The sequence below is a fragment of the Crocodylus siamensis genome, chromosome 2 (genome assembly GCF_052110815.1).
Source record: "Crocodylus siamensis isolate JL-2025a chromosome 2, ASM5211081v1, whole genome shotgun sequence".
Classification (NCBI taxonomy): Eukaryota; Metazoa; Chordata; order Crocodylia; family Crocodylidae; genus Crocodylus; species Crocodylus siamensis.
The window spans coordinates 286247119-286318870 of NC_143396.1; the positions used below are offsets into that span (position 1 = coordinate 286247119).

Genomic DNA, 71752 nt, shown 5'->3' on the forward strand with positions numbered 1-71752 from the left:
ACTGCCCATCTCTTAACAACAAGACTAGAAAGAAGATGTATGTGAGACTGAGACTTGTATCATCCCACTTGAGAAATTATAACCCCAGAAAGCCCCCAGTATTTAGCTCAATCTCCAGTGTACCCTGGTAATTGCATTCTAATCAGCTTGAGAACTTTGTGGGCCCAATAGTTCCCCCAACATGATTTGCATAACACCCCTCCCAGTGACTCCCTACATTACCCAAGCTCAGCAGGTTTGTTGAAAAGTCCTAGCCGCCTGTACTAACCCGACAGAGTGTTTTAGACCTCCTGCACCAGCTGCTGTGCAGAAGCTCAAGATTTTCAAAGAGCATCAACTATCTTGAATGTCCTGGACCAAGAAGCTATTTTAATGTAGCCAAAGACCCAGCTAGAAAGTCTCACCCTTAACCTAAGTCTTCCAAAGTCCTGAGTTCAAGATGTAGACATGCCCTAACTAAGAGTGAGATAAAGTAGCAGCCTACATTAACTATTTGTTTGAAGATGCCCGAAAAAGTAAACAGCTTGCTCTCATAGCCCAAGAGGGAGGGCGAATTATTAAATGTGCTACTAACATTCCCCCGCTGTGTAAGTGGTATGAAGTAGTTTGTGCTATACAAATGTATGCTTTCACTAAAAGTGCTCCTTTTCCTTAGTTTACAGTAATAATAAGTTTAATCATAAGACTAATACTATTTACAATAATCCTCAGATATTGTTATCATGAAATGAGCCCTTGTGTTTATGCCAAAGTAAATGTTGTTCGCACTGATGCTACATGCGCCACCTGGCAAAAGTCATATTTATAAACCAAATACTTCAAAAAGCAAAGGATAGATTGTGATAGCCAGAACCAGAAGGGTTAACAAGCAACTTATAACAAGAGAAATCTGCTTTTTAAAGATATCTGAAGTTTCTTATGAAGCAGTTTCCTGTCTGCCTAGATATATATAAAACTGTTTTTTGAGACAGCATGAACTTTAAAAAACAGAACTAAAAAATATAACCGCAGATGTAGCTGATTTATAAATTTCACTTAGAGTCAGTAAAAATTAACCAACGTAATTGCAAAGTATCATTAACATAGTAAGTTGAACTTAAGTAGAGACATGTTAATCTCAGACCCCAAAGTGATGTAGTATGATTTGAGTAAACCCAAGCTTGAGTAGTAACTTACTGTAATGATTTCTAACACCTTTTAACCCCATAGGATAACAGCTATAAAGTAACACTATGAATAGCTATATAACCAAAAAATTAGCATAGACAAGATATAAAAGAACACGCACATTAAGTAACCCTCAGGGAAGGATGGAACAGAATAGTCATTGCTGTCCCATGCCCCCAGATTCCTTACTCCCAGTGTGAACGAAGACCAGATCCTGACTGAGAGACTCTCTCGCAGTTCTCCCTCTGACAACGTAGACACCTGACTTTGCTGAATCAACTTGACATGTATCCGACTGAGAGACTGTTGATAAGTTACTAACCAAGTGAGAACTCATAGTTGATTTCTTTGTCCGTTTTATTATCACTGTCAATTTTAACTTGTATTGTTATATTATCTGTTTATTAACTTAACCTTTTTACTAACTGTTGTATGTGCAAACTATATCTTTTATTGTTAAAAAAGAATGAATTTTACTTATATAAGTGAAACTTGTCATTATTTTCCTCCCAGCATCACCTCCTCAATCCCGAACCAACAAAGCCCAGTGCAATAAAGTTGCAGTGCTCAGTCACTCTGCAACTAAATTGATATACTCACAGTGCCCAGCTGGCCTGTGACACCTGGAGTCAGTACAAAGCAGAGCAGGAGCCTGCATGGTACAGCTCTCTCCCACTCCTCACTGTGCTTGTGTTTTATGCTGTTAAACCATCATCTGTTTCTTACAACAGGTGCTTCACGGCTGGCTGGTGTAAACTCAGTCACAACACTAAGTCTTCAGCCAGCACTAACACTGTAAGAGCAAGAAACAGGCTAGCCAGCAACCAAGCTCATCACTGAGTTGGGAAGACTAGACCATTGAGACTCCCTTCATTTTCTGGATTAAGGCCCTGTAGCTACCAGAATAGGGGAAATGGGATGTGGGGTTACCAAAACTAGGGAGCAATCCCCATCCCATTAAGGGAATGCTTTCCTTATTTCTGATAACAGGCTGCATGTCACAAAGTCTACAGGGTGGAGTAGAGGTCTTCAAAAGGGATCTCCAGCAAAAAAAAGAGGTTGCCAATAGACTGAAAACATTCATCCTTCCAAAAAGGGTTAATTCACACAGAAGAGGCAATAAAAGTGTATCCAATTTAGCCATCTAATGCTGTGGACTTTACTGAAGGACAATCTTCAACAGCCAGTCTCTTGGGGTGAGCTGACTAATGACCTAGTGAAAGCTTACGCATACGAAATCACGATTGGAAAGAGCTTGTTAAGCAAAAAGTTGTCTCCTGATGGCTGGGCCTCTGCATATACTGACAGAACCATCAGCATGCCCTTTCCCTAAGTGACTGTCAAATGCCGTTGGCTGCTTTACCCAATTAAACTGTCGGGGGGCAACTGACATCTTGCAACAAAGTGGATGCAGATGCAGGCAGAGGGGATAGCTCTGAGTACCATGCAGATAGTTCAAAGCTAGCTCTGTGTTTTGGGTGCTAAATCAGCATGCATCCCCCTACATTACTGTTCCTTGTTCAAATGTAAATGCAGTAGACCATCATTCTTACTGCACTGTCTAGTTTTTCCCGATAGCTTTATTTTCCAAAATGCCAATTAGCAGCCAGGAAAGATGGTCATGTCAGAACTGGCTTCTACAACAGTCCAAATAGCTATTTATTCAGGGAAACCAGGTAATTCTAACCCTATGCCTTGGCAGGAAAACATCTGCTTAGCATGTACACAAGTTATAATTTGCATATATGCAAATCTGTACATCTGGAAATATGGCACCAAGACACATGCATTAAATTTAATGGGCAATTAAAAAAAAGTGTCCTTCATAGAATTTTGCAGCCATCTATTTGCACGCACAGATGCCATAATTGTCCATGCACAAGTGCACAATCTGTAGGGATCTGGGTTTTCCATTTCCCACGAAATAGATTCGCTTTTTTACCTGAGAAAAACGTAGACTTTTAATGGAGAAACATGAATTTTGCAGAGCTCCAGCCTGAATGGGGCAGAAGGGAGCAGGAGGAGGATGGTCAAGCCAGGGGTGCCATGTACATGTATATGCACACGGCCACCAGGCAGCCTGGAGAACAGCTCCCGCAGGTGGGGGCAGGGAGGGAGGGGGTGGATTGAGGCCCCCATAGGGAGGGAGGGAATTGGGCTGGGGTTGGGGCTGGGGCTGCTGCCCGGCCAGGCAGTGTGTGGGGCTTGGGGGCCAGGGCTGGAATGTGCACCCACAGCACCTCAGTGGAGAGTGAGAGGGCCACGGGTGACTGCGGGGGGGGCAGGGGCAAGGCTGCCTTCCCACCACTGCATACCCCCAGGGGAACAGGGGGGACCTGTGCCCTGTGCCCCCCAGATCTGTGCACGGGACAGATGCGGGCTGTTGGCTGCAGGCTTGGGCTGCCCACCCTGCTGCCCTCCCCACAGCTTCCACAGCTCAGCAGATGGGACCCAGCATGGCAAGGCAGAGCGCACATCACCAGGGCAGCACGGAGCATGCAGTAGCAAGGAGCTTCCTTGCCTGGTCCCACTCTGGCCTGGTCCCACCCACTGGGCTATGGAGGTCCCGAGGCAGGGCAGCAGGGTGGGGACCCAAGCCTGAAGCTGCCAGCCCGCCCCCACCCCACACACAGATCCGGGGGGGCATAGGTCCCCCCTAGCTCCCTACCTAAGCCCACAGTGGGCAGTCCGCGTCTGCCCCCCATGGGCTCTGCTCTGGCCGTGCCACCCATGGGGAAGGGGGAGCCAGCCTCTGGGCTCCACTCCACAGCAGCAGCGGCTGCCTCACACAGGCAGCAGCCAGGACTCGGTTTCTGCTGCGGGTAACAACAGACTGTGGACCTGGGTCCCTAGCCCCGTAGCCCTGGCAGCTGGGGGCCCCCCTCCAGCAAGGCCAGGGGGACAAGGGACACCAGCAGGGCTGGGGGGCTGTGACTCAGGAGTGATGGGCCTGGACCTGCCTGTGGCTTGGGAGTGAGCAAAGGGGGCAGGGGGAGCTCTGATCTTCTATGAGAAAAAAACCAAAATCAAATACCAAAATTTATAGGTATTTAGAATTTATTTTATTATAATGATTGAGGCACAGGTAGACTTCCAAGTTGTAAATAGATCAATAGAGATATATAGATCTATCTATATTTGTGGTTTTTCATTTTAATCACAAATGTTAAATCAGAGAATTTGTGATTTTTTTAATCAGAGAAAAACAGGATCCTTGATAATAGGACACCAAACCAACAGGTCCAGGGGCCATATTTAGAGAAATCCCCAACTTTCAGGGAATGGCATTTCTGTGCAGGGAGACCAGGACTCCCTGTTGAAACATCTGGTTCTAAAGAGGCAACACAATGCAAAAATAAACCCCAGCAAGCACAAGTGATGACTGCATCACTGAATAAGATCAAGGACATTTTGTATCAGACATCCATTTCTCAATGTCTGGCAAAGCTTGCAGTTGGTAAATGTATCCTAGTTATATCAGCGTGTGTCCTGGTCGCACATATCAGGGATATTAAGCTAATACATACCTTGTGCATTCTGATAGCTTCTGGAAGTATCTGGAATACAAGCACACAAGACTAATTAACAGCCTTTCCTCTTGATCCCACTCTCAGTAGCACAAAAAAAGAAACGTAACTGCAGGTGCAGCTTTAGATGGATGCAAGGGAGTAACAGACTCCTGTTTGCCGGGCCCTGCAATGCTTCCATGCAAAGACACCTCACTGACCTTGGTGGAAGTTTCATGTGTGAATGACTGACACCTTTAGGCCCTTAGGAAAGCAGAAAGTAAATTTTCCTTTAGTGGGCTTTTCATCATTCAGCCTCCAGCTCCTCCATTTGCCTTTTCTTGTTTGCTGTTTAAGTACCTACATCCAAGTGATTCAAAGCCATGTAAATGTAGTAGTCATTTTGCTTCCAAATCTTCTAACTATAAAACACATCTTGTGAAAACAAGACTACAGCTGTGTAAAGGTTTTTAAGACCCAGGTAGACAAAGCCTTGGCTGGGATGATCTAGTTGGGGCTGGTCTTGCTTTGAGCAGGGGCTTGGACTAGATGTGACCGCCTGAGGTCCCTTCCAACCCTCATTTTCTATTATTTTACATGCACAGTTGCTGTGATTTAAAACCAGGGGCAAACCCTTGGGTCTTTAGCACCAATGTCACAAATACTGCTTGAGCTCAAGAGGTACTCCAGTAATAAGCAGGGATCCTGGTTTTCCATGATAAAATCACAACTTCTCTGATAAAACCCCCCAAATCCATGATTAAAATAAAAGGCCCTTCACTCCCCACCACAACCACCCCGGACCTGCTGGTGCCCTTCACTCCCCTCTCCCCCCAAGCCTAGTGGTTCATAATTAAAAAAAAAAAAATGCAATTCCAGCAGGAGAAAAAACTATAAATTTTGGTATCTGATTTTGGTTTTTTGCAGGAGGCAAAAGCAAAGAGGTGGTATATCTTACCAGGGATTAATGGCAGATTGACTTTCTAGTAAAGAATCCAGACCGTCCAAGTTACTTTGAAGCCTGTTGCTAATACTGTCAACCTTTTGCTCTCTGTGCTGAACTTTTGCTATTAAATTTGCCATTGCCCTCAGAATTTCCTGCTCAGTCTCCACAAATTCCTGTAACAAGACAGAGTAGGAAGATCACATTCCTGTGAGGAGAAAGAAAATCACAAAATATTGGGACAGCAGATGATACCATCTGCTATCTCACAGTGTGTCCAGCTAGGAAGCCCAGGGCCTTGAGGCTGGAAACAGACCTTGCCTTTACACCACACTAGCAGTTTTTGTGATGGCACAACATGAAAGCAAATAGATGTCCATGTCCTTTGTCGTGTCACAAATGCCTTTGTGGCTGCAGCAGAAAGCAGTAATAATTTGTGCTGCTTTTTCATGGCGGATGTCTATTCGCTTTATGGCAAGAGAATGCAGGCAGCCCGGAGCTGCCCATGTTCTCCAGCTGCCCTCAGCAGGCATCCCCCAAAATCTCTGCAGCACATCTGAGATCAGATCTCAGAGCTCCAGGCTTGCAAAGATGAGCCTTGAGAGAGTCTCAGGACCACATCTCAGAGTGGGGAACACACTGCCTGGTGTCCTGCAGGATCAATAAGCAGGACAATGGGCAATGTGCATTTCACTTATTGAAGTGAATCAGCTGTGCAAGGACACATCCCACCATAGAGGATCCGCTTTATTTGGCACTGTCAATTTATACCCGCTTCTGGAACCAACCTTTGTGCAAATTTTTCACTGGGTCCTTTTTCCTGGCATCAACAGGATGCAAAACTTGCCCTTCTGCTCAAATGATCAGCCCTGAAATATCTAAGGGGTATTTCCATTAAGTTCTTGTTGAATGTAAAGGTTCTTCCCAGTCTGAACAGTATTAGGAGATTGGCAACCTGGATTTGAAGGCCAATTGTACAGCAGTGAGGCACAGATCTAAAGAAGGATGACCACTTTTAGCTAGGTTTGAACCTCAGATAAGCAAAATAAAGCATAATCTAGAACCATTTGCAATCAGGATTTTTATGCAGAGCTAGACAGCAATCATTTTCTGTATTCTCCCAGCGTGCTAGGTGATTACAGTTGTTTCAGACAGAACAAGTGCTCTTAGAAGAAACATAGAGCAGTATTTACAGTACAAACCATTGTTTTTTGCATGTAAACCAAAATATTTTCATTATTAAAAAGTACTATGTACAACAGAGTTGAAACTCACCTTTTGAATGCAACTGTCCTCTGACCATGCCTTCAGAAGAAGTTCTAAAATAAATAGGAAAGGTGAAAAGGGCAAGTAGCCTATGACAAAAAGGTGCACAGATTTTAAAATGAACACTGAGGAAGTGATTTTTAAGTAGCTGAGCATTTTTTTTAAGTCCCCAACGTTCAAATCAACACACATCTGTTGCCATGTCTGTAGATAACTGTGAGTGTCACGGGATGGGATCCCCAGGGATGGCCGTGATACCCCTAGGGCTCCTTGATCGTGCCAATCCTGCCCAACAGGCACTCTGTCTCATCTGCCATGTCTGGTTGTAACTGTAATAGGGAGGCTGCCCTCAAGTTTGTATTTTGGGCACAGTCCTGATGGACCCCACTGAACCCTGTGGGTTCTCAGATCCCTTTCAGGTCCCGCTCCAAAATGGATGCCTCTCGGGACACCCTCAGCCTTATGGCTAGATGCCTGGCTCCAGACCACATCTTTACCACACCCCAAGCCTTGCAGATGACATTCACAGCGTCCCTCTAAGGCAGGGGTTCTTAACCTTTTTTGTGCCATGGACCCCTCTGGCAGTTTGGTGAAGACTATGGACCCTTTCTCAGAATAATGAGCATCTGTAGACAGGAAGACTGCGATCATGTGCGATCTAGCGGCGGGTCTAATACCTACCGTAATTTCGAAGTAGTGATGAGCGTAAACAATATTTTGAGATATCTGCAACAGCTGTAATGTGATGTGAAAATATCTGTGATTTTTATTGGTGACAAAGTCACAGGTACTGCTGATACTACTGTGGTTTGTTGCCTACATTCATAATTGAAGGAAATGTTAAATTTCAGTTAGAGGTTAGTGAAAATAAAGATGTTAATTTTTTTCCCATCCAAGTTCACAGACCCCCTGAAATCTATTGTGGGCCCCAGGTTAAGAACCCCTGCTCTAAGGCCTTAGTTTAACTTGGTCTCTGGTCATCACTGGGCTCTCTGCAGCCCTGTCTCTCTCTTGGTGCCCCCTGACGCTGAGCTCTGCTCACCCCTCTTTGTCACTGCACCCCTGGCACTGGGGTCCACTCACCCCTCTTTGTCACGGTGCCCACTGGTGCTGGAGTCCCCACACTGCAGTGGGCCCCCTGTGAGGCCTCCTTCTTCCCCAACAGCCTCAGCCCGATCCACCAGTTTACAAACAGAAATCAAAATATGAGCCCCTGAGCTCTAACATAATGCAAGCAGCTCAGGGTGTGCTCTGTCCCTTTCAAAGAGTCACCCTTCTCCCCAGCACTATGTGTCTTGTAGGCCAGGGTATCTGTTGAGCTCCTGCAGTCCCTTAATCTTACCAGAAGCCAAATGGGCAGTCAAGCCTCTTCACTTAGCTTCCTCTAGGAGAGCTCCTTCCCCCTTGGCCACTGGCTGAGAACTGACCCTCTGGTCCAGCCCTGGGGTTTATATGCCCCAGGCCCTGCCTCTTCCGGTCAGCTGACCACCTGCAGGTGTGGGCTAATTCCTTCATTCCTGCTGCCATGGTAACTTGCAGCTGAGGGGTTCCTGCCTGACTGCTAGGGCTCCCTCCCTAGGCAGTTTCACCTCTTATAGGAGCAGGCACCTTAGTGCCCTGTGACAGTGAGCCATATAACTTTAAACAAACCAATACACCTCCTCCCAAACCAACAGATCTGAGAGCTCAGATACTCCCTATAGCTAGACAAGCATCCTCTGGGTAGGGACCTACCAAAACCATGTTTTTGTGGAAATTGTGAAATCCGGCATTGCCCACGAAATCAGGCAGTGCCCATACAAATCACAAAAAGCCTTAGTGAAAATAAAGTGCTGGTTCCCCAAAGGGAGAAGAGGGAGGCTGCTAGCACAAAGGGGAGCCCAAGATAGCTGCTACCCTTGCCTCTCCCCGCTGACTGGCTGAGAGGGCTGCCTGTCATGCAGCCCCACCCCTCTTCACTAATCAGTGGCGAGGGGCGGGGCAACACTACAACCCTCAAACAATCAGCAGCAAGGGGTGGGGCTCTATGACGGACAGCCCTCACAACCAATTGGCGGCACGGGGGTACCCCGCCATGATCAGCCCACAGGAATGGCTGCCAGCTCCAGGCTCACCCCAGGAAATCAGCAGCCACCTCCCCAAGTTGGGTAGACCTCTACCTATAGGCAAGCCCCAAGCCCAGAGGCCTGGGAGTTTGGTCACACTTGATCGTAGCCAAAAGGCCAAGAAGCAATTTCTTCCAACAACACCTTACCGCGAAGGATTGCCAAGTCCTGCAGAATTTTGATTGTTGTTAACTTGTGCTTTTCTGCCTCCAAGTTCATGGTGAAAATATCTGCTTGGATCTGTGCATTGCACTGTAGAGAGAAATTGTAACAATTCAGATGTATACTTACACACAGTCTCTTCTGCCTGTTGACTAGACATTTTGGCCACCTTCGAAAACACTCTGGATATTTATTCCCTGGGACAAATCACCACTCTACTGCTAAGCTCCCCCTCCACATCAGGATCCATTTCACTTTGTTGAATGCACACATTAATAGCTGCCAGAATAAATACAAGCCCCAAATCAGTGTGCCAGTCCTACGGGGTGAGCAAAGGGTCTCACTCTTCCACTCAGGGTTGTACTAACCACCAAACCGGGATCAGGGAGGAATTTCTCCCCTTGATCAGACTGGCAAGGTCTGTGGAGGTTTTTATTCCTAAGACAGCATGATGTGCATTTACTTGAATGAGGCTGCAAGAAGATACAGCAGAGTTCAGAGACCCCTTTGGACAGCTGGTACAGAGTGCCTACTAGAGGTGTGGTGTCAGCCCTGAGTGGTTTTACCAAAGTATTGATCTAATGGCCTCAGATATTTTCTGGGTAATGAGTTCCTTTGCTCCTGGCGCCTAGAAGGATGCACAGCTTAGCTCCTTGCTGGAACTGGGACTCTTGGAGGAATGAGGTCCATTGGCATCAGGGACTCGGGCATTGAGACCTACCTGCTTTCCAGGAGAATTAGGCTCTTACATGCTTGCATCACAGTTTGGAGGGTTTGGCAAGTTTTACCGTTAGCTCTTAGACAAGGCAGTGTCTATCCAGGATAGACAACGCTGGTTACTACTTCACCTAAGTGCACAGGATGGTCCCGGCAAGAGAAGGCAGGAGTGCCTACAGTCACTGAAAGGCAAGGCGTGCAACAGCAGAGCATCATCTTACTTCCCAGTAAGGTGGCACACATCTATCGGCATTTTCTTTCTCTTGAGTGCCTGGGGAGAGCAGCACCACTCTCAATTAAGTTTCTCTGAGCTAGTACTGCAGCAGGTCATGCTGTTGCTCAGAATATGCACAATGAGACTATTCCCCCTCAGTCGGGTGGCTTTGAGCTTTCTGGCAGACACTGAACCAGCCTGAACGCTGCTCCTCAGTAACGGTAAGCCATGTAAGCCAATAGGGATGACTGTCTGCCGTGCCACACCTCCCTGTGCCTGGGCCTCATCACAGCCTTTGGCCTTCCCTCAGCTAGCAGTGAAGTGGATTGGACATAGCAGAAAACGTTTCTATTCAACAAGACGAGACCCAACCTTCCACATCCCGACGTGTCTCCCATTAAAGTTAAAAGGAGTACCACAGGTGCAACCAAAAGCAAAATTGGACTCTTGGGCCATGTCCAGATGTACAGCATGCAGTGCCATGGACCCACCTGCAGCACCACACACTGCATGTGCATGTGTTCCTTGTGTTGCTACTTTGCTGCAAAAAACACATGCCACCCAAAACCGATGCCTAGCTGGCTGCCGGGCAGGCTCTCTGCTGCAGGAGCACCACAGCTGCAGCTCCCTGAGGCCCCCAGGACCCCAGGTAAGGCTGCCGGGACCAGCCTCCCCTGCCTCACTCGGGGTAACCTGCTGTAAGCCAGAGCACACATGATGCAGGCGTTCCCCAGGGACAAGCAGCAACGGTACAAGATGTGCCACTGCTACTTGCCCCTGGGGAAGCACGTTCATGCTTGTCTGGACCCTGCCTTGCGGCTTAATTTCCATCCTCCTCCATTTCCATTCCTTCCTGTGAAGGAAAACCAGACTCAGCTCGCCACATAGACACGCCGTGTTACTCACTAATTTTAACCTGCCATTTTCTGCATTCACAAGCTCAAGCTTTCTGTCGACCTCATAAATGTCTCTCTCTAGCAGCTTCAAAACCTCTGTGTGGTCTCTCAGCTGCTCCATGGCTGTGTCACGCTTTGTCTTCAATTCATTCTTCTGCTCTGCCTGTCCACAAAGAAACCCTTTGTTATTTAGGTTCATTGTGATTCATCTTGTACTCATATGTGAATTGTTGCTATCAAATAAGTAAAGGACTGTGTAGTTCATTTAAGTGGCAACTTTCATCTAAGGATTTCAAGGTGCTTTACAAAAGGAGTATTGTCTCTACCAGGCACAACAAGAACAGCAGAGAAGAGGTGATGAATTACCCGAGGTCCACAAGGCAACGGCAGAATTGGAAAGAGAATCTACTCCTTCTGCCTTCCAGCCCCAGACGCTAACTACCGAACACTGCGTGCAAGCTAACGGACACTACACATTCACTAATGCACTGTAGTTACTGCACATTAAGTACAGTAGCCAAGTACTAAAATCAATGCTCAATAACTGGTGCTACTGTGCAGTAGCACTGGCACATGGGTTTTTACAGACACCAACTGCAGAGTAGCCTAATACTACTGCATGGTGGCATATTAGCATTGGTTTTGCCCGGCACACTACTGTACAGCGTTATTACACTACTGTGCAGTTAGTATCTCGTGTAGATGCACCTCTTATCTCACAAAAGGGTTACATCAAGAAGCCTAGTGACATGTAAGACTTTTTTATATTGATTAAGGCCTCAGGCATGCACAAAAAAAATTGAAAACTTATTCTGGTGACTCACTGCCCCTTTAAATAGACTTAAAGAAGGGAACAGGATACCCAGAGAGGTGGTGGTAGAGTCTCCATCCTTGGAGATTTTTAAGACCCAGCTGGACAAAGCCTTGACTGGGATGATGTAGTTGGGGATGGCCCTGCTTTGATCAGGGGGTTGGACTAGATGTGACCTCCTGGGGTCCCTTCCAGCCCTCATTTTCAGATCCTAAGGGGCACCTCCCTCCCTGAACAAGGAACAGTGTCAGTGCCTGCGGGTCTGCTGCAGGCCAAGAGCTACTGAGATCTGCCCTAACAGTATCAGGCAATCTAGGAATGTATCTGGCAATTTGATTTGTGACTTATAACCAAGGACCCCTGCATTTAGCATATCTAATGTCTCTCTCGCAAGCTAAGCAAATCTTCCTCCTCATGCTATTTCCCGGTAGTATATTTTGCACCAAGAGATGAACCAAGCTGAAAAGATAAAGAGATTGAATCAGGGGGAGGTATTTTTCCTGAAAATGTAAGTTGCTGAAGCTGTGAAAGGACCTTGCCCCAGCAGTGGTAAGCTTCTGTAGAGTGATAGGGTTCACACAGGACCAGGCATTGCAGCCCTTTGCTCACATAAGTTATTTCTCTCATTGCATTAGTACCACTCACATGGTAAACTCCAGCTCAGAGTTTTACACGAGGTACGTGAGGATGTCTCTGTGGTGACTGAGTCAGGCTGGGCAAGCATCTTCCAACCAGAAAACCCATGCTTGCATCATGGTCGACAGCTCTAGGAAGAGGGTGCTGGAAAGGTAGGAGACTATAACAACGCACAAGACCAGAGAGGGAGAAGCTTAGCCTTGTCCTTGAAAATAGCCAAGGCTGGCAACATCCCTTGCAGTCTACACAGGTGCATGTTTTCCACCGGAAGGCAAACAAACCAATTTTGGGAACATTAAACAACGACATCCAGCAAGATGATAACCATTACCGTGGTCTTTTGGAGTCTTCTTGTCGCCCTGAGTGAGCGCTCAGTGAATTTCGTCAGATTGGCCTCTTCGTCTTTGAGATCTGTAAATGAGGGACACGGGTTCTGCAGAAAATGTATCTCTTTGTCCCCTGTGCTGAACGCGGCTCCAAGAGCAGAACATGTTACAGTAGGAAATGATCCCTTGCATAAGTTTACGATTAATGATTATTTATGTGGCAGTCATGTCCCGAGGTCATAACCCAGCTGGTGTACAACGACCTTCCAGCTTTGCTGTGCTTTACAGTTCAGCTGAGTGAGAAGTAGGCCAAGGATTGTGAGACAGCCAGCCCTCTTCCTTGCACACTAGTAGAAAGTGTCAAGATATGCTGGAGCAACCTCCTACCCACCCGAAACTTTCTTCCTCAGTTCTTCATATTTGGCATGCTTCTCCTCCAGCTCTCTCTGTGTCTCCTCTGCGACTGGCCTTCTCAAACTCAGCTGCTGCTCTTTTTGATTCAGACTCTCCATTACAGTTTCGATTTCATCCTTCAATGAAAACAGAGTTTAATTAATGATCCATCTACACATCACGGGTTATGTAATAACTCAGCATAGTAGAGAAAGACAAAACACCAGGAACTTACGCTATCAACTTGATCACACCAATACATTTCTGACAGTCTATGCAGTTAGGAGAAATATCTTATGGACCCAGACTTGGAAGAACTGTATTCCTTTTACCTTCGCCACAGATCCCCTGTGTGATCCTGGGCAAGTCATTCAAATTCAGACTTTAAACTAACAGCTCAGTTTCAAAATGCTCTCCAAAGGAGACTTCACTGTACAAGTCACTTAAGTGGTAAAATACTGAGCAGGACACCAAACTACCTTTATACCCTGACACTTAACTTCTGTCTCAGTCGGTGCATCTATAGAAGATGCTTAAAGAGCCATACTCTAGTTCTACTGTGCACATCACAGTAAAAACCATGCTTCTGTGCAGTAAAATTAGTCTACTGCACATTAAGCTTCACGAAAAGAAAAGACCATGCACAATTGCTATGGTACATTAGCACCAGCTACTGAGCATTTATGAAGTAACTCATATTAGAGGTAGTAAACTTAATGCATAGCAGCAATAGTGCATTAATGCACTTATAGACATTTCCAGTTTCTCCACCAGCAAAAAAGAGTTAATCTTTTCTTTCTTCTGCACTTAGTCTATTTAAACTAACATTTTCATATGGGATTGGGACACATGTCCCTTTGGGAATCTGGACTCACTTCCCAGAGACAGAATAAAGACTGGAGGCAGTTCTGATTTCTTCCCCATGATTGAGTCCAGGTTACCCTTACTCGCGCTAATAGGGAGTCAGGACTAAATATATCAACTGGTTGCAAAGTGTGTTACCCTGTAAACCAGATTCTATTTCACATGCAATCTAATCCAAGGATGGGAGAAGAGAATGAAGGCACTGAAAAACACAGCACAACAGCTGAATTGGAAACAGGTGTGTGTGAAGCATGGGCAATGGAAGGTAATTTGAATATCCAAAATAAGGAGACAGCCACTGTAATAGTTGGATAGGCAGCATGCGCACTATTCCGAGCTTCCAAACATAATACAAAGTTATTGAAAGACAAGTTCCAAATTAAGGTGAACGTTTTGGTGAATGGTTGGTTTTCGTTTTACAGAAACGAATGGGTCCAAATGGCCAGGACACCTCAATATGAAGACAACTAGACTGAGTCCAGGACAGCTTCTGCTGCTTTCCTGAAAACTAAAGAGGACGGAGAGTAAAGGACAGAACAGATGGCAACAAGCACAATTGGAAGCTGTGGGTGGGGACAGTGGCAGCAGAGACAAGGCTGTGCCAAAGGAGGAGGAGTGTTGCAACACCAAAATGGCAGTAAGCATTGATCTGGTGTAACTTATTTATTCAGAGCCAGCAAACACAGTGATAAAGAGAGGGCTGGCAGGCTGGGATGTTTCAGACACTGATGATCAATTTACCCTAATCTGAATCATCAGTATTGTCAACCTGAGAGCTGAGAGTCACACAGTAGGGAAAGATCCCCTAGGAAGAGAGCATGCACTACATCCAGAGCACAGGAGAAGGGCCTGACCTTTATGACAGCTCACAAAGTCTGAAGAAGTATGGTTTGGTGCTGTATTAGGGCCTTTATAGACTAGGGTATATAGAACCAATTCAGGATTGCATACTTGTTTACCTATTGACAGACACATTTTTGGCATGACATTCAGCTAGATCAGCGGTGCTCAACCCACAGCCAATGGGCAATATCCAGCACCTGATACTATGGCTAAGTAGAGACAGTCATAAAGCTCAAGACTGAATCAATTCAGTCTTTGCAGGTGAGTCTATATTGCAGAGATTCAACTGAGAAACAACCGGACACACATTAACTTTTGATTCAGGAAATGCAGCCATATGTCCGCAGTGGTTTGGGCCAGCGCTACAGCACAGCTCTCTGGCATTTAGGCAGCATGGGCTGTGTGTTTGCTTTATCTTCCTGCTCCCCTGTGGTCTCTGGGATTTGCAGTCCAGAATTACAGAAGCAGGACTCGCAGGGTTGCTCATAACTTTCTTTTCCTGTTCCCAGGTGCTTCTGGGATTTGTAGTCCACAGCTGCACCCAGCAGTAACTTTCAGTAAGTTCAGCAGGGCAAGGCAGGGCAGCTCTGTATTCAGGGGAAGGAGCATTTAACCCCCCTTCTCTGGCCCCAGACCCTAGCTGGACTTTGCCTATGGGGGGCAGCCCGAGCCTCCCCCCTCGCCCCACCCCACCCTGCCCCAACCCTTTTCTGCTGGAGCAGACAGCATAGCCCAGCCTAGGGCTACAAAGCATGCTGGGGGACTCTGATTTAACTTAAACCAGAAAGGGGTCTAGGATAGAAGTTTCATAAACCGGTTTCAGCTAAATCAGTTACGTCTGATACTACATTCAACCAGATTTATATTAAACTCGTTTCAGCCATTTTGAAATTGGTTTATGTGCACTGAACTCCTGTTCTGTTACAGCTGTAAACCAGCTGCTGAATCGTCACTTAAACCAGTTTATGTATAACTTCTGTCCCTAGCCAAAGACATTTGGTCTACAGGGCTCCACACAGCGCACAGGACCAGGTGGAGGTGGCAAGGGGCACTTGGAGCCCTCTCCAGGCGTGGGACCAGGCAGGGGCAGTGCAGAGCCCAATCCTAGAATGCAGGGCTCAATCCAGCCTGCAGGCCAGCTCCATGCCCCTCATCTGGCCCACCAGGCCAAAAGGTTGAGCACCATTGAACTAGATAAATACAGGCACAAACATATGGCTAGGGTTATACAAGGAACTTCATTGATTTCCATGGGAGTTAAGTGCCTAAGATGAAAACCTCAACAATACTCACTTAACACAGAAATGCCCCAAGCTGAAATTCCCCAGTTCTCAGAGTGTCAGCACAGTAACCAAAGAGTGAATATGGGGTGACTCAATTTATCCTCAAACAGTTATTGATAGATGGGTCATTCTCAGCTGATCCAAACTGGAATAATTACACTGAAATGGAGAATGCTGACAACTTATCCCTACAGAAAATGTGTTGCCATATGTTAAACTCCTTGAGATTTTTTTTTTAAATGACACCTGCCTCCAGAACTTTTATGCTTTCAATTACTCTCTCTTTGTAGTCCTTGTATTCAGCTTCCTTTTTATCTGCCACCTCACCCAGGTTCTTGATCCGTTCTTCAGTCTGCAGAAGCTCTTTTTCAGCTTTCTTGTTCTGGTGTCAGAAAGCAAAATGACAAGCAATAATTATTTCTGCAATATGCTCTGACTCACCTGTAACCTTCAAAAGATCTCTGGGCTAGTGAACAGGGGTACAGTTTTCACTTAAAACACGGTGCCCACTGCTTTAAAACCATTATTAATGGACTAGCAAAGCCAGATCCTCAGGCTTTGAAATCATGATTTATACCAGCCAGCAGACCAGCCATTAAAGGTACTTCAGCAGAACCAGCGTGAAAGACAGGGGATTACGGGATTTGTTACCGTGTCAGCTCATTAACCTACCTTCATAATTAGTTCAGTCTGCCGTTTTTTACCAGTTTCAAGCTTCTTATTGGTGTCGTTCAGGAAACTCTCATCTGTTGTTGCCAGGAACTCTATTTGCTTTGTCAGGTGAAGGCGTTTCCACTCGAGCAGTGCTCTAGTGATAAATACAGAAAAGGTATCATCCACTACGCGACACTACTGCTGGCTGAAAAATGAGCTGCCAGGCAAGTGTCAAATAACCCAGCAGACGGTGGCTTTAATTGTGAGAGGTTCCCATCCGCCACTGTGGGGCAGAGGAATTCCCAGGACTGAGGCATCTCTCATGGAGAATAAAGAGGAAGAAACAACATGGTCCAGGATCTTCAGTTCCTGGTTTTGTAAGGTGATGAGTTACAAGCAGCTAGGAGGCCTCTGGGCAAAAAGAAGCCAATAGAGGTACACAGAACTTCCTCTCTGCAAAGAAGACAAGTCCCTCTTGGGCTGGAAGAGCAGTAAGTCTTTAGCACAGCTGAGTTGTGTGGACACAAAACTGTCCCTGCTGCAAGTCTTTGGAGTTCTGAGTTTGCTCAGGAAACCTCAGAGAAAACCAGGGGATGTTTTACTAGCCTCTTACCCATGAACTCCATTTATATTAACTAGCTTTTCCCCTAACTATCCTCTGCCACTGTGCATGCAGTTAAACAGACATGTGCTTCTTGCACATGAAAGGACTTTGGTTTAGGAAAAGGCTGCCTGATATCCTAAACCATTCACCAGCGCCTCCATGCAGGATGCAGGGTGCTGCATGCTGCCTCTTGGCAGACATCTAGAACAGGAAATTAAGCAGAGCACTTGTGATAAGGGACTTGCGGTGGTCCTCGTATACCATGTTTTCTTCCTTTCTCAAAGGTTTATTTACAGGCGGGATAGAGAAGGAAGGAAAGGCGCTCTATGTCAAGGAGCAATACATATCCTCTGCAAGCAAAATGGGGTCAGAGGAGGGGCAAGCTGAAGTGCTCTGGGTCAAGATGCAAGCGGGCCATGGGGAGAGGGATTTAACGGTGGGTTCTACTACAGACCCCTCAACCAAGGGGAGGAGCTGGACTGGGAATTTTCGGGCCAGCTTGCAGAGGCACTTAAGGCAAGGGATGTAGTTGTCATGGGTGACTTCAATTACCCGGACATCTGCTGGGAGGAACAGTCAGCCAGGTCGGACCATTCCAGGAGGTTCCTGGCCGAGATACAGGACCTCCACTTAATTCAGGAGGTGCACAGTCCCACCAGAGGAAATGCCCTGTTGGACCTGGTCCTGGCCACAGGCGACGACCTGGTCAAGGGCCTTCAGGTCCTTGACCACCTGGGTGATAGCAATCATTGCTTGCTGGAGTTTACCATCCAGCACAGGGTGTCAAGGGCCAGCAGCAAGGCAGTAGCCCTAGACTTCAAGAGGGCCAACTTCAACGAGTTGAGGAGATTAGTGAGAGAGGCACTGGGGTTCTCAAGGGCACGGGAACTCAGTGCCCAAGATGAGTGGTCGTTCCTTAAGGAGACGATATTCAGGGCCCAAGGGGTGATCATCCCAACAAAAAGCAAGGGGGGCAGGAGTGCCCGAAAGCCTCCCTGGCTCACCAAGGGCGTCCGGGAATGCCTGGTCGCCAAAAAGGCGGCGTACACCCGGTGGAAGGGGGGGGTGCTATCTCCAAAGAGGAGTATACCTCCTCTGCTCGGGCATGTAGGGGTGGTGTCAGGAAAGCTAAGGCGGACATAGAGCTAGGACTTGCATCCAAAATCAAAGATAACAAAAAGTCCTTTTTCAAATATATAGAGGATGAAGAAAGCACCAAGAAATGTGGGGCCCCTGCAAGATCCTCTGGGCAATCTGGTGGTTGCGCTAGAGGAGAAAGCAGACCTCTTTACCTCTGTTTTCTTGGGCAGGGACCGGGACTTCCCCACCGTGATGCAAGACGGACTGGAGAGGAACACCTCCAAACCTCAGGTTGGGGAGGACCAGGTTAGAGAGCTTCTGGAGGGGTTGGACGTGTTCAAATCAGCGGGTCCAGATGCTCTCCACCCCAGGGTGTTGAGGGAGCTAGCTGGGGTTATTGCACGGCCCTTGGCACCTGGTGCTCAGGCCAGGTGCTGGATGATTGGAAGGTAGCCAACATGGTCCCCATCTTCAAAAAAGGGAGGAGGGAGGACCCAGGCAACTATAGGCCCATCAGTCTTACCTCAATCCTAGGGAAACTCTTTGAGAAGATCATCATGGAGCACATCTGTGATGGGCCAGCCTCCGAGATGATGCTCAAGGGCAACCAGCACGGTTTCATTAGAGGGAAGTCATGTCAGACCAACCTGATTGCCTTTTATGATCAGGTCACAAAAGCCTTGGATGCAGGTGTCGCCGTGGATGTAGTCTTTCTGGACTTCAGCAAGGCCTTTGGTACCGTCTCCCACCCCATCCTCATTAAGAAATTGGGTGACTGTGGCATTGATGCCTACACAGTCAGATGGATTGCAGATTGGCTGAAGGGTTGCACTCAGAGGGTGGTAGTGGATGGGTCATATTCCACCTGGGGAGAAGTAGGCAGCGGAGTGCCCCAGAGCTCAGTCCTGGCCCGTGCTGTTCAATCTCTTTATCAGCTATTTGGATGACGGGGTGAAAAGCACCCAGTTAAATTCACTGATGATACCAAAATTTGGGGTGAGGTGAGCACACTAGTAGGAAGAGAAAGACTGCAGCAAGACTTGGATAGGTTACAGGGGTGGGTTAGCAAAAACAGGATGTGCTTCAATGCTGACAAGTGCAAGGTGCTGCACTTGGGAAGTAGTAAGCAGCAGCAGACTTATAGAATGGGAAACTCCCTTCTTGAGAGCACGGAGGCAGAAAGGGATCTTGGAGTCATTATTGACTCCAAGATGAACATGGGCTGACAATGTGAGGTCACGGTTGGCAGGGCTATCTGGACCTTGTTGTGCATTCACAGGTGCACCTCTAGCAGGGCCAGGGAGGAGATCCTCCCCCTCTATGTGACACTGGTCAGGCCACAGCTGGAGTACTGTGTCCAGTTCTGTGCACCCCACTTCAGGAGGGATGTGGACAACATTGAGAGGGTCCAGAGGAGGGCCACCTGAATGATCCGGGGACTACAGGGCAGACTCTACAGTGAGAGACTGCGGGACCTGAACCTGTTCAGCCTCCGCAAGAGAAGGCTGAGGGGGAACCTGGTGACAGTCTATAAACTCACTAGGGGGGACCAGAAGGGTTTGGGAGAGACCTTGTTCCCCTAGCGCTCCCTGGCATAACAAGGAATAACGGCCACAAGTTGTTGGAGAGTAGGTTTATATTAGACATCCATAAGAACTACTTCACAGTCAGGGCGGCTAGGATCTGGAACCAACTTCCAAGGGAAGTGGTGCTGGATCCTACCCTGGGGGTCTTTAAGAAGAGGCTTGATGCCTACCTAGCTGGGATCATTTGACCCCAATTTTTTTTTTTCCCTGCCCTGGCAGGGGGTTGGACTTGAAGATCTATAAGGTCCCTTCCGACCCTACTTCTATGCTATGCTATGCTTCTATGTTTGCTGAAATGGTTAAACTGAAGAGAAGGGTCTATTTAAATGCTGAAAGGGGAAGAGTGGACCTAACTGGAGATGCAGAAAAAAAAAATATTTGGAAGCCATTCTTGCTCCCTGAATTGTAGGGCTGTCCTGCTGGGCACAAAAGATGGAGCCCTTCATGTCCACAGACTGGTGTTTGGAGCATTCAAAGTTCCCACTGACTACTGCAGTTGCCAAATGCTTCAGAAAAATGAGCCGTAAAGCCTCAAAGCCTGTTCCTGCTCCAGGTTAATTTAATGGCAAAGCTCCCATTGACCACAGTGTCACAATATCAACCATAAAGAACAGGTTTAGGGACTATTTAGAAAAGCTGAATGTGTAACAAGTCCATGGGGCCAGATGCAATACATCTGAGGGTGCCAAGGGAGTTGGCTGATGTGATGGCAGAGCTGCTGGCCATTATCTTTGAAAACTCATGACAATCGGGGGAGGTCCTGGACAATTGGAAAAGGGCAAATACAGTGCCCATCCTTAAGAAAGGGAAAAAGGAGGATCCAGAGAACTGCAGACCAGGCAGAAGCACCTCAGTCCCTGGAAAATCATGGAGCAGGTCCTCAAGGAATCCATTTCTAAGTACTTGGAGGAGAAGAAGGTGAACAGGAACAGTCAGCATGGATTCACCAAGGGAAAGTCATACCTGACCAACCTGATTGGCTTCTGTGATGAGATGACTGCTCTGTGGATGCAGGGAAAGCAGTGGACATAACATACCTTGCCTTTAGCAAGGCTTTTGATACTGTCTCCCATAGCATTTTTGCAAGCAAGCTGAGGAAGTGTGGGTTGGATGAATGGACTGTAAGGTGGATAGGAAACTGCCTGGATTGTCAGGCTTAACGGGCAGTGATCAATGGTTCAGTAGTAATCAATGGGGAGCTGCAAAGAGGATGGAGCTGGACTGTTCTCAGATGACAGGGCAAGGGGCAATGGGCTCAAGTTGCAGCAAGAGATGTTTAGGTTGGATATTATGAAAACTCTCTCACTAGGAGGGAGGTGAAGCACTAGAACGTGTTACCTAGAGAGGTGGTGGATCTCCATCCTTGGAGGTTTTTAAGGCCCAACTTGACAAAGCTCTGGCTAGGATGATATAGTTGGGGATGGTCCTGCTTTGACTGGGGGGTAGATGACCTCCTGAGGTCCCTTCCAACCCTAATTTTTCTATAATTCTATAAAATAAAAAGGAGCCAAATGAGGATACAGCAACAGAAACTTCCATAAGTGTCTCTCATCTGAAAAGTTCCAAGTCCTTCATTAACATTCTGGTTTGAATATCAGTTTCATTTAATACATCATTGATAAAGAGAGACCTACTTGATAAAATTCAGCTGTAGTCATGGCCCAAAAGTATTATGATGACTTAAAGCAAGAGGGAAAAAGAATACCTCATCCAAATGAACTTGCAGCAAAATTTATGAAAACAAAATACAACTACCCCAGCTGCAATTTCAGTGCCTTGCCCAAATTCACCACTCCTTATCTTGCAAAAAGGTGACACTGATCTTCAAGCAGTTAGGAACTTCCTGTTATGTCTTATTTGACTGAATGATAGTCACAGAAAAGTAGAGTTGGAAGGGACCTCAGAGAATCTAACCCAGTTGGGGTCTACCTTGTTGGCAGGCATGCCACAAATTAGCCCCACGCCCTCCCCAAGTGCCACTCTGATCCCCTTCCTCTGCCTGATCAGATGCTCTAATTGCTGTTCTCTGCCCTGTGCCCCCACTTGATCTCCTGCTCTGCTTTCTGCTCCCCATCCTGTGCTGCCTCCCTGCCCAATTTGCAGCTCTCCTTTTTTGCTCTCTGCCCTCTCTGAGACTGTTGCCTGTCTCCTTCCAAGTCTGCTGTGTGCTGCACATGGAGGTTGCCCATACCACTTGGGGTACCCATGCCACAGATTGTCCACCTGTTCTAGTCCAACCCGCTGCTCAAAGATGTAAAGAAGGTTTTGGTAACTCATTCATCTTTTGGTCTGTGTCTTAAAGCAAACGGCAGTTTGTAAATTTTACCTCATCTCGCACTCTCTCTTTAAGGTGTACTCCAGATTCTCGATTTCTCTTCCAAAATTCTCTTGCATGTTCCTGAGGGGAAAAGAAAAAGGTTCAGAAATAAGAGGCCTCTTGTATGTCAACCTTGTGTACAACGACTGACACAGATGTCTTTAGCATGGGGCCTGTTCTTGATGCACTCTGTCGCAGCACGCACTGGAGATGCATGCACTAGAGGAGACATGACAGGGTAAGAATTGTGTGTAGACGAAACAGGGGCCCTAAATGGAAGTGGTGGGTTTTTAAAAACACTGCTTTAATTTAGGGCAAAGTAAACCCCTGTGTCATGCACACACTCATGAACTTACATGCCTCTCTGGCTGCGGGGAGGGGAGGACAAGCTGCCGGTGGGCGGAGCAGTCTTTGGGCTGCAGGGGTGCTGATGCTTCCCTCCATAGCAGCAGTGTCCCCCCCAGGCAGCACCTGCCCACAGGCACCTGCCTCAGGCAGTCCCAAGGGGCACCGCAGCTGTGGAGGGAAGCATCGGGTCCCCGCGCAGCTCCAGGAGGGCTTTTTCTTTTCTTGGGCGGAGCCTGCCTTCCCAGGCAGGTGCCAGGCTGCCTGCAGGGCTTCCCGCAGAGCCACGGAGCTGCACGGAGCCTGGTGCTTCGCTCCGCAGCTGTAGGGCAGCAAACTAAGACTCTGCAGAAGAGTTTTAAGTTGCTGTGCCTCCAAGTCACTGAAGGTGCATTACACTGCCGAATTTGCTACAGCAGCCAGAATTATGGTGCAATACACCACCAACACGTGCAAACACCAACACCATTAAAGCAGTGCAAAAGCATTTAACCTGCTTTAAACTGTGGTGCATACATGTCCCTCATTTCATCTACATTTGGCCTTAGAAGCCAACGTGACATCCAAATCCATTTGCAAACTGTTTAAGTATGTATCACTATTTATTCATGTACCATGCACCCCAAATAAGACATGCACCTTCTGCTGGGAAGGCAGAATGAATTAAAAAGGATTTTTTCCTTCTGATGGATTTCCTGTAACTTGCATCTACGCTTCTGCCCTGGGAGTGGAGGGAGATCAGTCTGGGGTTTTTTCAGTCTCCGCTGGAGGGTGGGTGTACTGGAGCCCCTCAAGGTGAGAGGGCTCCAATTCATCCATCCCTGCACCAGCTGGCAAACCCCTACAATGAGCTCCCTCTGCTCCTTTCCCTGCTCCCTTCCCTCCCCTTCTGATAAGGACAGGGAGGGAGGGGAAACTGGCTCCAGCCTGCAGCCAGCAGCTAGATCCTCCTCCCTGCAGGGACCAACAGTGAACTTCTGTTTGGTTTGGGGGATTGTTATAACTCAGGTCATTTCCTGCAAAGTGTTCTCAGTTACAGTGAGGAGCTGCACTTCTGTCTGCATCGAATGTAGCAAATAGTATATTGGTGCCATCTTTGAGCATGACCCCCATGATCTGTATGGGACCCTTTTGGCTGGGCTCTGACTTGCACCAGCAGCCCCAAAAGGCTACTCCATTTGCCTGAGATCAGTGCTCTGGGCTAGGTTCCCCTCAAACACATCCCCAGTCACAAAAGATCAAAGAACTGGTCATACCAAACCTACACAGCTCAGGGATCTCTCCTAGGCCCATTAGGAAAGATTTATAGCTCTTCCACTACCTAAAAGGGGCAATAGCTTAGTCTGGGATTTGAGCCATGAGTTACACATTCAGTATTGTTTCCATAATGTTTCTCTGAACTGTTGTTTGCGTGCACTTTGCCTGTAATAATAGCCCACAGGCCATATCTCTCTCGTGTGCCTGGAAGCTAACCTTGCTGTTTGCAGGCTGGTTTCTGTGTTCACTTCTCCATATAAAGTATCTATCAACCTTACATTTCAGACTCTCAAATTCAAATATCTAAGCAGCAGTGAGGTCATTTCCCACAGCCAGGGCTGAGAAGTGACGTACTCAAAGATATCTTCAAGTCTCTCAATTTCTTCCTCCAAACTTTTCTCATCAATCAGGCGCTTGGCCACAGCCTCAAACTTCTCATCCAGCAAAGATGTTAAGTTTTCAAGTCTACCAAGAGAAAGAAATGAATGAGACCTTCACAGTAATGTTATTTTTCAGTTAGAAACCACCACCTCCTGAAAAACCAGGAGATGGTTTTCTGTACCAAAGAGCTGGCAGTTTAAACCTACTCTTTTGCTACCCCATCCATCTTTGCACGCAAATGTTCTTCTTCCTTCATTAATAAATGATAGTGGTTCTTTCTAGATGCATTATCATCTTTAAGTTTTGTATTTACGCATTCAGTCTTTTGTAATTTTTCCTCGGCCTAGGAATAAACACCAAAAATATTAACTGAATAATCATTCCAACTCTGTCTCCTCTACAGACTAGCATTTTGAACTGCCATCAGATCTTTCAGCGGCAAATCTGAAAGCACTTTACGGTTCATTAAAGTGGATGAGGTTTATATCACTATTGCTTCACCCATCCATGGCTGTAGAGTTCCCTTCAAACAAGCCTAGGGAAAGATACAGCAATGCATACTGGATACTTTGAGTTGCTCCAGGATAGATATGCCCATGCTGCAGTCACAGAGGTGATTGCAGAGCTGCCTCCATGCACTTAAGCTGGCTTTAAAATATAGTGAGGCTGGGTTTAGGTAGTAGCCTAGTGACATGAGCTTGAAACTCAGCACACAGTAATTCATGCTGCCTCTCCTCCATAATAATAAAGTCCAATGTTAAATCATTCACTTCCAGCTCACCTAAAAATGTAATGAAGCACACTGTGAAATAGTTCTGTTCAATAATCAAACTTTCTGTGATGATCTAGTTGGGGCTGGTCCTGCTTTGAGCAGGGGATTGGACTAGATGTGACCTCCTGAGGTCCCTTCCAACCCTCATTTTCTGTGATTCTATGATTGTACAAAAATAAAACCTACAATAATACAGTAAGTGTCAACACATGTTCATATTTATTTTTACAGCCATTAGGACCACTGGGTTTGCTAGAAACCAAAATTGCTTATGCACAAAAGAGGTAAGGATTTTTGCAGGCAATATCTTTTATTGGAGAAGCTATTTAACTGGGAAGGATCTCGACAAGATTTTGCATACTACTGTATCTCAAGGTCCCTCCCAAATATACAGCTGGTCCAGTAAGAGATACCACCCACAAAAATCCTTGCCTCAGATTTTTATGGATCATCACAGTTACATCACCCCAAAACTATGCACAAAACTAATTCACACGATACATCAGACTATGAAACCATGGAAGGAGGCCAACTGGATGGGATTCTTGTTGGTGGCCATGTTGGTGTAATCTTTCTGTCATTTACACAGGCTCTTGCCCAATTATTAAATATTTTAAAAGGATTAAAGTGGTTAGTTAAAAAAAAAGAGTCTAGTTCTTACCATTTTTATTTCATTATTTAAACTTTCTCTTTCTTGGGTAATTTTTGATTGCAGGACAAACAGATCAGAATCCAGATCCTCTCTAACAAACAAAACCAACATGGACATATTCAGGAGTGCAATTAAACAAAGTATGATTTTATTACAGCTAATATTTTATGTTCCTATACTCATGTTCTTAAGTGTCAACACAAGATATGATAATTTGCTTATGTCTTAACCTTTATTAAAAACAGATATTTTTACTCATCATTTGGTGTTTCTATGTATATGCCTGATAAAAATAAAACCTGTTAAGGAGATAAGGGCAGACAGCATTGACAGTGTCGTAGGGTTGGATTGCTGTTGTAGCCTCTCAGTGATGGCAATACCCGGTTCATGGAGGGCATGGATTGGAAGCTGATGAGCACAAATGCATTAGTCTTGCTCCTGGTGGCCTTACAGAGAGTCCTGGAAGCATGAAAGATACTCACTTCATTTATCTATTCTGTGTAGTTCATGGGTTGAGCAAGGAGCCTGCTCCTAGCTAAGGAAAGATGCTTGAAGGAAGACACCTGATATGTAGGAAATAGGAAAGGAAAAAATACCTAGTGCCCTTCAGGGATCTGGAAACACAAGAAGCCCATTGGATCTGTGCCCAAAAAATAGAAAAGAAAGGGATGCACTGAGTTTAATTAACTCGCCAATTATATAACAAAGAGGAGCTAGCTATACTGGTGAGAAAAATCTAAGTAGAAGAAAAAGCTCCTCATATTTCAGGATGCTACACAAACATAACAAGGCAACAAAAGAAAGGCAATGCTTTTGTCTCATGCAACCACTCTGTAGGATTTGATGTAGGAGGTTATCAAGGGTCCGAGCCTGGAAATAGCACACATGCTTCTCTTTGTAGTCAAGAACCGTCCCAACGTCATTGATGCACATCACAGTAACGTTAATCGTGTGTAAATGTGAATGGGATCAGCAACACTGTTTGGTACTGGGCTACAGCTGGGTTTTTCTTCAAGAACAAAGTTGGATAGTTTTATTACCCAATGACAACACGGCATTATTTCAAGTAGGGAAAATGGCAGTCAAATCTCAGGGTTCACAGCAACAAGCTCATTTATGTAGGGCTCCAGAGATTAGCAGTTTCCTCTTGGATGGTTTTTTTTGGGGGGGTTGTTTTTGAAACATTGGGTATTGGCCACTGGTGGAAGCATGGCAGGATTTGAACTGGAAATCTGCTTGACTAAGAAAATCCCTGTGCTTTATATTGCCACCAGCTGAGAAACACTTCTTGGTGTGAACAAATAGTCAAAAACATGGAGAAATTAAAGTGATATCTATGCATCAATGTCAATCTCCAGGAAAAGTGATTTACAAGCCCAATGAAGAAGCCATTTAGGGTGATCCATGACTTGGCTTTCCCTAAGGTCTCTTGTACCCCCAGGAACACACAGGGAAACAGACTCTGCATTACAGGGTATGCAGGGACTTCAGCTGGACAGGATGGGGACAGCGTACTGGGTGTGATGTCTGACCTCCCCTGCCCACATCGCTGAAGCAGCAAGTGACAATTTTGGTTCTACATACACTGCCTGTAAATACTTATTCCATAACAAGTCCTTCAAATTTACTCATCTATCATCTGCTTTTTTGTGTGTGTATTCCTGATGGAAATGGAAAGACTCCCATTGCCTTAGGTTAGCAGTGGTTTGGGTCCCAAGATCTTGCTACTTTGATTTCAGTCTTTATCTTTATTAAAAAAAACCCATGCCACCAGCTAGATGATCTGCAGCAGTTTGGGGGAGGAGGCGGGGAAGCGGGAAAAGAAGGTGTTGATTCCCAGGGATGTCATATTGAATGTAATAGTTTGAATTCTTGTAATAACTGCCCATTAGCCAACTTAGACAACAGGCAAGGTTCATCTTCTTATCTAGGCCATTGCTTTCTTTGCCTGGCCTGCAACAACTTTGTTTAAAAGTCTTAGGTTCTCAATCTTATCTTTAGAGGCCTTTGACAAGTTAACGTAAGAGCAAGAAAAACGACCCTTAAGTAACATTCTGAGAGATCAAATCTTAGAAGCCTTTGAAAGGGGGTTGGGAAAGATAAGTCACTGCAGCGTTGTGGAAAGCCTCAAGAATTTAAGATAAACTGAATAGTTGGCGGATAAATTCCATTGCAGAAGACAAACTGACCACCCAGTAAAAATCTGTTGAGTAAGATCCAAACCCAATTTGGGAGTAGTGATAGGCTTGGGTAGGAGGGGCCCATGACGGCAACTCACCCAGTATATAACCTGTAACCTACAGTCCCAATTTGGAGGTAACCTTACTTGCAGAACACCGAAGGAAGAATCGCAAGTGTAGGCCGGATCCGACTGATCAACTGAACCACCCTGTCTGTGAACAAGAACTCCTGTTCATGCTGAAGCTGCGGAGCGCCCGAGAGGGACCGAAGGAAGGGGCCTTGTTCCTATCACTGCTGAGACCAACCCTAAAAACCATAACTAAAGAATGAAAGGATACCCGGGGATTTGGTTTCTCGGAATTCTAGGATTGTAAGTATACCATGAGAAATAATAGTAGTGATTCTAATTTAACCTTTAGTTGTGATTGTAGCTGCTTTTGTAATACTAATTCTTATAGCATTGTTTGGGAAGGAAGTGCATTTGGAGCATTGTTTCTAATATATGTAGTTATTCTGTTTTTAATGTTTGTGGTATTTCTTAAAGCTAAGCAGTGTTATATGCATAGTAAGGAGTTTTAATAAACACATTAAAGGAATAAAAATCGTGATCATTGTGAAAACAAACAGGGCTCAACCTCACCCCACCAGTGTTCTGATTTGAACCAATACATCGTGTGGGACTTCTCTCTATCCTGTAAACCCATAAGAGACAAGGGACAGCAATGGATTGTGCAGCCACTGTCTCGATTAGAAGCCAAGACAAATGTTTATGAGTACAGACACTGATTTGCGGTTGCTAGATTTGTGATTAAAATAAATTCCCGTATATATAGGATCTGAAGGGTTTCAAACAAATACTGTTATTAATGTTCCTTAACAGTCATGCAAATGTTAAATGCTCATTCAAGTTTAGCAAAGAATCAAAGCATCAAACAATACTCACTTCCTTTTGGAGAGTTCCAGGGCTCGCAGCCTTTTACGTTCTAATAACCGTGTTAATTGCTCGCTTTTTTCCTTCAGCTGTGCTATCTCACAGTTCTCCTTCTGAATAGCCTATTAAATACACAAACATTTAGTGTCAGTATGGGATATTATTATAAACAATAAGCCAAACGACTCCTTTTGTTGCTGGTCTTTCCTTTCCTAAACATCATGGCTAAATACAGCCAGTCAATAAGTCGAAGTAGAACGCCTTCGTTAACTTGCGTCTGCTCCGGTGGCTGGGCTGCTGCAGCACAGCCTGGCCCCTGGTGCTGTCTCAGGATAGAAGCGGGAGAAGATAGGGAGGGAGGTCTGGTCTGGGCTTTTCCTAGCTGTACTGGAAGGGGAGGAAGGGAGACTTCAATCCATCTGCCTTCCTCCTCCCATGCAAGCTGGGGAAACCCCAGAGCAGACCTCCCTTTCCTGCCTACTCCCCCTCCCATGCTGAGGCAGGACAGGGGGAGCAGGGCTAGGGGAAGAAGATGCAGAGACACAGCCTTTCTCCCTGGATGGGCTCCAAATCGGAGCTCAATGCCCCATCCTCCTGACACAACAGCTAACATCTGTTGGGTTGGGAGGGTCAGTCTAACTCATAATGCTTTCTGTGAAGCACCATGAGTTAGACTGGGGAGCTGCACTTCTGTCTGCATCTCTTAGTGGTTTATGGAAACCAGACTTCTGTAGTGTTACAGTTTTGAACTGGTTTCTGATCACTTATGCTGGCTTATGTATAATTTTCATCCCTCGCCCATGTCACTTTTGCATATGTTTTTCGTGTAATACCTTAAGTCACACTGGAATGTCACATGCAAAACCACAAGCGTTGACTCGCATATAAAATCGAGATCCTCCCTTATTCTATATCCATTCAAACAAAAGACTCCCTTATCTCAAAAACAGTTGCATGCTGGACTCAGGCCAGCAGGCCTGTCAAGAGGAATAGTTATCTTCCAGGTTACCATCAGCTGCTAACACAGTCATGCTGAGCAGCTCAAAACTTGGTTGTTCACACTTGAGGTAGATTAACACAAGAGCAATTAAACCTGTGTTAACTTTGTAGTGAAGAGATAAGTTAAAGACAGATGAAGACACTTGTTTTCAGAGAAGTTAATCCTATGAAAAACAGAGGAATGTGGCATTAGGTAGGTAGTGCTCATAGTCAGGATTAAGTGGATGGATGGAAGAGTTAGCTTGATTGCCCTTTTAGTCCTTTTTGCTCTGACCTCTCCCTAAATTGTTTCTATTCCTGCATGATGACAGATGTGTTACTTTGTCCAGCTTATTTTTGAACATCCCAAACAATAGGGCTTCTATCACTTCCCTTGGTTAACTAGTCCATATCTGAATGCAACCTGCTGTTAGGATCTCTTTCGCTGTGTTATGACACACTTCCCAACTGGAGGGCAGATTTGTGGGGAAAAGGTGCACGTGGTATACAAGTAAATACAGTATACCTACTTTGGGGTAGAGAACAGGTGAATTGTGCTTTACTGTGGCAATCCCTCATGGACTCCAGAAGCAATATATGACCTAAAACAAGGAGTGTCAATCCACTTGCCCCTTCAGACCAGATGAATGGCACAGGACAGGTCCACAGGCCAGGTGAATGGCACAGGGCTGGATCAGGCCAACAGACCCCCGCCCCCTTTCAACATGCCAGACCTAGCACTCATGGTGCTCACTCCAGCTGGTCTGGGACTGCTCTGTATGAGCCACACGTGGCACCTGCTCCAGCCAGTCTGGGGCAGAGACTGTGTGTAGTGTGGGTCCTAGATCAGCTGGAGCAGGCATCACTGGCGGCAGTCCCTGAGTAGCCAGAGAGGGTGCCAGATCTGGCACATGGGAGATCCACGGATCTGGATCTGGCCCATGGCTGCATTTCTGACATCCCTGCCTTAATTATCCCTCTTGCTCTCTGGCATTTGTATCTATTAAATATCAGTTGTGTCTTAAGGCTCAAAAACGACCAGTGGTGCCATATGGGCAGTAACCTGGTATATAGGCAGAACAGGGTCATGAGTTGTTGCTTATTAATCTATTGTGTTCATCCTCTGAGCTTGTCTATCAGGAAAACTGGCTGACATAACCTCACCAAATGAGACTGTATGACAGCCAGGAGGGTAGACTTCCTCCACGGCGGCACCCTATTTTGTAATAATGTCACTCGTATTCTGGAGTACTTGAGTCAACAGCATCAGCCAATTAGAAAACCTTTAGTTTTTACCCTGTCCCCAAAGACAACCCCTCCATCCCTTTCCTTACAACTCCTCACTTATGCCTCTTTCCCCTACCTCAGGGCTCTTCATTTCATAACTGGACAAATCATTTTTTTTTCCTTTTAGGAAAAACACAGGTTGAAATAAAAAAAAATCTTGCAAGAAACCAGCAATTTTCTCCTTACTGCTGTCTGGTGGGTTATCTGTTGCTGAATATCCAACATTTTTGGAATCAAATGTTCGTATTCTCTTTTTTTCTCTAATGATTTTGCCTTCTGTGCATCCAGTTTTGTTTTCATCTCTGCCTTCTACATGTAAAAACATCATTAGTTCATCATAAACAACCTAATGCAAATTGCTGAGCTTAAGAAAAAGTCTTAAGCCTTATAAACTGTGCAGTCTGAAGTCTTTCAAGCAAAAAGCTGAGCTAAAAGAAAAGACATTTTCATAGAGGTAATAACTACATACCAGCTGTTCAAATCCTATAGGAAGGTATTATTTTTAATTCATGAAAATACTATATTAAATCCTGATATTGCAAAGACTTATACACATACTCAATGTTACAACTTTCAGCAGGATTACTCACTGTGCATTAAATCAGACACATGGTTAGGCCTTTATAGCACTAGGCCTATAATTTGTTCTACAGAAAAGTACTTTTGCCAGATTGCAAGAAAATAAATTTCTTTCTGAAAAATGCCCTAAAAATGTCTCTTAAAGGAAATTAAGTATACTCAAGTACAAAGAACAAGTGCAGCAAAATATAATGGCAGTAAAATAAAGGTACTTTTCTTTTTTTTCCTCTATTCATAACTGAAAGCAATTAAACAAGAATCAGATTTCACTGGATAAGTTAGGAGAATAAGCAATACATGCATACAAAAACCCCACACAATACACAACCACAATACCCACACAAGCACGCCCATCCTCCTAATATAGAGCTCTGCTAGGACATTGTATGGTAGTCAGAAAGCACAAATTGGCTGCATGAAAGCCAGCTCAATGAACTATTCCGCATAAATATCCCATCATCATTCCTAAAACCACTTAATTTTTGGAACCATATTCACATTTATACTTTTATGAGAATGAAATACAGCTCAGGATCTTTACCTTTTTGTCCCATGCGTCTTTTTCTTCCTGTAGAAATGTCCTCTCTCTAGCTACAGCTTCCTTCAGTTCTTGCACATCTTTCTTTTTCTTAATTATATCTTGTTCTGCATTTTTTGTTTTCTTGCAAACCTCGCTTAGGAGAATCTTTGTGTTAACTCTCTTGGCCATTTGTTGGTTCATGGAGTCTACAGCTGCTTCATGTTGGACCCACAATTTCTCTTGTTCCTCACTGGAGAAAATAAACCACAGAGACCATGGGCAGATCTGGGATTTTGAGAAGGGGGGTGCACCTGGTGTGGTGTATTATCACATACAACACAACATTTTATTTTCTCCAGGTAACTCAAAGCTTTACTAATACGCTAGGGGCCTAGGGTTATATAATTCAGTTTAAATCAAAAGCAAAAACACATATAACTTGATTGGCACGTGCATTAATTTTCTGTATCATATACTATATGTTAAAAAAGCCACACCAAACTAGGCAAAAATCATCAAAAGATGTTGTTTCTTTATTCCTGTTGTCATTGGAGTCAAATGTACATCTCTTTCAGATTCATAAACCAAATATATAGCGTTCTTCAGCATCTTGACAGTGCATCCAATCCTTCACTAACAGTTATTTCCATATCTGAGCTAATGTTCACCAGAGTTAATGGTTCCACACCTGAGCTGACATATTCTGATAGAGGTAGAATACAGTCTGCAGGGCTGTGAAATGGGAGCCACGTTACGAGGAGCAGCTAATATACTGCAGAATTGCAGAAGAAGGGTTAGCTTGATTAGTAGAAAATCAAGACCGTTAAAAAAAGAGAGGGTTGTTAACACCCGTGGAATAAACAGTTTAGAAGGAATCAGGCAGGTTATGATGAGGCATTAAATCAGTTGACTCCCTCACTGCTGCCTGAATAGAAATGTTGCTGTAACTGCCAGGCAGTTGGTTTGAAGCTTTGAGTGAAGCAGGAATCAAAGGGGATGCAACTGCACCCTCTGGATCCACCCCTGACAGAGATGAATTCTCCTGCATGCCTCCTAATCAGATAAAAATTCTGACCCAAGGCCCATTGAAGTAAAAGGAAAAATTCTCCAGTATTGTAATGGACCCACACCTTTATTTTCACTTCAGGCTGAATAAAGCGCACATTAGTGACGCAGACAAGGATGGCATCATACATGAGATAAATAGTGCATGTAGCAATGCCTGTAAGCGAGATCACAAGGGTCAAGCATATGGCCAGAGATCTAGCCCCTAGAGTTGCTCCATCCAGACTGCTGGGCTAATGGTGGGCTACTGTAAATCGGGACTGTGGGCAGAGATGGGCAGAATGGGGCACGGCCTGCCAACGAATCCGAGGCCCTGGTTGATATGATCTTTGTTGTTAGGTGGGCAAGGAAGGTCTGTACAACACAGCCCTCACTTGCCCTCTGTGACTTGTGCACCTCCGCCATGGCTGCTTCCACCACTACCACTGAGGCAGCCACTACCACCACTGCCACTGCTGCTGTTGCCTTGAGCCCTGGGGTCCAGATCTGGCCTGGGGCCTCACATGAGTCTGAGCATCTCACTAATCAAGACAACTGACACTTGCTATTTAAATGCATCCCTTCCCGCTGCCTAGCATTCTCTCCACGTTTTACTTCTTCAGGCATGGTTCTTTTCTTTTGTTCCTCTAATGAATATGTTCTTTTTTTCTAGTTCCATTAACAAGTGGCTGAGCTATTTTCAAGCATAGAAAGAATTTAAAAAAAAAAATCAGTTTTCCTGATATGGAAATAAGCTGTGACTTTTTTTTCTAGTGCCCTGGCAGAAGGGGATAGAAACACATAATCTGGCAGAAACAAGGCAAATCCCAGCCCAGCCCCACATGCCCATGAAGCAATGGAGAATAGGGCACTCCATAGGGCAGATGGGGCTTTCTATCAGGGATGCTGGCAGAGAATTCCTAGCTCAAGGCTTTCTTTAGTATGTTTTCTTTTTTCCCACTGGAGAGTGGGATATGGGTTTGCAAAGTTAAAATTATCACTGATTTTGCCTTTCTTCTGATGTTCTTTGTTGCAGTTGGAAGACTCTCCCTCCTCCTCCCTAGTATTGCAGTCAGTTTTCTATCAAGCCAGTGTATCTTAACAGCAGGGGGCAGGAAGCTATAGACAGCGACTACTACTCAAAAAAACCAAGATTTTTTCAAAAGCAGAGCTCATGCGGCAGCAAAAAGCTGCTGAGGAGCACGTCCTACTGCCTATAGGAGTGATGAAGCCCCCTGGCTCCAATTCTGTTTTATTTCTTCCTAGTCTTTTCCCAATATGATTTTACTTATGCAAATACAAATTACATACCACAAGGTGGCATTCTCCATTTCATAAAGGGTTTGCTTCTGATCCAGCAATTCAGTTTCGTGTGTGACGTCCTTCAGTGCAGTCTGCAGTTGATTTATCTTAGCAGCATTGGATTCACGGGCAGCCAAAACGAGAGCTAGAAAGAGATTTTTTTTTTAAAAGTGCTGCTCTCAACAAAAAAAGAATGTGCAACAACAGTCTGTAAATGGATTGGTGTCTACAATGTTAATGTATCACCGTACAAATGTCACCTCATAGTGACCAGCGGTTCTCTTACTCCAGGGGTACATTTAAAAAGCAAAACCTTATTTCAGCAACTTATTGTCTCCATATTTTGTCCAAGTTATTTGCTTTTACAGACTTAGAGAAGCCTGCTGCATTTCTACTGTACTGTACCTTTTCCACATTTTATATCAAGAAACCCACTTGGGAAAGGAATTCCTTGCTAAAGATACAGAAAACCACAAAAACAAGGGGCACTGGAAAAGGAGGAAACAGATGGGAGGTGTGTGTTTGTGTGGGGCATGGAGAAAGAAGCAGGGATGAATCTGTACATCTTGAGATCTGGAAAGTGTTGAGTTTCACAGGCTGAGAAGCACTGTTATCCCCATTTCACAGACGAAGAAACCGAGGGAAAGTACATACCCTCACGTTTCACAGGAAGTGCGAAGCACAGTTGGAACTAGAGCCCAGGGGCCCAGGCCTCCTGTTGTGACCTTACCGTATGTTTGTTGTCCCCAGTTATGTCTCAGAAATTGCCAAACGTGTCCCCATTCATCAACAGGTTCTGGGAGACCATTTACTGTTCTTAATAATGTTTATTTTATATTAGAGATTTTTAGTCCTATACTTTTTGTTTTTGCTTCCTTTATGTGATGACTTTTCTCCCCCCATGAAAACAAAGCTCAGCTCCCATATATGCTGGGGGCTGATGGAGCTGGCATTACCTGTCATCTCCTCAGTAATTAGGTCTGGGAGGTTCTGGATTCTGAAACGGAGATTACTGTTTTTTATGGTCTCCTCTTCTAGAAGTTCATGGGTGCATCTTCTTATTTCCTCCTGACAATAAGCAAATACTCAGTCAAGGGATAAGAACAGGTTAGAGCAAAACTACTTAATAATAAACATCTGAAAAACATTGTCTCCTCCTTTTTATACAGCTACTGCTATATAAAGGGTCTTCATAAAATCCTTGTCAACTTTTAAACTTTAATAACTTAGGTTGTAGGTATGGCAGAAACAATCTGTAAACGGCATTTAAAAGCAAATGTATTAAAGTGTTAGGACAACTCAAGTACACAATGCTAGACTTCAACATAACCACCATTTCCTTCTCACAGCTGATACGGATTTCAATTCTGCTAGCCATAGGACAGAGTTTACCTCGTCATCTACAGTAGCCATTTTTTGTTTGTCAAAAGATCTGAAATAAGAATAAATTCGTTATTACTTATGAAGTCTAGCATTGTGTACACTAGTTGTCCTAAAACTTTAATAAATTTGCTTTTAAATGCTGTTTACAGATCGTTTCCATCATACCTCAACCTAAGTTATTCAAGTTTAAAAGTACACAAGGACTTTATGACAACCCTGCATTGCCACCCTAACCACAGCCATGGCTACTCCTGCTTTTCAAAACAAAATACCCCCCACATCACCCCAAAAGCCATGCTAGGATGGCAGCCAAGCCCCAGCCACACTGGCGGACTAGATTTTGGCTTCTTACCTTCTGTTGTTGGATGGGAGATGGTCTAAGTAATAGAGACCTACCCCCCTCAAAAGCTGTTCTGGGGTGAAAGGTTGCCAGCTGGCCTGAACTCAAACTGAATTTTCCTCTCTTGGCTCTTGGGGTGGAGAGTCACTTTTCAAGAAGCTCCCCTAACCACTGACAGGGTCCCGTTTGCGTCACCCAGCACACAGTTTGATGCAGTTTTCAGCTCTTAGATGGTGAGGAAAAAAGATTCATTCCAAAATAAATGGTGAATTGGGCAGCTGCCTGTATAGCCCATATCTAATGCCTGCCCTGGCGTTTTATACCTTTCTTGTGTTGCTATTCACTACCATCACCACCCAGGCAAGACGGAGAGAAATGATGCATCAAGTTCACTTTCCAAGTTGTCAGTTCTATAGGCCTACAGTGGCTTGTCATAACACCTACCCGAGAAAAATTAATTGGTAGCAATGTAAAAGAAATGAGATGGGAATAAGAGGTTTTCAATCAGCTATGAATTACATTCTTAATCAGTTGTAAAATGGAAAATTTAGGAACATTATAGCCTGTTTAACTGATTGCAGCCAATGACATAAAATAATTCACTGATGATGGATTAGCGAAGGAAACAGGCAAGTTAGAGTAGCCCTGAAGGACAAAAAAAGAGTTTTAGAAAATGCCTTTGAAGCCACTCTGACTTTAATGCCAACCGCAGTGCTATGATAGACATCGATTGTCCAAGACCAGCCGTTTCCCAGAGAAGAGATATCACAGAGGGCCCTTTACCACGCACGCTGGAGTCCTCCTTTGTCTTTAGTGAAGACCACTAAGAATTACTCCAGAAAAGAGTGAACTGGGGTCACAGGTCAAAATACCCATGTCAAAATGATTTATTGGCTCTACTTTTAATCCTGGTTTCCCTATGGGCCCTGCTGCCATCGTATCTGGGAAACTCACAACCATGAATGGATGTATCCTCACAATCCTGAGAGGGAAAATATTTTTGTCCTTCATACAGATGGGATTAAGAGAAGGAGAAGGCCCATATCCTGCAGACAGCTCTGTATGAGCAGACCTCTGAAAACTGGAGCCAAAATCCTTTGCTCAAAATCAAGTCTATGGTAGAGACGGGAACACAGCCTTGATTTTGAATCCATCTAATGCACAGACCACATGGCCATCCTTCCTTTCTTGATTTCAGTGGAAAAGCATACTTTTGCACTAAATATAAGATGGTTCCTAGGGTAACACACTCCTGTATTTGCCGGGGCTGAAACCGCAATTCAGCTCACTGAACACCTAGTCCTTGACCAGCTGTTTGGTTCATGCTACTCCAATTTGATTTCAGTCGGCCCTGATTTCAGAAAGGAGCTGTCCCTCGTTTTTTAAGGCGAGACTGTGACCCATAGCATAGAAGGCAGTCGTTTCACCTCATGACAAACTGCAAATCTTTCCCATATACCAGTTGCACTAAATACTTAAAACTTCTAGATGCTACGTTACCAGTTTCTTAATAGCTTCAATAGCAGCTTCCAGATGTTGCACCATTTCCTCGTTGAATGCAAACTCTTCATTTTTCAATTGTTTTTCTGCATTAAGAACAGTGTAAAATTAATATCTGTCACTTTTGTTTTCAACGTCTGAGTTTTCCAACACTGTTTTGCCAGGGTTATTCTAAAAGGGAACCAAATCTACTCCAAAACTATTAGGAACAGGTCTGTCATAGTTTTGTACAAGGTAAGCACCTTCCGCAATCCTTCACCCCTTGTCAACATTAAAGACAGATACAGAGGTTGTAGATTAAAGAGTCACAGGAGAGGGGCATCATGTCTAATCACAAAGTGATTACCAGTTTAAATTCTGCAGAAATAACATTTTTAAAATGCTCAGAGTGGAAAGTCATTAAGATCAAATGAAAACTACAGATCAAAATGTTTTATCTTTAAATGTCAAACTAAGGTGCAATTAATCTTAAAATCCGTCTAATAGCTGTGGCTTGAATCATTTCTTCGTTCTGATCAAGAATCATTAAACAGCATCTGTTTGAGCCCAAGGTGAGACTGAAGTCACCAGAGATGATACTTTTTGTGTTGCTGAAGTTAATCTAATTTGAACTGAGTAATAATTGCAGGGCTTTGGGAAAAAACAAAACAAAGGTCTGCTTGACAGCAGTGTGTCTTTTTTTTAAATGCACCTGCTTTGTGTTGGAGACTACATCTTCACAAGGAAAAAAAGTGCATTCTTAACTGGAAATAGCGAATGCAAGGTGAAAACTAACTTGTCAGTAGTTTTAATGCAAGAACTGTCTGGCTCCGAGGGTGGGCAAGCATTGGAAGCAGCTGCCTAGAGGAGTTGTGGAATCTCCGTCCCTGGGCAGTTTGAAGGGCAGGTTACGCAGACACTTGGCTAGGATGGTTGAGTCAGGGATGATCCTGCCTTAAGCAGGGGACTGGGCTAGATGACATCTTTTTTCACCCCCCCTTTCCTATGATCCTACAAACAACCAAACTTAAGGACTAGGGCCTGATCTTCGTCAGCCCTATAGGTATTTACACAGGGTTTGGGCAGAATGTAGGTGGTTAAATCACAGAGAGCAGTCCTAATCAAATCCTGCCACAAAACCGCTCAGGGGCCTCCATTTTGTTTCTAGAGGTCTGGACACGGGCTACTGCAGATGCAAAGTAATGATGTGATCAGCTACATAAGGTGTTTAACCCCTACCCAAGCCTGTTGTGGTCCAAAATGGTGCTGGGAAGCAACTGAACTCTTCCCAAGTCCCTGATCCCTTTTAGCAAGGACAGGGCATGACTAGCAACCATTTGATGTTGAGTGCATGTGGAGGAGGAAAATGCTCTCTTCTCCCAGCAGCATACGGCAAAATAATTTGCCGGGGAATTAGGAAATCAGGGATCTAGCATGTCCCCAAATGCCTGACCCTACTGCTTGCCCTAGGCTGGGTGGAGCCCTCCCCACCCATCTTGTTGAAGCTGGATGAAGAGCGAAAGCCTCATGCGATCTAAAAGGAGAATGATGCTAGAGCTCAGTGAGGAGGGAAGAGGGCCTGGAATGTGGTCCCTGCTCCCCATTTTGTTAAACAAAAAAAAAGTCTAAATATAAAATGCTCTCTTCAAAGCTCACTGCGTCTGTCATATTCAGTAAGCCACAACATGCTACTGTCTGGCAACATAGCAGACAGGCAGATGAGGTTGTCTCTGTCACTGACCAGGTAAGTCTTCGAATTCCCGATTATATTTGATTTGAAAAAATCCGATATAAAAGTGAAACAGGCATCTGTCTCATCACCTCTCTCCGCGCCCAAAGACAATGGTTGACCTATGTGTGGAATGCATTTAGTTCTCCAACGTATCACCAGAAGTGGAGGTCAAAGTTGGCTTCAGCTGAGATCTTTTGTTATCTCATCTCATATCACCATATCCCACTTCTCTGACCATCACATCTTGGCTTCTAGACTGTAAGTTGGATGAAGCAAGGAGCTCCCATTCACTGTATGTTTCTACAGCACCTGGCACATCTGAGCCAGCCTTATAATCAGGAAGACCTCCCTGTAGTCACAGAAATTATAATTTGGAGATGTTCCCTAACACAGGAGACTTAGGAAATTGGGAACTGGGAAATGGTCCTTCAGTTAGAGAGTGGCTAATTAAAGAGAGACGAGAGAAAAAGGATCTGTGGAGGTTTGCCTACTGCTCCACAATAAAAGTTCTTGTTCAGTTCTTCTCAGTCATGCCTAATAATTGTCTTTATTGAACCTGGTAATCACCACACTACTGACGGTGTTTCAGGCCTCATGAAAACAGACCTACTTAAGGATAGGAGGTTGAGGTTCCAGCCCCAGTCAGTCCTTGGTCTCTCTGTTGAAGCTACCCATGGTGGATTTTGGTACCTTGGCTTATCCAAGACTAGTGATTAATGTAACCTATGCCACCAAACAGTTATCAGACTGTAACACTATTCACCAGTCAGACATGAAATGGTAACCTAACGGAAAATCCTAGCACCACTCCAAAGAGCCTGTCCAGCCGTCCAATACAATACGTTTTGAAATGAAGTCAGAGAAGGGGCTTTTGCTACTTTTCCAAGAAAAAAATCCCACAGTCTAATAATGTTTTCTTCCCTGCGGTGCTCAGTCTAATTGCTTTCTTTCCTGTAGCAAATCCTATCACTCCCTCTTCAGCTCCCCTGGTTTAAACTCTCCCAAAACAATTCTTCCCTCTACATGGTGCTGAATCTTTCCTCCCGAATCATTTTTTCCTGTTCATAGTAACTGCTGTGCCTCCTTCACAAACGCTTGAGCACTAAATTGCTGGCCGCTGAGGTTTCTGAATGCTGCATCTCTCTGCCCTGAGAGCAAATTGTATTTCTTGTGAAAGACAGAGTGATAAGTGTGCTTCCAGAGGACAGATTTATCTTCCAAGAAAGGCCTTTCAAGAGCTGCATAACCAGCTTCTTGGCAGATATTGCCTGGGCAATATTAACATTCAAGTTGATTCAAGGACTTCTAACCTCTTAAGAAAGACCCCGAAGGGAAGACACTGTTTTGAGTGTTTGTCAAATTGCCTTTTCCTGTCAGATGCCACGTGCCCATTTCCAAGCCTCATAAGAGACCACAGGCGCCTGTCTCAGCGCCTGAAGAGCACGCTTGCTCAGTGCATGAAATGCATTTAATTCTCCAATGTATCACCACAAATGGAGGTCCAGGTAGGTCCCTTTGTCACAAACGGTCTCCCCATTATGTTAACACCATGCCTTGGGGATGTGGGGGTAGGATTTACTCATGTACAAAGAGTGACTGCTCACCGCTAGTCTTTTCAAGAGGGAAGATTTGCAGAGATCAGGAAGAGTTAGGCAGCATAAAGATGGAGAGACCCAAGATTGATAATCACACACAGGCTTGCCAGAGAGTGTGAGGGTCCCACAGAGTAACAGATGGCCATGGACAGAACAGTCCAGCCAAAAAGATGGAGGCAAAAGACAGATAAACATGGCAGACACCTCAGCAATGCATCATCTACATGCCACGATCATTTCTTAAGGATTTTTGAACTCGGTGATCTATAGGCATGCCTCAGTCAGCTTAATACAACAGGTTGTGACCCCTAGTGTGAGCAAAGCGCGCACAACAGCCACAGGCAGTACCGTTGTCCTACCCAGATTTTAAGCAGGTATTTATCAAAAATACGAAGTCAGACTAGTGCTCGTCTTCAAAATGAAGCCCGGCTCCCAGGAGCACGGCGCAGGTGCAGGGCTCGGCGGGCGGGAAGCGCGCCTCCCGCACACGCGGCAGCGGCCGCCGGGGACGCGTGAGAGGAGCTCAAATGGCGCGCAGCTAGATTCAGACACGCCGCCTCGGGTCTAGTGAAGCCGACAACCGCTGTCCTGAGGGAAAGCGCTGCGGAAAGGGCAGGGGTGATGCGCAAGTGCCCAAAGCGGGTGCACCCCCTGCTCCCAGCCTCCTCGGCACGTCTATGCAGCGGGGGGGGGCGTCCCTGCCCGCTCACCCGCGCCCCGCAGCCGCCTCAGCGCCGCCGCCGCCGCCGCCGCCATCCCTGCGCGCGCGCCCGGCTTCAAGACCAACGGCCGGTTGAGGCGCGGCCGCCGGCAGCCGGCCACGCGCTCGGCCTGGCAAGGGGGAGCGGAGACTGGGATGCGACGCCCGGGCTGCGAGGAGCAAGCATCCCGCGGTGCAAAGCACAGCTGAACGGGAGTTAAGGCCGCCGGCAAGGCGTGGGTAGAGGAGGGATCCGCGCCGATGTTAAGCCGGCAGAAAGAGAAGAATTGGAAACGCAACCGCCCGTGCCCCAGAGACCGCCAGCCGGCCCCTGCGGGCCGCCCGCTCCTTGCCCAGCTCTTAGCCGGGGCGGCTCTGTGCCTCCGCAGTGCCAGTGCGCGTGTGTCATTTTTTGACCCGCAGTGCTTTGGCAGACTGCATTTTCAAACTGCACGACGCGGGCGGGCTGCCGCATGCTGGCAGGACAGGAGCATGCGCCCCTCCGGATCTTGATCATCACCGTTGTGGGATAATTTGCCCTGAGCCCATCCTGGGGGACGAGCGCATCCTGACTGCTGAAGCCCACGGGAGCGGTGGGGCGATGCAGAGCCGGCTTGGAGGAGAGATTCGCCACCTTGCTGGCTGCAGCGCGGCTGCCGGGGTCTCCGTTTCCCAGCCAGAGGTGCTGCCGCGTTGCCAGGTTCATTGCAGCTCCCTGCAGAGCAACCACGAGGCATTTCTGGTGGCTCCGAGCCACATCTACAGGGGGACTTGGGGGTCGCAACACACTGCTGCCTGGGATAATCCCCAGCGCCAAGGCACATGCCTTATCTCTGAGCATTTTCCAGGCGGAGATGGGTACTGTAGAATGGGATTCGCACAAGCCAGCAGGCTGAGCAGGGAGCTGCTTAAAACTTAGATGGTAGGAAATGCTGGTAGGACATGGTAGGAAATGCTGGGCTTAGGCCACAACCCTGAGTTTAGTTGGCTGCCTGGTGGAGCAGAAGGAAATACTGTACCCCTGATCCCGCAGGCCCCCATCACGAACCTGCAATTCCAGGGCTTTGCTGGAGTTGTCCGTCCCAAGCCAGGTCAGCTCTTATGAAAAAATAGAGCAGGAAAGAGGAGCACTCAACTGGGAAGCTTTTCAAATCCCCGCTCTGATTTTGAACATGGTGGGAACCCAGGTCTCCTGCTCCCAGCGAGTGCCCGAACCACTAGGCGATGGGCTCTTATGGAGTGGGGCTTGCCCAATCATTCTTGTTGAAGCTGCTCCATACCATTAGCCTAAAGGACTTGCACCCGATTTTTCCACAGCTCTGGTGAGCATCCTCACCACTGCACTAGAAAGAGTCACTTGGCCTTGCTGTTCCTCTAATCCTGATTGCATCCAAAGCAAGGCCCCCGTCACCCGGCTTTATGGCATTTCAGTCGCTCCTGTTGGAGCTGTTCCATTTTGTGCAAATGCCTAGGGTGCCAGTCTCCAAAACATGCAATTTGGGAATTGGAAAGTGGGTCTCTGAACTCCCAGGCGCTATAGGCCCAGAAGGGATGACTCAGTGCTAAAAAGACTCACCACTGTCTGCAACTCTCTTCTATGTGATGCCTGATCCAATCGATACAGCCCTGAGCAAGGGAAAATTTAAGAACTGCTGGAGCTGAAGAAAGAGGGTTAGTTGCAGCAAGGGCTAAGGGCAGTTTTATACATGAGCGCTAGCAGAAACCATAGCCCTGTGGGGTGAGGCAGCAGCTGGGCAAGGATTCTGAACCTGAAATATTCACAGACCTTTTCTGTTTATCCTTCTACTTAATTTAAACTGAATCAAGTCATGGTCATTCGCTCTGAGGTTGTGTTCTACCAACAGCTCGCCTTAAACGCTCTCATTACTTACCAAACCAATATCTGCCCATGCCTCTTACTGGTTTGATACATTTACTTCAGAAGAAAATCCAACATCAATTACTCCAGAGTAAATATGTCATGTGTTCACATCCTAAGTTGCAGGCAATAAGAGGAGATCTTTTAAAGTCCCCATCACAATTATGACAAGATCAAAGGAGTGCCCAGCAGTGCAAGCCTTATATTGCTGTCTTCTAAATACTTTTGAGACAGATCATGAGCCACTCATCTTGATGCTTAATGATTGATCTTCTATCATGATCTATGATGATCTATTACATCTTTTCATCAAGATGATGGGTCAGATACTACTCAGCTGTTGAATATTGGTATAGCTATTCTTATTTCAGTGGGAGCCAGATGGAGGTTTTTTCCAGATGAGGATCTGATACAATTTCACATTCTCATTAAAGTTACCATCTTTTTGATGGTTTATGCATCAATGCTTCCAGGTGCTAAAGCAGTCCTGTGTAGGAAAACTCTAGGCTCCCAAAATGGCATGAGGCTTCACAGCAGAGAGGCTACATGAGGAATTATCACCTGCTTGTTTTATGGAGAAGACAGCTAACATTATGTGAGGACCATTTCCATTCTGAAGTGATTATGCTTTTAGCTATATGACACTGCAATCTTGCCTGTGAGAGCGCCACAATTTTTCCCTTCATCCCTAGTGAATTGTATATTTTCAGATCAAAGCCAAACAAAACACTTTAAGATAGCTGAGGATGGGGAAAAAAAAGGATATCAATTCATTTTAAACAGGAATAATTTCATTTTTTTACACCTATTCAAAAGCAAAGATATTTGCAATTAAGTTTTTACATATGATTGCAACTCTGACCTTGTTCTTTAGTATTACGATGTACGTGTGAATCGCAAACATTCTTTTATTTCATAAAGAAAAGCAGCAATGTGTCATTTGCTCCATAGGAAAATTAATGGCAATTTACAAGAAATAAAAACAAAAAGTAGAGTTTTTAACTGGCTATGAATTATGTTCTCAATAAACAATACAAAAAAAAAGAAAAGGAAAAGGTTGTAGTAATCTTACCTGGATGACTGGTGACAGATTAGCTAAAAGGTGTGTTAAAACAAAGTCCAGGGACAGTGAGTTTTATAATATATTTCCAGTAGGCTGTAGGATAAAAAAAAAAATTGACCAACACACTAAAGCTTTGCATAGTAACAGGTAAGTTTGTATCAAGACTCATCTCCAAATTTGTATTCCGATACAAAAATTGCCACCTGAATGATAAATTTATAAAGTTTCTGAGTTATACGTAATGAATGCCCATTAACCAGTTTGGGATAGAATCAAAACCTAATTAGATTTGTTAAATGATAAAAGTTATAGAATTCCGAGAACTTGAAGCCCAAGGACTTTATACAACAGATAAGATACTGAGGGCACTAAAGGGTGGTATGGAAAGTCCCGGAAGGTGAGGGCACGAGAAGTTCGCCGTGGGGAAAATTCCACTTTGTGGATAAAACTTTCCCACCAAATAAATTTTCCATGACATAATATCCAAGCCCAAATTTGGGAGTGGTGATGAGTTTGGGGCCCTTGATGGCAACTCACCCAGTATATAACCCAAAAAAACCACAGTCCCAATTTGGAGGTAACCTCACTTGCAGAACAACAAGGGAAGAATCGCAAGTGCAGGCTGGATCAGACTGATCACCTGAACCACCCTCTCTGTGAATGCGAAATTTTTGTTCACACTGAAGTCATGGAGCGCCCAAGTGGGACCAGAAAAAGGGAACTCATTCCTGTCACTACCAAGACCAGCCCATTAAAAATGAGCATATAGCAGGGTGTTTGGCTTCTTGGAATCCTAGGACTGTAAGTATAATGTAAACGATAATAATTATATCTTTTCTAATTCAAGTTTAACCCTTAGTTGAAACCTTAACTAGTCTTAGAGTGTTGTTCTGAGTATATGTGGTTGTAGTGTTTAGATGTTTATATTGTTCTCAAGATAAAGTAATGTTGTGCACCCAGTAATCATTTTTCAAATAAAATTGTGTTGTATGAATTAAGGTGTGATCATTGTGAAATCGTGCAATTAGTTAAATACTCCCCAACCAGGCGCATCAAACGAATCAATAAATAGTGTGGGATTTTCTCCAGTCCATAACCCACTAGAGAACAAATGGACCAACACATTAAAGCTTTGCATAGTAACAGGTAAGTTGGTATCAAGACCCATCTCCAGATTTGTACTCCGATACAAAAATATCTTAATGTTGATCTCAGATAGTTATTCCAATTATAGCAACAGATCAACACATCTCGTTGCTCTATGGTCCGTGGGTTTGGGAAGTAATTATGTCTTAATGCTGCTAAGGTCAGTCTCTGGGTGAAATTTGAACCCTATGGAAGCAAAAATCCCCTATTACTGGTATTTCAGCCTTTTTCTTGTGCGTTGTGTGGAAAAGATCCACGTGAGCGTATATATCAGATTTAACAAAAGAACAAGTGAGAGAGAATTCGGTGCTGCATTCGAAATAATGGAAGACACTGGCCTCGTGCTGAAAAGCTGGGAGCCTAAAGAAAGAGCTATCACAAGAATGCACGGAGACACTTGGAGAATGGAACAAAACTCAAATTGCTGTTTCCAATGGAATGGCTAGCCAACTACATCTGTTGGGAATCTGAGCCCAACTTTGGGAGCGCATTACTGGCACAGAAGACGACATAAAACCAAGGATGAAGTAGGGTGCTTGCCTATTGCTCATACTAGTCCATGAGGTCTACGTCGGCCTTGGCTCCATCCCCAGCTGTGCATGAAAACACAATGTGCTCCATACTTTGCCTCCCTGTTCAGGTGACTGGACTATTCTGGACAGGTTTCACAGAGAAGGCAGGCTGGAAGGCATCTCAAGGCCATGGCCAGATGAGCATGGTCATGAAGTATGTGGTGCTGCAGACACATCTGCAGCACCACATACCACACATTCAGCTGTTCTCCACGCTGCAAGGGAGCAGTGTGGTTTTTCAATTCAGGGGTCAAAAAAATCTGTGAAAAAAGAAAACAAACTGGAGTGGCGCACATGGTGACAGCATGTGCCACTCAAAAGCCAGAGCCTGGCCATCAGGCTCTGAGCAGCGGGATCACCACTTCTGTAGCCCCAGATAAGGCTGCTGGGGCCAGCTCTACCCCACCTGGGGTAACCTGCCACGTGTCAGAGCAGACGTGGCAGGTGCATTCCCCGGGGACAGCTGGCGGAGCACCTCTCCTCCAGAGAGCCAAACATCCATGCTCATCTGAAAGTTGCCCAAGAGATCATCTAGTCCAGCCAGGGATCAACCGGTGATCTTGGTGTTGTTGGCACCATGCTCGAACCAACTGAGCTCAATGGCTGCTTGCTCAGAACAATTAGTAGGTTTAGACCACTTTCTGGAGGGCAGAAGGAAGGTGAACAAGGAAGGGATAGGGTTGCTTGCTATATGGATAAGAAGAGTGATGTAAACTGGGTATTGTTACTGATTTCAAGATCCAAAAGGGCCCTTATGTTCATTGAATTTGACCTGCTTCTCAGACGTACAGCAGAGGAAGTGGGAAACTTAGATATGCTTCCTGTGACCAGTGAGCTGGAACTGTGCCTTGGACAATTGGAAATGCACAGGTACTGTGCTCAGGATCTGTACCATGTGTATGCAATGCAAGTCGAGGAGACCTGGAAAGAGTACATGAGGCATAGTGAGGGACTTTCTTGTTCATATGTAGAAAAAATATCAGAGGGTCACTGTTAATCTCGTTTCCCGAACCATAGCTGGGTTTCTTGGCCTTCAAAATGGACGTTCTGAAATGTGATGTTTCATGTTGCTCATAGGATTGGGCACTAATGTGTAACATTAACCCTACCTTAAAGATTCATGGATGGGATATTTCCTTCATTTATCTCTTAAAATTTAAAAGGTAAAAATTTGCAGGCCTTGTTTTTGACTTCATCACATCTTTGAAGTTAGTATCTTCAGCAGGATTTGATGATGAACTCCGCAGGCTGTGCCAAAAGGGAAGAAGGGAAAAAAGAGGTAGCAAGCATTCTGGCCTTCAAAGGTTCACACCTGCGAGATATGGCTCAGGGAGACGGCGGCAGTGGGACCTCAGCATTCCTAGCCGCTCTGGCAGTACCGCAGCTGGACCCCTCACCCCATTGCTCCCTAAAAGCTCCAAATTTGCTGTGCAGAGAACAGAGAAGTTGAAGCTCTGCTGACACATTTTTCATAATTATGCTTATCGATGGCATGCATCATGGTCCCTCCAAGTCAGCATCTACGATGATAATCAGGAAATAAATTGGGCCCATGCCAGCTGGCATTCAGAGGCAAAACAATGCAGCTGGGGGCCCTGGAGAAGAGGGATGCAGGGGAGCAGGGGCAGCTTCCAGCTGCTGCCATGTCACTGCAGCTGAGCAAGTGCACTAGTGACAGTGGCCTTTTTCAAGGCCTCCCCTCCTCAGTCAGCACAGGGAGACTTCCACATTCATCTTACCTTAGTTTTGCTACTGGGTGTCTAACCTAGCTGGAGAAGATCCTTTTTATGTATGAAAATTAGATAATAAAAGCTGCTGCCATTACCTTGCTCCCTTCACCCTATTTTCACATATACACACCCCACCGATCGATTGGCATTTTTGTCTGGTTGGCGCACATCTCGTGCTCTCATTGTGTATACAGCAGGAAGGGAAATGCATGCATTTGAACCCTGCAATAACTTATTGTCCTTCCTGGTGCAGTTCCACCCAGAATAAGCATGCTACCCCTTACATAGATGGCACCATCAAGCTCAGTCACAACCAGGGGCATTATGCAGGATTGTGCCGCTGCTTGAGATGGCTGACCTGTAGAAGAGCCAGCACACCTACTAGATACCAAGTTCCTGTAGCCAGCCATCTTGAGAGGTCCAGTGCTACATGAAGACGGGCCCAGTGAGGCTTCCTTTGCCATGCACACACGCATGCACATTCGGACAACAAGGAACTGGCAACACAACTAAGAAGAAAACTAGAAGGAAATCCCAGCCTATACAAGTATAGCCAGCTCTCACACTCCAAAGAGGTTTTATACAACTGAGCAGTCTCTGCTGTCAGCACCCATGCTCCTCTACATGTTACTTTGGGTTGGTCCAGGTGCTAGAGCTGCCCATCATATCTCACCAGCTGGGAGTTAACCCCAGCAGAGAGGCACTGATGGACCACCCCACCACCTTGCTTAGGACAAGAAGTGTTAACACCACTGGAGCATCCTCCTTGTGGCATTTCCATGTGGACGCTCGTAGAGCAAGGTGGGGCTCATTGCCTTGGTGGGGAGGTTGAAAACCCTGCTGCTGCAATACAGACAAACATGTTGATGGTCAATGGGATCTTCCAAAGACCCTTAACAGCTAAACACCCTGCTCACTTAGTGAGCCTTATTGCTTTCTTTGAGTGCTTTTGCTGCTCTCTTTCCACCAACAGCCAATACGAAGAGATTGCATTCAGTAACTGAAAGTGACAGCTCGGGCTTGCGATATTTGGGTTCTTTTGGTCCTGTGCAAGAAGGAAAAGTGGATAAAAGTAAAAGCTTGTGCCCTACAAAAACTAAAGGTGTATACTTTGGGCCACTTGGAAGTGCAGGAGAAGTGGAATGCATTGTACCAAGTGAAGGGGACTAGCTGCTAGAGAGTACTAGTGCATCCTAAACTGCTCCAGATTCATGGCCTTTCCTGAACTGATGGGCTTTATGTTTCTGCCCAGGAGATTAGTGTTAAAGAACAGAGAAAGAACAAAGATTGTTCAGTAATAGTTCAAAACAAGCTAAGTCTGCTGGCAGAAGAAAAAAAGAATATTTTAAGTGCAGACAGAGACAGGGAATCAGAACTAGTTTTTGGAACAAAGAGACATTAAAAATCAGTAACTTTTCCTTTCAAGCAGCCCAATAAATCTATATTTCAAGAATAAAGAGGCAGGTTCATGGGTGATATAAAGCAGCATGGCTCCTCTACGGTAAAGAGCCAGAGCAATTTTGACTTCAACAAGCTTCCCTTCCAACAAACACCCATTGAAGACCTGATCCATGGAATCTATAGGAGATACAACATGAAAGAATGAAATCCGCGGTTCAAGGGCACACAGCATAGCACCTTTCCAGAGCCAAGGAGATTATTACTGAAGTTAGTCACCAACCCACCTCCACTCCTGGTTTCAAGCCTGTGCACTAGGATTAAATTTTGCTTCCATTAAAATGCCCTTCTTCAATTTGAATGTGCCCACCACACAGGCGTATTACACAGATGAGGGCACAATACTGCATAGGACACAAGTCCCTTTCCTGCACTATCCAAGCTAGCACACACAACCCGGCAATGCCCCTCATCCAAGCCAAAGCTTACCCCAAACCTTCAGTCTGCATCAAGCTCAATAAAGCTCTGCTCTGGTAGGTCACCAAAAGAGGTGACCATCCTGCCTTGAAAATGCCCCATTTTCCCTCCTGAAAAAAATGCTGTCAGACACCATCAGCAGTAATATCTCAGCCAACTTAAAGGGAGAGCACTGCAGGAACAACTTCTGCAGCAACCAAATTTCAAAACACAGGCACTGATATGTCAGCGAGTTGCTTAAATACATGCCTAATGATAAGCACTTGGGCAGCCTCTCTGATACCAAGAGGACTTAAGGTGAAACCCATTAAGTATCTTGCGGGGTCTTCTCTTGAATTTCATCCAGAAACACTTATTATATGCAAGGTTCCCCTCATATGAAACAGCTGGAAAAGAACAGAATGGCACTCTAGATCCCTATGATCCCACCTGAGCTACTTCCTGGGTTTCTACTCAATCCTGAAAACATTTATTTCATTTATCAATCAAGCTTATTTGCTGTGGTGTTTTATTCTGAATGTAAACGAGGCATCAAAATGAAAGGGCCTACCCACTGGGGAATTGTGATCTGCTCTGATTCCAGTAACTCATGTGACATAAATTGGATTAAAAACAAAAAGCATAATCAAATCCCCCTATACTACTCCACGACCCACAAACTTATCACACAACCCAGGAGTTGCACCGGGTCTGCCCTTTTCGCACATTGTCACCAGCAGCAAAGATTTCTGTCCTCAGAGAGACCCACTAAATGTACAAGGTCTTCACCGAACCAGCAGTCTTGCCACTGTGAAACTATGGAAGTCAGATATGCAATTAAAGCAGTGGATGGTCAGTTTGTTAATATTGAATGACTGGCTTCAAATTAAAAAATCTAATGCCCACAACAATTTAAAAAGCAGCCTATTGCGGTGTTTTCTCAACCTTTTTAGGCACCAATGGATAGACTTGAGACTCCTGGCTAGGGTGGCCATCATAGAGGACGGTCCGGTTGTCCTGTCCTATATTGATACGAACCCAGATGCCTTTACGTCCACTATTTTTCGCGACAGTCCGGTTGTCTTCTGTCCTCTATTGATATGAAACCAGACGCCTTTATGTCCTTTATTTTTCTCTTCAAGAGGACACAAAGTTGTGATTTTGATCTATAAAGATGTTTGTGGCACAGATGGGAATGAGATTTATGAAACATGCAAGGGTATTTAAAGCCAAATACGTTAAATGGAAAAGGGGCAATTGGGATTCATCGGGAAGTAAAAAACCCCAGGCTGTGACAATGAAGATGAATTTCAGCTGTTGCTGGATCATCTGTTTATTCTGCCTCTCAGATTTACCATTCTGGCTTTGAAGAAGTCAGTTTTCTTTCATAGTGGCCGCATGAGATGGACATAACCTTGCTAGGACTCTGATTCTCCTCGCGCTGACCCTCATGGAAATTGAGAGCCCCTTGATGGAGTTAATGGAGACTGTCAACTCTTTGAGGCAGGCACTGTCATCTTGTTTCGCATTTATATAGGGCTTGGCATGATGACAGCTTGATCCACGATTGAGGTGCGTATAGTTACAGTGACTGGGCAGTAAGAGACATGAGAACATGATGATTTCAACCGAGAAATGCAGCTTGCAGTGACCGGAGAGAAATGCGGTATTCCAGGAGTTTCCAGTTTTTTCCAGAAAATGTGAAGTTTCATTAAAAAAGGAAAACCAATCATTTGGGGCCAAAAACGGTTTTTGTGTTTCAAGTTAAAAAAAAAAATCCCATGAGAAACAGATGTTTTCCCTAAAAATGTATTTAGTTAAATACCCAATTTTCTCTCTCAAACTGGAGTAGACAGAAGCGTGTCCAGCCATCCCAATCAGTCCTAACTCAAGCAAATTCTAATTTGCTTGAATTTCATGCTCCTAAAAACTAAATTTCAATGTTTAAAAGGACTGGTTAACTTGGAACTGAAGCAAACATCCATTTTGGTCCCCAGCACATGTGTGTTCAGTACTGATTCTCACAGGTTGGCCCAGACAGAGAAATAAAACACCTTAAAGCACTAGCAGTGAATAACAGAGGGAGAGTAAAAATCTCTTGTGTGGTGCAGACTGTTTTCGGTGGTGTGTTGCTTAGGATCTGAACCCTGTTTCGGTAGGTAATCAGGCAACTGATTATTTGCAACGGTTCATTGAGCATTCATTAGTTCATTGCCATCAACAAAACAAAAAACTTACAGCACTAGGAAGCTGGCTTTATTTCCATTCTTTACTCCCCAAGGTGTGAAAGCAGCAGACGAACTGAGACCCACCATTTTGGGGGACTGCACCATTTTGTAGTGCATGAAAAACGGGCATAGGCAGGCTAACAAGTGCACCCTTCCGGCTCCCTTATAAAAACTTGGTTCTCACCTTTGCAAGCTCTAATACAACCTCAGCAGTGACAAAAGGGAGAACTTTTTACATTTAGTAACATTTATTTCTGCATTCGGTATCAAGTACATAAGTGCAAATATTCAGAGTCCATAATTAAGTCCATTAGGAACTACAGAGAATGTAATACAAATTGTAATAAATTTAACAAGCCGGAACTCTCTAGTTACCATACATCAGCCTGTCAATCCCTTACAACAAAAGTACTGGGTTTTCGCTTTTGTATTAGTTATACAAAACTGATTACTATAAGTACCAATTACTGTTTATTTTGTCTGTGCTGGAAAACACTAAAACATCAGTCTACGATTCTATATAGTTAATAAAGATGAACCCAACCAGCAACCCAGTGACATAGAAGCAATTTTAACTATTGCATCAGTGCACTAAGCAGGAAAGCCCTAGTCACATGTAACATTAAAAGTTATAGAAGCGATGCCAATAGAAGGAAAAACACTTAAAAAAAAAAGAGAAAGAGAGATTGAGAGAGAGAGAAAGAGAGAGATAGAGAGAGAGGTCAATATTATTTAGGCTCTCACCATCATGCACTTTATAAGCAACACAAAAAAACCACATCTAGAACACTTTTCTCTTTACTATACTTTAGTGCGTGACACAAGTGATTGCAAATATTCTAAGTACAGAAGCAGCAGGGGAAAAAAGCTGCTTCGGTGTTTTATGTTTCTAAGATCATGGCATTGAGGAAAATAAAGGAACGATAAATTTGCAGTAAAGAGTAAGAAGAGCTGTTTCACTCCAGACTCCCCCATTATTCACTACTTGTAGCTGATGGATCCTTGATGGCTGCTTTACTCTGCCTTTCTTTTAGTGCCAGGGATTTTAGCCTGAATCCTAGAAGTAAAAAAAAGATCACAGTCAGGCTGCAGTTCATCCAAACCATTCCAGAAGATTGCTCATTTTCCTAGCTAGAGAGTGACCATTGCTTTTTCCCTTCTCTCAAGATGTGTCCAAAAGCTATAAAGAGAGGGTGAGTTTGTGAATGGGAAAGAAGGGAGATGGGATAAGACCACGTTTAGACCCCAAACTGGGGCCTTGAACATGTCATGCTGCTCTGCCTGGTGCCCACCCGACTGGAAGTTCTACAGCCATGTCTCCGTGATGCAGATAGGGCCGATTTGTCCACTCTTAACACTACGTGGATACAGCTACCCTGCTTCAGGAAGGGAGCATCATGAGATGGAAAGTGCCATGCGATGGAAAGTGCAGTGTCTTGGGGGACACTGCTGGTGGGGAATTGTGAGTCCGTGGTGTAGATTTGGGCACACAGGAATGCTAGACATGCAGGAGCAAGCTGCTTGGTCCTTAGTGATTGCCCTGTGCCTTGGGTATGCTCAGTGAGCCAGGAATTCCTTTGATATCCTACCGCACGTTACCATCCATAGGGAACTAGAAATGAGGTTAAAATGCAACATTTGGGTATGGAGTTTTTAATATTACCACAGCCCTGGGGTGCTCAGTGCTGGGAATTCAGGCTTGCTTATCCCACCTTGGTTAAAGCTTACATATGAAGTACTCAGGCTTCTCAGTCTGCCTTCAACACATGGGCTTGCAATACAGGGACAATGGGTCAGAAAAGGAGGCAGATACTGTTTTCTGGGCAGAACTGCAGTCTGGAGCCATTCACAAACACTGAGCTGACGGCAAGGGAGAGGCTACAGTTTGTTTGTCTCTGCCTGTCCTGAGTGGCCAAGTAGCTGAGTAAGGAAAAATGGAGGCAGCCAGAGAAGGTTGCTGCTGGCAGCATCCTCTCCATACAATGAAAGAATTGCTCCCTCCATAGCTCTCAAGAGGGAATGAGAGGGAAAAGCAGGATTTAGACTTGCCTTTACCTTGATCTACTCTTGTCTGAAAGGTGGGATTAAGCCACGGAGGGCAGAGTGCTGCATTTTGCCTGAGATATGACCTGGAACTTCCCTGTCAAGCACAAGGGGCGTGGGTAGGTGATGGTCTGAGAGGCAGAATGGCCTTAGGTGCCACCCCCAATACAGAGGTGTGCCCTAGGGCCCAAGTGAGCTAAAGTGATGCTTCTTGTCAAGTCTGCTGCTGAACTCACTTTGCCATGACAGTGTTTATGTGGGTCCGCACAAGCCCCAAGTATTGATCAATCTGTGCCTACAAAGAACAGAAAAAGACATCCAGAAATCAGCATGAGATCAACAAACCAGAGTCACGTGTACAGTCAATTCCTCTGCAATAGTACCATGCTTGACAGACCTACCTGGTACTTGTCATATACAACAGGTAGAGTAAACATCGAGACCACGGCTGGGGGGAAAAAACACAGCATTACAGTCTGGGAGTTGTCACACACAGAAAACGAGACGCATGCTAAATAGCAGCCAAAGCACGTGACGGCTGTCCCTGGGCATGGCATTTAAGAATTTCTGTATTAAAACTGAAGTGCTTGAATCTTATAAACATGAGTTTTATCATCAGTGTAGGCCTGATAGCTGAGAAGCAGCTAAAACACAGCCCTATGCAAATAGTTGGAAACAACAAAATGAGATGTAAGGAATATTTATTAGCAAGCAAAATAAACTGACCAATTATGGAGGAGGCACGTTGCGCAGCGAAGGTTGTTATTTTTCTAACTAGAAATCACCAGGCTTCATAAAGTTAAAAAGACCCATTAAAATAAATGCTCATTTTTACCCATTATCAGAAGAGTCAGGCCATTGAAGAGTGCTCCAACATAGGTCAGCAGCCACATTAGTACTGCAAACTAAATTAAACACAAAGCATTAGCTCTCCAAACGCCCACCTCAAGTATCAGCACAAGAGTAAATGGCTTCACTTAGCTAGCTAGGACTCTGCTATACTGATATTTCATTATCATTGCTTGTACATGTGCCAGCATGCTTCAAAACTAGGAACATCTGGAGCAGATAACGTTAATTTTTTGTGAGCTTTCAAATCAATTTAAAAAGCCCCCACAAACATTTACAATGTATGAAGAGCAAAAGAAATCAACCACCTGTTTGGTTTTTTGGATAACTTACCTTCTCTTCTGTTAGCCCCAGGCTCTCTGCTTTTCAACCTCTGCATTGGTTTTTTGCACATACAACCTTCAGGACCTGATGCTACATGAGCGTGGCTTGGGTAGATACCTAGCCACTGTGGGGACACACTTAACAAAGGGGTCTATCTAAGTAAGGTTTTTTGCTTGATTGATGTCTGAGACTGTAAACACTTTGGGGCTGCTGGGTGACATTTTCCAGGACTCCTTTGCTAACTTAGGAACCTGACTTCCGCCAGTCTTCATCTTGATAATCTCTTTATTTTTTAGAGGATGTTTAATGTGTTTTTGTTATCAAGCACGTCAGAAATAACTGTCATGGGTGGGCAGGAACAGGACACACTTCTTCAGCAGGAAGTGATGAAAAGAGGGGATGGGTTGGTGGGCAAGGAGGAAGAGAAGCATCACATCCTAATTTTACTTAGGGATGAGTGAGTCTCAAGCTGATGCTGCCAGCAGGCTGTATGTAGTACACTGTAGCATTAATAGAGGGACCATTACAATGTGGAGAAGGAGACAGCTGTCTTTGGTCCAGATCCTTACAGTGTAACTCAGTAAAGCTTTATGGACTTCACTGGGACTCTGCCACTGTATATGAACTGAGCAGCTGGCCCTATATATTTAATTTTTCTAATATTGTGGATCACTACATTCAAATGTATAGCATTAAGTCACTATACTGTTAGGTTAGAACCAAAAGGAGAGGAACCTTTATGCTGCATAGAAACACACAGCTAGGTTCAGACAGACACGATAACTCTGGAACCTAATGGAATCAGTACAGTACTCTAATCTTTAAAATATCTCCTCTAGATTGGAGCTGGAAATGTGAAAGAAAATCATACTTTTAAGGAATCCACCAGGTCCTGGACAAGAAAGAGTCTCCTCAGCTCTTTGACTGTACTGTTCACGTACAACTGGAGACAGTCTGTGTATTTCTGAATCTGGTCCTGTGAGAGAGACATTTCCATCTCCAGGTAGGCTCTGCCAAAAACAGAAAACCCATTACAAAACACGGGCAAGCTTGCATTTCATTCCCTCTCATGCTTTCCTTTTCCTGCTTTTCCCTACTACACAGAGACCCATTTTCTTTGCAGCTTTATTTGTGTGCTATGGACACTACAGGCCACAGAGCCACTGACATCCAGTGCTACCTCTGCATGCTGATATCCCACCCTTGGATATCTACAGGCTGCATTGCCACTCCAGTGGTGCAAGCCAAGGGAAGAAGCCAATATGAAGAGGTCATAAAAGGATACCCTTGTGATTCGTCCATCACATCAGGCCACTGAGCACGTGGGGTTCTCCCACACTAGGAGATAAGCCTGTCTAGCCCCTCAGATGCTAGGTGATATGCAAGTGGCCGAAGTCATTTGCTCAGAGTCACTGGGCCTCTGCATCAGCACTGGAATCTCACTCCCTGGCATCACAGCTTCAAACGAAAAGTTAGTTCTCCAGTAGTGTGATGCACACATGAAGAGGTACAACACCACCTATCAAGCTAACTGTATCTGTGAAACTCGGTAGATCACTTGGGAGTGGATGGGCAGAATGATGGGTGGCCCATCTCTGTTCTGCTTGGTCCCCATCCCAGCTTGCCCCAACTCTCACTCCTTTTTCTGTGCACAACCTAGCCCCATAGAAGGTTCTCATGAGGGGCCTTGGAAATTTGAAGGACTCCTGGACTCCTCTCTCTACTTGCACATCAAAGAATCAATGGACCGGAAGGGACCTGGAAGATCAAGTCTGGTCCCCTGCCACAGGCAGGAGGTTAATGAGCTCAAACAAGCTCAACGAGGTGCTTATGCAGCCTCCCCTTGAACACTTCCAAGGATGGCGACCGCACCACCTCTGCCAGGAGTGTGTTCCAGGTTCTAGTTACCCTTACACAAGAGGGGTAAAAGTCAATCTGCGGAGGGTCCCATCTCATACCTTCTGTCTTTACAAAGATTGATAGAAGTAAGCTGAACCACTCCTCCAACTGACAGTCTAACCTCAATGGGGTAAAGACACAAAGCATGTTCACTCTGAAGACAGTATCAGCACTTAGCATTTACACAGTACTATCCCTGTTAAAGCACATTTATCTAGTCATTCAATGAAGCAAGTAATGGCCCAGATCCTCGCTACTGGGAGAAAAAGTATATTTGCTGCAACAGAAAGGGCACCTATGCCTAATGTGGATGAAGGCTTTCCCTTCTTTCTTCCCAGTAACCTACAACTTCTCAAATGTTTTACCTTTCCGGCTCAAATGTTCAGGGTGATCACCTGGAGGGTGATCTTTATTTTGTTTCTAAATTTGAGTAAATACAGTTCAGGAGTGTTTTGGACCACAGGCACAGGGAAAGTACAGTTCCCCTCCATTAGGAATAAAAACAGATGGGTATAGGGTATATACGAATGCTGATGGCAGATGAAGAAAGATGAATGTCATTAAGAATGAATTCTGTACCCGATGAACAAGCACCCCTGGCAATGACGGAGAAGCACTCACTTGAAAGGATGGCCTTCATCAGTTTTCTGCACGGCCTGTAGAACTGATTTGTAGATTCTGAAGCTAATGGTGGCTGAGAGCGCAGCAAGTGCCAAGTAGGCGATAACACTGACGACACTGAACTGGGTCAGAGAGAAGAGCAGCAGAAGGAGGCTTCCAAACACTATGCCCGTCTGCTTGATGTCACGCCAGTACAACAGGTCGATAGCTGGGAAGGGAAGAGAAACAAGTCAGACTCTAACACTGGAACAGCTTCAAACTGATCTGCTGGTGACAAGTCGGAAGACCAAGATCATTTTCAGACAGGCCAAAACATGAAAGATAATTTCCGTTACAACAAAATAAACAGGATCCAGCTCTGTTGACATCAGTGGGAGCAACCACGATCAAACTCTGGCTGGAAGCCCCTCTCTTTCATTATCAAAATGATTTAGTGAATGATGTTCTTGCCTTTGAGGCATACGGCCACTGGTCTGAATCCCAGGCCCACAACTGGGCTTATTTCTGGAGTGACAATAAGGTGTAGGGGTACGTGTTATTGCTAGTGGTATTTGTTGGAATATTTCCCAACCATTGCTTCTGATGGAAAATGTAGTTTTTGATGGTGAAGTATCTCTTGACAAAAGTTTCTTTTTCTTCCTTTTGAAAAGTTTAGGGTTTTTTGTCAAAAATCCAAACAAATACTTTTCAATTTTTTGGCCAAATATTTTTCAGCTTTTGGTTGCTGACAACAGAAGGTGCTGAATAGATTAGATATTTATATAATGTAATGATCATTGCATTGGTGTAAAAAAGTAGCAGACAGATGACACAACCAGTAAACTGGGGTATCTTTGTCTAATCTGATAGAGAATTACAGTATCCCTAAAACAATCAGGGTAAAACTTTACTGTTGTATGTTATGCCCATTGGGGTTTCATCTGTCCACTTCCAGCCTAAAGCAGCCGTTGCTAAATGCCAAAAGGCGATTACTCAGTTCTTCACTACTTAGGGGCAAGATGCTATAACAGCATCTACTATCTGCCTTTATTGATCCTGGCATAGTTTATATCAATCTACAAACCCAATGTAAGTTTAACTGGGCTAAATGAATGTCTGTCTAAGCCCTGAAAAATATTTTGCTTTATCAATGAAAAATAAAGTTACAATGAAAGTTTGGATGAACATTTTGTTGTTGTTGAATTTTTCAGCAAAAATAAACCTCATCCCAGTCGTTACATTACTAGGGAACCCCTTTCATATGAAACGTTTAAAAAAAATAAAAGGTCCCATTTCCTGAAAGCTGGTGACTATCTGTTTGGAACTTAAATATCCTATGATACTTTTAAGAAATTTTCTGAGGTTCAGCCAACTTCCTGTTTCTCTATCAATGATAGATTTTAACTTAAACAAAGCTAGTGCCATAAAACATTTTCTGCAAACATATTTAGTTTTCCCACAAGTTCTCCTTCTGTGTTCATTTAACATTGAGACCATAACAAATAATCTTAATCTTATCCGGGGGGGGGGGGGGGGGGGGGGGGGGGGGACACATTTATCTTAAAAGTAAAATATAAAGCAAATATTGTGGAATATGCATGAAATCTGACTTCCAAATTCACAACTATGAATCTTTGTATCTTAAGTCTGATTCTAAAAGTAAACATCATTCTACCTGAGAAACAATTCATACCATATGGCAGACGTATCCAATGAAAACAGCTCAGATGTTACACACCTTGCTTCCCACACTTTCTCACTATCGCAGTTACAACACCACTCTAACCCTACTACAAAACACCCAATAGTTACGATGAACAGCTGAATGGGACCAAGCAGTAGTCAGAGATGTTGGCTGCAGGATAATTCCGAACAAAGAACAAACTGCAACAACGTGAAAATTCACCAGAAAAAGAGGCAAAATTCATTGAATAAAACATTATAAATGATTAGCCCAGCAATCATTTTAATCTTTAAAGCTGTGAGTCATTACTGAAGGTTTGCCTGTAGTCAGTGAGCTATCATTACTGCTCATTACTACAACCTAGTTATTAGTGTCACAACTGTTGCTGTTACTCACTTTTGTTCATCATGTTGCAATTGTGGACAAGAAATGCAATTGCTAAGCCAAGCCTTATTCATTTTCTATGAAACAGAAGTTCTCTGATAACATCATAACTCCTTTATGTTTCTAAATGTATGGACTTGGTCTCCGCTATGGAAAAATTGCCACATGTAAGTGGTCCTATAGAGTTGTGTGTGATTACTTACAAAAGCTTTCATGTTTGTAGGATCGGGGCCTAAGAGCAATGGATTAAATGCCCTTGCCAGGCTACGTCCAACTAAAAAGAGATGGATTTTCAGGATACCTGCACTCAATGAATTCATTGCCAAGCATCTTTTCAGAGCAGGTGGTGAGAAAGCCTGTGACCTTGAGAGAATCCAGGCATCTGGCTGTGGAACTGAGGAGTTAATTGAAGTCCACAGTTCATATTAGTGCTGAAAACTTCCTAAAAACCCCAGTTCCTCAAAAATCCCACTTGCAGTACCTTTGATCAGATTGCACATGGCAGTATTTTCACTCCAGCTATGCAGGATCAATGAAACGAGCACACGTGAGCATTAGCTGACTAGCTCAGAGGAGCATTGCGGATGCAAAGGCACATGGTGATGAAATGGTGATCCTCATGCCAAGGAAAAGCAGTGCCTCATAAATAGGGACTGGGTCAATATATGAATGTGAGCTGAGCCAAATGAAATGAACCTGAATGAATGGGGTTATAACACCTTACATTAGCCGAAGACAAAGGCAACTTCCAATCCCTTCATTAACCAATATGATTTATATCAAATTCCAGCACAGGGTTATAGTCTCACCAAGGTATGCAGAGCTTTCCAGAAGTGTTACTCGCATCAGTGGCTAACACAGTGCCCACCTGGGTGTGAATATAAGCCAGAGTGTGCACCTTCCTGACCTCAGATGACTCCCAGCTGGAACTGTTCTTGTAGCATGTTAATTTTGAAATAATTAATTCATGAATTCAATTACTGAAATAACCGGCTGATGAATGAATGAGTTGTCAGCACTTTGTCTAGAGAAATAACAAGCAGTGCAGAGAAAAGCTGCTCACTCCATAAGTACATTATCATTGCTTTTTTCCTGCCGCCTCATATTGTTTTGGATTTCTCTTTGATAGAAGGTGTTTCATTGTAACGAAAAAGAGGTGCTGCTTGATGAGAACATTGCGGCAAACTCGACACAGAATGGATGTATATCAAGCCAGCCATAGGCAACTACTAGAAGCCAGTGCACATCTGATATAAGATGAAAAATACAACTGGACTCCTGCAGTAGCCAGTGAGAACCTGGGAAAGGAGTTTTGCATCTCCAAGGTACCATGCAACTATCAGTGCACACTGCAAAGATTGCTGTGGCATGTTACCTTTATGGAAAAGTTACATACCAAATGCTAGCTTGGACGCCACACAGAATGCAAGGCAGGTGAAGTAGAAGTATGTTATAAGGTTAGTTTTGATGGATTTGGCATCTCCTAAAGCACTTGGGGCAAATTCTTGGTAGTGGGCTCAGATCAGTGATCTGAACTGTGCTGTTTATTTTAGGAGAAAGGAAGCGAGTAGTAGTTAAGAGCTTCCCTCCAGCCTTTAGGGCAGTGATTCTCAAGCAGAGTGCCATGAAACCCTGGGGAGCATTGAAATCCTTAGAAGGGCGATGCGGGGTGGCACACAATGTTAACACTGCTAGGTGTCCAAACGTGATTCACAAGATAAACCTAGAGATTTCACATAGGAATCCATAGTATTAAAAACACCCACACCTGTTGTGGTCTTTCTGAGTTCTTTGCAACAGAAGAATTGCTCTAGTATTTTTTGTGCTCAAAAAAGTTGTGAAAATTGACACCTGGCACTTTCCAGGGGGTGCCTTGAGACTACTGAGGAGTGCCTGGAATTTATCAAAGGGTGTTTTGTATTTATTGAGGGGTGCCTTGAGTCTAAAAAGGTTGAGAAGCACTGCTTTAGACAATGCCCCATGGGCATGTGCCACAGTGAACTGGCTTGTCCTGTTCTCACACTTGCTGGGAGAACCTAGGATCAGGCTGGATCTGGTAGGTCTCCATGCCCACAAGATGGAACAGGATTTGCCCCATGTCATTAAACCATGATACAGCCATACTGAGCAAACAGGACAGATGGTGTCACTCAGGCACATGTCCTGGAAATCTGTGCAGTCAACATGCAGTTTTCACACTGGCGAAACTTGGGTGGTTTGAACTGGATCTAGTCTCTGGTAATTGAGGGTATTAAAATACAGCTTAAAAGGTCAGGGTATATGTTACAGATGCTTCTGGATACAAGTCATTTCTAAGGCATTCTGCAATACTGATGTGCCACTTTGCCTGAAAAAAGTGAAATCCTTCAAAGAGGGCATGTTTGCATTTTGCCCAAACCCTAGCTTGGTTGTCATCTGCAGCAATTCAGAGCTGGATTGGGCCAGGTAGAGGGGGATATATCTGAAGGAGATGGAGGAGGGACTGTAATGTATGCCTTGGGGCTACCCAGATAGACTGTCCCTGCAGTGGTTTGAAGGCCTGTGGAAGCCCCAGCCATGAACCTGCTCCCATGAGTATGCCCTCTCTGCTGCAGGTAATATAAAAGCCACGGCAGTGTCGACACTGGGGGTCTCTTGGGTTAGCTCTCAGCTTTCCAATCACTTTGCATGACCAAAGCAGTGCACATGAGCCAGTGGTCTTGCCAGGGGCTATGGTCTTGCCTCAGATAGTCTGTGCCTATGGGTGTCAAAAGAGCTCAAGAGCACAGTGGACAGCTCAAGGTGTGTTCTGGACTACAAAATAGATGCAGGCATAGTGCATGAGCTAACTCTGATACAGAGAAAACTATTTCAATGAGAGCCCTTGGCCTTGATTCATCCCTAACCCTTCATCTGGGACCGTCCTTTGCACCAGTGCAAAGCTGGTGGCAAATGCTACCACCCCATCACAGCAGCATTCGACACCTGCCTTGACATAAATGGATTCCCCATGGCACAGCCCCATGGGTATCAGGCCTCTTGTCTTTAGCTGAGCAAACAAATGATTGTACTGCTTGCACTTTTAGTCCTCATTTTTGTTTTAAAACAAAGTAAAGGGTAAATTTAAAGTCGAAGTCAACAAGACTAGATACATCATATTGCTGCTTGAAGTGTAAAGTCAACTCAGGGTCTAAGCACCGGTGCTTCTTGGCTCAGTGACCTCAGGGTCCTTCATGTTCGACACCTCAAATTCAAATCTGAGCTTCAGTGGACGACCTCACATGAGCGCTCCTTTGTGTACAACAAAACCATCAGACAAGCGGTCAGAAATGACAGCCTTGGTTTTAGAAAGCTTCAGTAATACTAACAGAGCAGGGAGACCAGCTCAGGATTCACACGTGGACCTAGCTCTACAGAGAAGCTCCCCAGAACCAACTGGACCAGCACCAAGCCTGAATAAAGACGGCACTGACGTTCCCGTTTCCCTTGACCTAGACACTGGCTTACGAACAAGAGAGAGAAAAGGAAAGTGTTTCCTCACACCATCAACTAAAAACAATCATTACATTTCCCCAGTCCAATTTGCATGAAGAAAGCACCGGCAGAAAAAAACCCAACCTGAATGAAAGACTGCTCCAGTTGACATAACCTCAGATAAATGACCAGCTGGGATCAATCAACTAGCTGCATCGTTCTTGTGAGTGTACAATTATCCAAACCGAATTACAGCTGAGAGACTCTGAGAAGTCATCCTGAATATGCATGAAGTGAGCTGTCTGTGGCAGGCCAAGTCGTCAATACATAATTCGCATCCCGTCTGATGGCAGACAGTTGGGGCCAGCTCAACACACTGTAGTCTAAACAGAAGCTGTAGGGCCCCTGATATTTGGGGCTGAGATGTTTAAAAGGATGTAAGGGGACATGCTTTATAATGCCAATCAATTTAAATGGGGTTTGGTCACTTAAGTCCCAAGGCTCCTTTGAAAACTCTGGACTACAATCTCTAGCTCCTGCGGCATATCTAGCAAAAGCACCTCATGGGCTTCTTTTTTAACATAACGTTACAAGGGTGACATTACTTCTATACATAATACTGGAGGCCTGCACAGAGGAAGAAAGGTCTCTATGGCTAAAAACAGACCTTGTATTTGAGGTGGCTCTGATTAATCCAAGTCAAAACCTGTGGCATAGCCCTTGATGTAGTTTGTCATTAGAATGAAGGGCAATTAACTGGAATGAGCCTGAAATGTCCTAGGAAAAGGTGTTAACTCAGACACTTCACAGGTACTTAAAGTACGACAATGGGCTTGGGATCTGTAGGATCTCAAAAAGCGTTCTTCCCGGAGAAAGACAATGTCTGTTTTTAGCCTATGATTTACTAAAGCCACATCAGATTCAGAACCCTTTCCACTTTGCAAGGGCTAAATCCTGCCTCAATGGATTTAATGGGAGTTTTACCAACTATTTCCATGTGAGCAAAAGCAAGTCCTCAGGCTATAACAAACCAGTGCCATCGCTTTCTTTGAAGAGTTTTGTGGAGTTTTATGGTTCAGAAATAGAGCAGCCTGCATGTATGCAAGAGACTGGACTAGATGACTTTTGAGGTCCCTTCCAACTGTATGATCCTGTGATACATGTGAGGGCTAAAAGCTCATTTTAAATGCCAGCTTCTTTATTTTTTTTTCACTCAAAGCAGCATGCCTTGAGTTCCAGGAAACACTGAAAGAGGAAGCTGTCAAGAGTATTAACCAGACTTCCAGCCTTCATTTTCAATATAATTGTATCTCGTTAAACCACTGATTCTCAACCAGTGTGTTGTGGTGCCCTAGGGTGCAATGAGATTCTTTTAAGGGTGCTGGTGAGTGTCTGTTAGGCATGCAACTGCCTATAGATGATTCACAAGACAAACCCAAAGATTTCAACAGGGAATCCACAGTGTCAAAAACATTCTGACAAGTGTGGGCTTTCTGAGCTATTTGCACTAGAAGAATTGCTCTATTATTTTTCTGTAGTCAAAAAATGAGTGGAAGCTAAGATCTGGCATTTTTACAAAGGGGGGCTTTGGGTGTACCAAGGGTGTCTTAAGTCTAAAAAAGTTAAGAACCACGGCACTAAGCTAACCTTGACTCTCCACTGTATGCTGCACATGTGTGTGCATGGAAACTTGGTACTAGCAATTCCTGCTGGAGAGGGGAAGGAGCATAACTGACCCTTGTGTGGCAAGGTAGATTCAGCCTCTCAGCAATAAACGGCTGTTGCCTGTAATGCTTACACCATGAAGGACCCCTCCAGTGCGCAGCCCCGGAAGCTTCCGCTAGCAGAAGTCCTTGTTTTTTGTGGAAAACCTCTCTTGTAATTGGGCATCACGAATATTGGCCAAGCTACTGTACGCACAACCATTACACTGGACAGTGTGCAGATCAGGGGCGCGCAATTATTATGGGTGGAGGGCCGCTTACTGAGTTTTGGCAAGCCATCAAGGGCCACTAGACAGGCAGCCCAGGGCAGATTAATATTAATTTTCTAAATTTTTCAGGGGCCCTGCAAGCCAGATAGAATGGCCTGATGAGCCGCATCCGGCTCCCAGGCTGCATTTTGCTCACCCCTGGTGTAGATAGACTGGGGATGAAGGCCGAGAGAGCTGTCTGCACACATCAGAAGATCCAATGACATCATGGAAATGATGACAACGGAAGTCCAATGGTTTGTGTGATCGCCAGCAGCACTGAAGTGCATTCAGGTTTACCTGGGTAGTGCCCTATATCTGAAGGAGACCCTGAATTGTAGTCAGATGTTGTATGTATTGAATCAAATGATATATAAAATGTTTCCCCTGCCTTGAAGCTTCTGCATATTTACTCTCTGTATATATTTAAGAGAAAACCCAGAGAAAAGCATTATATCCAGTATGATTCCAGTCTAAAAATGCCTTCAAATGAACAGTTTAAGCACAGGAGGAGTTATCGTCGATCCCACAAAGTGCCTGCCTACTCAATGCTGAAAATGCCCCATACAGTTTTTCCTTCCATTGTCCCAGCTTGTTTCTCTAACATACAAAAGCTCATGAGAAATAAGGGAAGGAAGCATGTTCTATGGCATTATAATAAATAGCATGCTATCCCTCGTTAAAATCTGATGTGAGCCTTCACACATGAGGAACAGCTCCCAGGAGAAGCAGAGCAAGCGCAAGGCTACGCTCTTCTCAGCATGCCAATGGCATCACAAAACACACACTCCCTCACAGGTGAGCACATATTGGGGAAAGGAAGATGGGTGAGGTTTACAGCTTTTCTTGGTAATCTATCCCAGGATTTAACTACTTTTGCAGCTGGAAAGCTTTATTTATAGCATCCCACCCAAATCTCCCATGTAGCAATTTTACTCCTGTATTCTTGTCCTATCCCCAGCTGACATGCAGAACTTAAATTGTAACAAGTGAGATTTAGATGGGACATGAGACAACTTTCTAACTGAGAGGACAGTCGCATGATAGAATAGATTGCCTAGGTAATTGCCATCACTTGGGGCTGAGGGGTGGTTAGACAAATATCTATCGGAAAATGGTTAGTGTGCACAGTTGATGCTGTGTAAGGATGAACTAGGTGGCCTCTTGAGGTCCCCTTCCAGCTCTATTCAACCCATGTGTGGCGACCCAAAAGTGGGTTGCAAGAATATATGAAAGGGTCACGAACAAACTTTAAAAATGGATCAACAAACTTTAAAAATGGATTTCGTTTAAATGAGAAAAACATAGCCAACTGTGGCAGAGGTCCAGCCTTCAAGGGGATGCACACACTGTGGGGCTGGAGCCTGGGGGCAGCGGGTCAGGAGTGAGCAGCACTGGGTTGGGGCTGGCCATTGATGTTTACAAATGGGTCCGGGTACAAAAAAAGGTTGAGAATCGCTGATCTAGGGTTCTGTGATACCCTGTTAGTATTTTTATTGATGAGAAAAGAAGCAAAGAATCTCTCCGCACTTTTACAAACACTATAATTAATGTCTCAGATGGCAGCAGCACGGGGAAACTTAGGAACCCTCATTTAACACAGATTGTCTTGTTGGTTAATAGTGTTTATAGGACCAGCGCTTGACAGCTATTACTTATTGTTAGAAATGAGCCTGAGCCACAAAGCAGCGAGCAGCCCCCACACTGTGAGAAATTTCAGGCTTGGTTTACCTCATTATAAACTAAGGGCAACAAGGAAACCCAGATCTGGGGGTGAATAGTCAGGAAGTTCCAGAATACTTGAACCAAAGGTTCTGGTTTGACTCTGGCTCCATTTCTTACCGTGTGAATTTTTAGCTGTCTGAAAAAACGATGCCTTGGTACAACAGGGATGAGCACAATAAAGACGGATGTAGCATCAGACAGGCCTGCACATAAGTGTAGTGCTCAGAAAGTCCCTCTTAGCCCACTCCAGTAAACAGATGTGCTTTCTAACATTATTTTCATGACATCATATAAATCATTTACAGGCTCAGATTCTTATTTCTAAGAACTGGGAGGAAGGCCTGGCCCCAGTGAAGACAAGAGGAGTGCACCTGTTGATGCCCGTGGTTCCAGGGGTCCTGCCACTGGCCTGACCTACATGTTTGCACCCATTGGCAAAGGTCGATTCTTCCCCTTGTGCTCCCCATTTTCTCTTTCACTTCATTAAAAAGTCCTTCCTGCCAGCACAGCTTCCTCACCTTCTCATTATTTGGATTTAATGTATTTTCTCAAATTCAAGACAAGGTTCTCCCCTCCATTCACCATACGGGGAAAAAAACCCTTGTCTAGGATTCAAGTATAAGGCTGGGAGGGGGGCAGGCAGCTGCTGTGGCTTTGACTCTGGCCCTGAGTTCAGGTCGGGGCCAGAGTCTGAACCACAGCAGCTAACTGCTGCCCCACCTTTCACCTGCACCCTCTGCCCCACTGTCTGCCCTTTGCAGTCTTTGCCTCTCCCTTTCCCACTTACTATGAGGTGTTGCTCTAGCTCCAGGTGCTCCTGGGGCATAGGGCACATGGAAACTCTGTCCCCTGAGTGGCCCATCAGCATCAGCATCAGCATCAGCATCTCCAACCCAAGGTTGCTACTGCATGGCTGGGCAGGGGCTGCACTTCCATGTGCTCTGTGCCCCGGGAGGGAATGAAGCATAAGCTGGGTCTGACAGCAAGGGAGGGAAGGGGGCAGAGGTTGTAGGGAGCAGGGGTGGCAGAGACTGCTGGGGACAGAGGCTGTGCAGGGGCAGCAGCTGCAGATGGCAAATGGGGACAGAGACTTCAGGGGACAGAGACTAGGGGAAGAAGAGGCTTCAGGGGGAAGAATTGTGGGGGGCAGAAAGCAAGGGGTACCTGTCTCCCCAGCTGTCTGACCCCACCCCCACCCCCAGATGCCTGCTCCCCTGTCACTGCTTGCCCTGCTGTATCAGTGTGGGAAGTGGGTGCAAATTTAAGATGAACCTCTGATAATTAGATTCTATACCTGAAGAATTATAACTAATTTAATTTTTTCCATATATAGAATCTAACTATTGAGGGGTCATCTTAAATTCAAAGTTGTCTTGAATTCAGGTAAACATGGTAAAATGTGGTCCAGACAGGCGCATCCTCTGGTGAATTCTCTGGTGCATCACACTTTCAGAAGTCAGCTACAATGAACTGCACAGCCGATCCAGACTGACCCGACTGTGCAAAATGGTTTTCTCCATTACTGCTCCTGCCTCTCAACCCTTTATCTCAGATACCCCTACTGCTATGGAAAGGACTCCTGCCAGCACCTTCTTGGGCCAGTGCTCAGTGAGCCAGATAGCTTGCCCGCTGCTTCTTCTCCCTATTTTTGTGCCAAGAGACTTGGAGTAGGATCTGCACATGGCTCTTGTGACTTGGTGGTTCCACACACCACTTGTAGGACTCATTTCAGACTGAGTAATGGTTTTCAGTGCTTTCCTGCAAGGGCAGTAACTTGTGTTACCGTGACTGAAAAACAAAAACAATCTTAGACCTCAAGAAATGAGATGCTGGTGTTTGAGAGTGAGTTAGGGCTTCTTGCAGCATGTTCACAGTAAAGTGGACAGGTGAAGCAATTAGACTGAGTTGGGGGCCAGAATTTACTTCACTACAGTTTATCCCTAGCAACTTGTTGTGTGTCTGCTCTATCCAGTGATAAGTGGAAGCTAAACTCAGGCAGTTTACCCCTGAAACTGTTAGATTACCTACCCTAAATTAAGTAATTTACCTTCTTACCATGGGACAGAGCAGACATACAAACTAGCTATAGGAGGAAGCCACATAACCAATTTTAACAGTCTTGTTTCATCTGTCCATATGGCTACAGTGTAGTGATAGAAGACACAAGAAAAAAGGTGTCTGTGTTAATGAACTCTAGATCCAGTAAATGCTTACTCTTTTGAGGATTCTTCATGTCTCTGAATGATATCCCATTGTCAATGGCTTACTCATGAGGTCAAGTGCTGGTTACATGAGTACGGAGAGCAAGACTGGATCTATAGTTAGCAAAGTTACAGTACTGACAATAATAAAGGAACAAGTCTTGCGAGCTTTCCATCTTCAGAATTCCCACAGAAGGCAATGGTATTTCCTCACACAAATGGGACTTAATCCCATTTCTTTGGAGGAACCACCCTACTGCTTATCTGCTGCTGAAAAAATATCACCTGCCCCTTGCAGACGTATTAATCCAACTGGATCAGACATCCAAATCACAAGGAAAAACCAAAACTGCTGAATACCCATGGTAATAGGAACATGTTACAATTAACGAGATGCACATGGGCCAAAACTACAGATCTAGACCTCTTCCTTATCTCTAACCCAAAAGTCAAGGACATTTGCATTTCAAAATTCATGGCTCGGGCACATCCTTAACCATAAGGAAGGTCTGAGATCAGAAGGGTAGAGCAGCATGCTCAATAACATAGCGATCAATCTTGCTTCCTTTGACCTCAAGCTGTCCTTTCAGGAATAGCTGATACCCCCACCATATCATTTCACTCACTGGATTTGGAATTGCTCATCTTTGGAGCAATCTACAAGAAGTCTGCTTCAAAGGATTTTTTTCTTTATTCTGGCAAAGAAAAACCATGACGTATTTTGTATCTGAAAAATATGTATTCTGTGACATGACAGCTCAGCAGCGCTTGCCACATGAAATGGGTTTTGTTTGAAGCTATCAAATTTCCCCTGACATTTTTGTAACATCATGTTGGCTTAGATAAGCTAGATGGCCTGGGAACAAAAGGCAATCCAGTTGGAATGGAAGACAACAGAATATCAGAGTAGTTGACATATTAAGGCCCGTCCTCTCTATCTTAGCTCTTGGCTTTGCAGTTGTGCTGGGAACAAGGGGAGTTTTGCCTGAGTAAGAACTGAAGGGTGAAGTCTATGGGACGTATCAAATCAGTCATGGAGATACTCCATTTTGAATCAAGGAGTAAGGAAACAACACATGGAGGTTTGTTCCCTGAGCAACAAATGCCCTCATTATTGTCTTTCAGTAATAATCAATGGCCCCAGGGTTATTTTCAATTTTTTTTATTTAATGAAAGATTTTGCTCATTCAAAGGATAAAGGAAGAAGAATGTTTTGGGAATGCAATAAACCCTGCTACAGCAGGTAAATTGGATTAATTTTGGAATAGCAAATGGTGAAAAATCCCAGGTAGGTCCTGGCTCTTTGGGACTCGCCTGACAACAGGAACTCTGCCATGCTGTGATTTTGCTACAAAGGAAGTTTTCTTAAGATGGTTTTGAGACATGTCTCTGCTGAGACTTAGGCTACTGCCTTCCTCTTCCCCTTCCTGCCCATCCTCCAGCCTATCTGCTGGATGCTGGCTCAGTAAGTCAAACCTGTTCTCAGACAAGTAAACCACCATTGCTGAGCTTCTAGCAAAGATTGGACAATGGCACATAAAAGGTGGTACACAAAATGCACCGTGACAGTGAAACCCTATTTTTATACTGGAATTTGCAAGCCGTTTTCTAAAAGCAGGACTAACGCAGTTGCTTCTCCTGCTCTCCACTCTTTACCTGATGGCTCTGCCTGGTTTAGATCAATTATGCATGAGCCCCACAAAGAGAGAGAAGTTTGGTTGAACATCAAAGGAACACGTTCCAGCCTCAGTCAGACTCATGTAGCTTAGGCTGCAATCCACGGGGGTTGCACATGTACCTCTGTGGGAAGAATCTGGTCTTGAGAGGCTCATTATCCAAGCCCACCTGAAGCAGGAAATCCATCTGCAAACTTTGTCAGGACTCAGCCCTTTAAGCAAGACCCAGTAACAATAAGTAATACAAAGGAGCTTAGTGCCTTTCATCCAAGGTGCTCAAAGTGATTTGCATGCAAATGCTAATTAATTCCAACAACACTCCTACAAGGTGGATGCGGTTGCTGTTATTACCATTTTAAATCTCGGTGAGCCAACAGCCACAGAGCAAGTGGCTTGGCCAGAGCTTCCCAGACAGCCGTACACTGATATACAAATGGAAACTTCTGGTGAGGCAGACAGGGAGGCCCACAACCAGTCACCTCCAAAACCCTACGGCACGGCCTGCAAAGAGGAAGGGCAATGGTGCTGGGCCCTGTAGAGTGGGCATAAAATGGAAGAGCGGTTTGGTGTCCTTCCCTACAGAGAACCTGCAATAGTTTAAAAGCCCCAGTTAGGCTCTTGAAGCAACAAGAGATGTAC

The 71752-nt window shown here is 44.9% G+C and overlaps 2 protein-coding genes across 3 annotated transcripts in view; both read right to left on the reverse strand.

The window, feature by feature from the left end:
• Window positions 1-5580: 5580 nt before the first annotated feature.
• Window positions 5581-43742, reverse strand: CCDC175 (coiled-coil domain containing 175). The gene is made up of 21 exons (XM_090034661.1): window positions 43724-43742; window positions 42851-42929; window positions 41842-42266; window positions 37826-37911; window positions 35559-35670; window positions 34612-34747; window positions 32278-32506; window positions 31344-31466; window positions 28905-29014; window positions 25790-25871; window positions 24563-24699; window positions 24330-24440; window positions 22383-22454; window positions 16805-16940; window positions 16410-16514; window positions 13141-13279; window positions 12755-12834; window positions 10987-11139; window positions 9137-9239; window positions 6892-6935; window positions 5581-5792 (listed from the first exon to the last, which is right to left on the reverse strand). Exons 1-21 carry the CDS (start codon window positions 43740-43742, stop codon window positions 5628-5630), a joined length of 2646 nt encoding a protein of 881 aa, XP_089890787.1. The 3' UTR covers window positions 5581-5627.
• Window positions 43743-52515: 8773 nt separating this feature from the next.
• The window catches only part of LOC149872341 (reticulon-1-A), a 28008-nt gene continuing 8771 nt past the window's right edge, over window positions 52516-71752 (reverse strand). Inside the window, exons 2-7 of one of the 2 annotated variants that reach the window (XM_090034302.1) lie at window positions 58040-58247; window positions 56391-56529; window positions 55182-55251; window positions 54748-54794; window positions 54583-54641; window positions 52516-53360 (exon numbers count right to left, since the gene is read on the reverse strand). In XM_090034302.1, the coding sequence (XP_089890428.1) occupies window positions 53318-53360; window positions 54583-54641; window positions 54748-54794; window positions 55182-55251; window positions 56391-56529; window positions 58040-58247 (566 nt within the window). In that variant the 3' untranslated portion in view covers window positions 52516-53317. The remainder of the gene's footprint in view (window positions 53361-54582; window positions 54642-54747; window positions 54795-55181; window positions 55252-56390; window positions 56530-58039; window positions 58248-71752) is intronic. The other variant, XM_090034301.1, reaches the window with a different exon arrangement.

Excerpts from the sequence above, each read along its gene's own strand:
- CCDC175 (XM_090034661.1), bottom strand. Across the intron at positions 42,267-42,850 it reads GGGGGCCTGCGGGATCAGGG|TCTGCCAAAGCACTGCGGGT; the intron begins GTACAGTATTTC and ends TTGAAAATGCAG. Across the intron at positions 6,936-9,136 it reads GGACTTGGCAATCCTTCGCG|AACTTCTTCTGAAGGCATGG; the intron begins GTAAGGTGTTGT and ends TATTTATTTTAG.